Genomic DNA, 71,943 nt, shown 5'->3' with positions numbered 1-71,943 from the left:
CGAGAGCCAAATTTTTTAAACTTAAACTTCTAACGCCGCTCAAAATAGACTCGCCTAGGCCGTGGTATTTTGTGGAAGAGCCACACTCAAAGGGCCAGAGAGCCGCATGTGGCTCGAGAGCCGAGGTTTGCCGACCACTGAGTTAGACCATTCATCTGCTGCTTGAGGGACTGTGAGCTGTAAATGCCCTTTGCCCGGGTGGGAAACTATACAGGAGAGGATGGCGGGTCCCACCGCCTCAACAAGATACTCAGGCCATGGCCTGATGTTAGTATGTTTCCCCAAAGCTGGGTTATCCAGTCTCGAATACAATCATGTATGTAACATCAAGAACCCAGTGCAGGCTGAGTTGTTCTAAACCCCATCCTGATAATTCTGACTCCCTTCAATAGGGTAGGGGTGGTCATCTTGTTACCCTTTTCTGAGTTCACATATGAAGTGCCTCCGCTGCGGAAGCCGCACTCTGGGCTCCCTCCAGCAGGCCTGTCCTCCTCCCTCAGCCAGGAAGCTGGGGGGCAGAGTGGGGGGGGGCGTGCGGGAGAGGAGTCCCTAGGGGTCAGCTCCTGGGCTCTCAGCATGGCAGAAAAGGGCAGAGGATGGATTTGAGGGAGCAAATGGGGGAAAATCAGCACAGTGCCTGAGGCAGGATTTTCCTAAAGATTGGATTCATAGCTATCACCTGGCTGTGTCTCTGCGTATGTGTATCTATGTGTACGTCTGTCTGTACGTGTATGTCTGTGTGTGTCTTGTGTCTGCGTGTATAGGTGTGTCTCTGTGTATATGTGTCTGTGTGAGTCCCTGTGTGTGTCTGTGTATTCCTGTGTATGCATGTGTCTGTATGTACTGTGTGTCTGTGTATATGGGTCTCGGTGTGTTTTCCTGAAAGCAGGGGCTTGTGTGGAACAGAAGAGAGAACCTTGTGGACGGAGGACTCAGAACTCCCCCTGTGATGGTTCTGAGTCTGTGAGGCAGGGGATTCCCAAACCTGGCCGCCCAGGCGTGTGGGGGGCTGACTGGCACCTGGGGAAGGGGCCCGGGGAGTCTGAACGACTGACTGTGATTATGCAAGGCCGGTTCTGATGTGGCCGAGGTAGGATCATCCTTCTTAGATCTATCAGGCTGGGACTGCCTTGCATATTGAGGGCCCAGGGCAATAGTAGCAAGAAAAGCCTGCATAGCACATATTTGATGTTCAGACATTATGCATCGAGCTGAGCCTAGGTCTTGTGTCCAGCATGGCCACCGTGCTCCCTGGATGGCCCTTGCCACCTGGAGGCTGAGGGAGCCGGAAGGACTGCCAGGCCCGGGCAGACCGAGGCTCAGAGTCCTGTCCACGAATTCACTGCCTGAACTCAGCACTTCTCAACTGGAGCATTTCGGGTGGGGATGAGGGGTGGGGTGGGGAGGTATTGAAGTTCCTTAAGTCTCAGTAATGTCCCACACACCAGAGTTGTCCAGCACACTTAAGGCATTGCTTTTTTTGGAAAGGTTTTCAGACTTCGGATGCAGCGGACTGAATGACTCACACTCCTCAGCTTCTAGCGCCTAATTATCCCTGCTTCATGCTAGGCACCTCTCTTCCTCACTCATTCATTTATATATCCCCAGCCACGTTCTCACCAGGCACTACATGCGCAGTGCCTTAGGGCTCACAGTTCTTGGAGGGGCCCACGAAAATGTTTTAATTTCTTTCAAATGAGAAGTAAACATGAGCTTTCAGGCCAAAAAGAGATGTTTTTATTTTTATTTTTTAAAATATATTTTATTGATTTTTTACAGAGAGGAAGGGAGAGGGATAGAGAGTTAGAAACATTGATGAAAATCATCGATCAGCTACCTCTTGCACGCCCCCCACTGGGGATATGCCTGCAACCAAGGTACATGCCCTTGACCTGAATCAAACCTGGGACCCTTCAGTCCGCAGGCTGACGCTCTATCCACTGAGCCAAACTGGTTAGGGCAGATGTTTATATATATATATATATATATATATATATATATATATATATATATATATATAAATCTACTAATCTTTATACCTATGTAGTTGCAAAATATGACTTTTAGTATTTTTTATGGTGAAAGGATTCACGAATGCAAATGGGTTTTTAGGACCTTTTGCAATCAGACTGCATCCCTATTATCCTATATCCTAGTCCAGTGGTCGGCAAACTGCGGCTCGCGAACCATATGCGGCTCTTTGGCCCCTTGAGTGTGGCTCTTCCACAAAATACCATGGCCTGGGCGAGTCTGTTTTGAAGATGTGGAGTCAGAAGAAGTCTAAGTTTAAAAAATTTGGCTCTCCAAAGAAATTTCAATCGTGGTACTGTTGATACTTGGCTCTGTTGACTAACGAGTTTGCCGGCCACTGTTGTAGCCCCATTGTCCTCAATAAGCACCCTTTTATTTATTTATTTTTATTTTCTTATTTTATATATATATATATATATATATATATATATATATATATATATATATAATTGATTTTTTTACAGAGAGGAAGGGAGAGGGATAGAGAGCTAGGAACATCGATGAGAGAGAGACATCGATTAGCTGCCTCCTGCACATCCCCTACTGGGGATGTGCCCGCAACCAAGGTACATGCCCTTGACCGGAATCGAACCTGGGACCTTTCAGTCCATAGGCTGATGCTCTATCCACTGAGCCAAACTGGTTTCAGCAATAAGCACCCTTTTAATATGTCCACTTATTTCCATGTGAATGCACGTTTGAAAAATGTTCATTGTTGCTTTGTGTAATGTATCTTTCATGTAGGTGGCACCGTATGGTTCTGCTTCCTGCTCTTTTCACTAAGCACCACATTGTTAACACCAGCGCGTGCTGCTAGGCGTATGTCCAGCTCACGTGTCCACTGCTGCCAAATGCTCCACCTTGTGCCTGCACCACGTTTACCCATCCACGCGCCCGGTGACCGAGGCCCAGGACTCCGGCTCCCTGCTGCCACCATGCTGCCGTGACCGGCCATGGGCATCGCCCTCAGGGACCTGCGGGGGAACGTGCCCAGGCTGCCTGCTCAGGTAATTTCTGAGCCAGGGGGCACTTACTTAATTTGGCGATGCAATGCCAGAAGGCTCTCTGGAAGAGATACTGTTCTTCCGATGTTTCTTTTATTGTGCTAGCCGTGCCAGGGTTTGCTATCAGTTAGGTGAGCTTCATAAAACGAATTGGGTAGTTCTCTTTTTATATCCTGGAACAATGGATATTGCACCGGGTAACTGTTCTTTGGATGCGAGGATATACGCAGTATGACTGCTTGGTGTTAAAGCCAATTCACGTAGAAAGCCTCTGGAAATGCCTGCAGTTTCTCCCTGGGCTGTTGGTTCTGATAAATGCTAATGGCCCTCAATCTGCTGCAGGCACCTCGGCAGGAATAAAGAGGCAGGAGAAGCATGAGTCAGCACCCTCTGCCGCTCCAACCTTCCTCCCTCTCCTGGACACCGAAGAGATGTGAAATCTGTGCTAACCAGACAGGAGCAGACCGGAAGGGCCTTGGGCTCTAAGGGTGCCTCTCGTCAGATCTCTGGAGGGGTGAGGAGCGTCCAGTATGGCTTCAAGCAGATTTGCATTTGAGTCTTGCCTCTACAACTTAAGACAAGCACAACTGCCCTGGCCGGGTGGCAAGGTTGATTAGAGCATTGTCCTGATATGCCAAGGTAGCGGGCTGGATCCCTGGTCAGGGCACATACAAGAATCAACCAACCAATGCATAAATGAGTGGGAACAACAAATCAATGCTTCTCTCTCTCTCTCTCTCTCTCTCTCTCTCTCTCTCTCTCTCTCTCTCTCTCTCTCTCTTTCTCTCTCATCAGTAACAACAATAGTAATAAAAAACACAACTATGACACAGTTACCTAATCTCTCTGATCCTATTTTCTCAACTTTAAAGTACCCGGCTCATGGGATTATTGTTATAATCATTTGAAATGATGTTCATAGAGCCGATGGCATTGTATCTGGCACATAGCTCACTCTGGTTGCCAATTTTAGGAGTCATTTTTACATTCCTTATCTATCTTCTCATTGTTCTGCCTCCGGGGCCTAGCCTGGAACTGGGACCAGAACTTACTGAATGCATGACTTCCTATCCATGACAGCGTTTGTTCCCTACTTCCCTCTGACCAGGTTTCCCCAACTTCATCACCACTGACGCTTCGGACCAGACAATGCTTTGTTGCAGGGACTGTGCGGGGCATTGAGGGAGGGTTGGCAGCATTGCACTCCAGTCCTGTAGCAGGAGCAATGGAATGCTATAATCACCAGATGACAATAGCATCGGCCCAGCGCTGACACCCTGTCTCCAAACATTGCTCAATGTCCCCTCAGTGTGTGGGAACCACTGAGCTGGAATGTTGCTTACATGTTCAGTATTTGGCACTTTGTAAAGTCTCCCTGAAAATCCTATCCCGTCTCTACAGTGCTCAGGTGAAGGAACTGTTTCTTGGATAGGCACAAACCAGGGTCCGAAAAGAGGAGCAAGCAGAACTCCGAAGCAACTGGGGTTGACGGCAGCAGGAGGAATCTCAGCAAGAGAACTCTAAGGAGAAACAAGCTCAGAGGCTTCTCACCTGGAGATTCGAAGAATCAAACCTCAAAGTGTTCAACACGTTAAGAAGGGATGGTGGGCCAAAACCGGTTTGGCTCAGTGGATGGAGCGTCGGCCTGCGGACTGAACGGTCCCGGGTTTGATTCTGGTCAAGGGCATGTACTTGGTTTCGGGCACATCCCCAGTGGGGTGTGTGCAGGAGGCAGCTGATCGATGTTTCTCTCTCATCGATGTTTCTGACTTTCTATCCCTCTTCCTTCCTCTCTGTAAAAAATCAATAAAATATATTTTTTTAAAAAGAGAGAGAGAGAGAAGAAGGGATGGTGGTTTTGCTTAAATTCATGCTCTTTCCATGAATTTTTGGATTTTTTTTTTTTTTTTTTTTTTTAACCACGATGAGGCAGGTGCACACTTAAGAAGTTTTGAATAAATGTCACACCACTTTACGGAGGCCTAATTAGAGCTGAGTTTTATGGTTATTCCCCAGGAAAGGAAATTTCAAAGGTTAAACATTTCACATCCCCGAAAGCCCGAGAAATAAGGGTGCAGAGCGCCTCACGGCTGTTCCAGCGACAGCAGCAAGGACGGGGGAATGACGAGGCAGCGTCCTGGCGGCCAAGCATCTGGGAATGTTTTCCCTCTGTTTTCCTGGGCACCATGGTTCACTCACAAGGGACGCTCCCTCGTGGCAACCTGCTGGCACAGATAAGATTTACGGATCTTTCCAGTCCCCCTGCTTTCTTTCCCTGAAATATTCCATCCAGCCCCCAAAGGCGAGCCGGTGGGACAGCACAGCGGGGTGGCTCGCAAAGCAAACTCCTGGAAAGCCTCCCAACACAGGTTTCTCTGGACAAGTGACAACTCCGCCGATGCATGTCCTGGGGCTCATTTGCATTTTTTTAAATGTATTTTATTGATTTTTTTTTTTTACAGAGAGGAAGGGAAGAGGGATATAAAGTTAGAAATATTGTTGAGAGAATCAGCTGCCTCCTGCACCCCCCACCCCCACTGGGGATGTGCCCACAACCAAGGTACATGCCCTTGCCTGGAATCGAACGTGGGACCCTTGAGTCCACAGGCCAACGCTCTATCCATTGAGCCAAACTGGTTTCGGCTCATTTGCCTTTTTAACATTAGGAGACAGTGTGCGCAGTAAGTGAATTCAAGACACATTATTAAATGTTGCAAGGGATTGGGCAGGACCGCGGCTGGGGAGGGGAGGCTGGTCAGGCAGGATTGCTCTGGGGAACACACTCACTTTGTAAGGGGCTGAAGGCAGGCACACATGTAACCATGACACACTTCACCACCCTGTAGATGGCCAGAGGCTACGGGAGAGGGGAAGAGGGAGAGACTATTTCTGGCCCGGGGGGACGTGCCGCGGCCTCAGGGAGGAGGACGTACTTGAGCTCTGTGCCGTAGCTGGCAGCATTTCACAGAGGGAGGCGGCCGGCCGTGACAGGCACTGTGGCAGGGAGGAGGGGAGTATGAGCGGCCAGAGACGGGAAGGAGCAGGACAAATGCTGGGGTTGAAGTGTCCCTGGGGTTAAATTATGTTAACGTGGTACTTTGTTTATCCACTAAAGATGATAGTGGGAGATAAAGGGGGGAAGACGCACAATTGCTGCTTAATAAATAAATACGAACAAAATGAATACATAAAAGAGGGTGGTGGTCATATTGCAGAGGCTTCGAATGCCAAGTTAAAGAGTTTGGACTTGCCTTAACCGGTTTGGCTCAGTGGATAGAATGTTGGCCTGAGGACTGAAGGGTTCCAGGTTCGATTCTGTCAAGGGTATGTGCCTTGGCTGCGGGCACATCCTCAGTAGGAGAGTGCAAGAGGCAGCTGATCGATGTTTCTCTGTCATCGATGTTTCTAGCTCTCTATCCCTCTCCCTTACTCTATGTAAAAAATCAAGAATATATATATATATTGATTTTATATATATATATATAAATATGTTTGTGTGTATATAAAGAGTTTTGACTTTCTTCTGTAAGGGATGTGCAGTGCAGTGGGCAGTGACAATTTTTGATCAGGAAAGTAACACCAGCTTTGTATTTTATGAACATTAACTTAGCAAGTGCAGGTAGCATGCATTGCTGCAGAAGTTCCGAAACATGGAGAAGTTCCGAAACCGGGGGTGCACGGGATGACACAGGTGCCTGTGCTGGGCAGTGCTGGGCCAGCAAGAGCCGACAGAGCCTCATAGAGCTCCTTCCTGGCCCTCTGCCATCTGCATTACTAAGTGTTTCATATGTAATCCCTAGGTGCATGAACACATTAAAATTATTAACGGTCATATTCAACTGTGAATTCAAAAGCGACTGTACAATAAATATATTTCTCTTAAAATGCATATATTTAAGAAGGAAAAGTGAGTTAATTTAAAGACAAAATTAAGTAATGGATAGTAGAGGAGCAAAATCCTGCAGGTGGCATGTGAATGGCTGAGTTTGGGAAACGGGGGCCAGAGGGACAAGGATGAGAGGAAGATGACTGGTTACAGCCGTTTGGTCGCGGCAAGCAGTCAGCTAGACCATGACCAGGCTGGGGCCTGTGCAATGGCAACTCTGTGGCATTACTGAGCCCACCCAACATGGACATGTTTGGACTTTCACCTCTACTGTGCATGAGAAGCTCTGTTCCAGTTAGAAGGATGTTAAGCACCAGGAGCAAAATGGAGAGAAGCTGTGGGGCTAGAGGAATCCCAAAACAGCAGGCTAGGCTTTTTGCTATGGGCAGGCACATGCTAAGATACTTTTAGAGAGAATGTGTGGCAAGGGACGGTAGCTAGAAGGAATAGTCGTCAGTGTCTTCTCTCTGGGGGTAACTGCTCACCCAGGAAGCCATCCTAGTCCAGCTGTGAACTGCTCTCCAAGAAGCCGTGATTGCCTCTGGGGCAGGAAAACGAAGGGCTAAGGGACAGACATGGAAAGAGAATTACTTCTCATTGTATACCTATCTGTGTCTTTTAAATTCTTTATGATACTTAAATATTCCTGTTTCAAATAAAATTAAAAAAGCACCAAAGGCTCATATCCTATAATTCTATGTCTATAAATATTTTGAGCATTTCCTACTAGTATGCTCTCTGCTTACCCATGAATATCTATATATATAAAAGCCTAAGTGAGCATTAGGACTAAACAACCGAATGACCAGTCAACCAGTCGCTATGACATGCACTGACCACCAGGGGGCAGATGCTCAATGCAGGAGGTGCCCCCTGGTGGTCAGTGTGCTCCAACAGCCAACCTCCTGTGGCCAGCCATCCTCCCGTGGCCCCTCCCCCCCCCACACACACTTGATTGTCAGCCTCAATTGCCAACCAGGCTGAGAGACCTCACACATGCACGAATTTGTGCACAGGGCCTCCATATGTATAAAAGCCTAATATGCAAAGTGTCTCCTTGGGAATTTGACTGTTCATAAGTTCAATCACTCACTATGACGTGTGCTGACCACCAGGGGGTGATGCTGAACAAGGCAATGCTCCCGGCAGGCAGCTGGCAGCCCCTAGGGACCTACCCATGTGCGAATTTTGTGCACTGAGCCTCTAGTATTTGATAAAGTTGGGATCATACTTTGTAAACTATTTGTGTCTTTTTGTGACCATCTATGATCATTTAATGAGCATTTTCCTAAATTATTCTGTATTCCTTTAAAAATATATATCTTTTCCACTTCGAGGGAAGTGCCATAATTTAATCACCTCTTACCTTGGCCTTTTGGGTGTTACCCAATTTTTTTGGACAGAAAATAAAGTTGTTAGAAATAGCCTTTTGATTAATCAAAGCACTTCATTGTTTTGCCATCTCCTGTACCATTTATTTAACTCTTGTACTATTTACCATTTGCTATGTGAATTCCATGACCTAATTAGATTGTAAATGTGAGAGGTTATACCTACATAAAACTTTGTTTTTTTTTCGTTAAGGACCACCTAGCAGCCCAATTTAAAACAGACAGACATGAATCTCTACAGACTGTAAGGATGGTTTCTCGGAGAAGAAGAAAAGAAAGCCTCCCTAGTTTTAGCTTGAAGCAGTAGCATTACATTTGGCCGGATAATTTCTGCTGTTTGGGGGTTTGGCAAAGGGAAGGCTCACAGAGAACTTAGTGGGTTGGAGAGAGATCTCTTTACCTCGATGTTCACCTCTTATTATTAAGAATAGTTTCTTGCCAAAACCGGTTTGGCTCAGTGGTCAGTCTGCGGACTGAAAGGTCCCAGGTTCAATTCCGGTCAGGGGCATGTACCTTGGTTGCGGGCACATCCCCAGTAGGGGGTGTGCAAGAGGCAGCTGGTCAATGTTTCTCTCTCATCGACGTTTCTAGCTCTCTATCTCTCTCCCTTCCTCTCTGTAAAAAATCAATAAAATATATTTAAAAAAAGAATAGTTTCTTTTTAAAGCACAGCTTTACTGAGATGCAATTTACATACCATAAAATTCACCTTCTTCAAATGTACTACTCAGTGGTTTTTAAAAGTATATTCTCTGTTAGGTCTGATCGAACGGGTATCCCCTCCCCTGGCAACTGGCTTTTAGGCCACTTCACAGTCCATATTCCCTTTTACTTAGACGGCATTTCCCTTGCTAAGACCGTTATCTTTCCCCTCAGGACCCACTCAGAGAATTCTCCACCCAGAAAAAGCTCACCTAGAGTTCTTTAAAATCTCTGGCTCCCAGTCCCTGGGTGCTGGTGCCATTTGGGGACACAGCCAGATGACCTAATAAATTCATAATTCATAATTCTTTACCCCTTTCAGCCTGTGTGTCCTTCCTTCGGGAATCCTAACGTTCTCAAAAATAGCTCAATCATCAATTTTCATTCCAGGCTGTGTATATCACATCACCCCAAAAAAGACCCAGGCCCTTTAGCAGTCACTCCCCATTCCTTTCTACCCCAGCCCCTGGGAATCACTAATCTACTTTCTTTTTTTTTATGGACTTGCCTATTCTGGGCATTTCATATAAATAGAATCATAAAACATGTGGCCTTTTGTGACTGGCTTCTTTCACTTAGTATAATGTGGGGTTTTTTTGTTTTTTTTTTTTAAATATATTTTATTGATTTTACACAGAGAGGAATTGAGAGGGACAGAGAGTTAGAAACGTCGATGAGAGAGAAACATCGACCAGCCGCCTCTTGCACCCCCCCCCCCACAGGGGATGTGCCCGCAACCAAGGTACATGCCCTTGACCGGAATCGAACCTGGGACGTTTCAGTCCGCAGGCCGACGCTCCATCCACTGAGCCAAACCGGTCCCGGCACTTAGTATAATGTTTTTAAGGTTCATCCATGTTGTGGCATATATTTGGAAAGCATTTTTAAAAAATAACATCAACATCACTTGTATTCCTCATTCAAAACAAAACAAAACAAAACAAAAAAACTTCTAGCCCTGACTGGTTTGGCTCAGTGGATAGAGTGTCGGCCTGCGAACTGAAAGGTCCCAGGTCAAGGGCATGTGCCTTGGTTTCGGGCACATCCCCAGTGGAAGATGTGCAGGAGTCAGCTGATTAATGTCTCTCTCTCACTGATGTTTCTAACTACCCCTCTCCCTTCCTGTCTGTAAAAAATCAATAAAATATATATTTTTAAAAACAAAAACTTCTACCGTGTTTCCCCGAAAATAAGACATCCTCTGAAAATAAGACCTAAAGCATGAAAAGATAAGACATCCCCTGAAAATAAGGCCTAGCGCAACTTTGGGAGAAAAAAATTAATATAAGACACTGTCTTATTTTTGGGGAAACAGGGTAGTTAGCCTCTGACCAGCACACTAACAGCGCTTTCTTCCCAGCCAGGTGGTTCTACTCTCCTCTCTTTTTCTTTCTTTGCCTTTCCTTCCCTCCCTCTCCCCACCCTCCTCTCTCTCTTTCATTGGTTTTTCACTCCCTTTCCCTTTCTTTTTTTCTCATGGAAAATAACCATCTGCCAACTCAGGGTTTCCCAGGTTTTATTTAGCACATCTCAACTACCCATCCTTCCTTCGCCTCTTTCCCCCTTTCTGCTCCAGCCCTCCTTTCTCCCAGGCTAAATTTAAAGAAACAAGAAGGAACAAGCTCTTTATTTAGCACACCTGCTGACTGATCGCAGGGAAACTTGCCTTATTCTGGGAACCACGGTGGAGGACTGCCTCTGGACAATGTTGGTGAAGGGCGGGCGAGCACCTTTGTGTGCAGGAAGCCAGAACCTTCTCGAGCAACCTAGGAACATGCATTTACTCCGGGCCTGGCACCATCGATGATGCTCCGTGGGATATAAACCTGAGGAAACCAAAGACCTGCGCTGGGTAGCGTATGTTCTAATAAGGGTTCGGGAACACTCCTGGTAATTTTGCTTCCTGGTCGTGAATTGGACCTCTTTCAAGGTGGTAAACTCGTCAAGGGCTGGGATCATGTGCTGTGAACCTTCCCAACACACACAGTGCCTCCCTCACACAAAGTGGGCCTTGTTTTTGTTAGGATGCCTTAAAGGAAACGGATGTAAAGTGCTGGGAAAGGCCAGGTGAGGGGAGTTGCTTCTGGCTGGAGAGATCCAAGGAGAATTCGTGGAGAAGAAGGTCAAGGACGGGAAGGACCCTGCCAGTGGAGCTGGAAGGAGGATTCTGGGAAAGGGAAAATGTAGGGGTGACACTGTGTGGGGCGGGGAAACGGAACCATGACCATGTTGGTGATGACTTAACTCTGAAAAAGAAAAGAAGGAAGCGCAGAAAGTCACATTAGGGGACCTACCCTTCCAAGTAAGGAAAGAAGCAAGGCATCTTCAAACAAGAAAAGAAACGGGGGAGGGACTGGGCCTAAAGGAGGAGGATGTGGTTAGAAACTGAAACAGACATTAGGCAGGATATGCTGCGAGGTTAGTGGGTCATACAAACGGAGATATCTACAAATATTGGACCATCGAGGTCAGTGGTCGGCAAACTCTTTAGTCAACAGAGCCAAATATCAACAGGACGACGATTGAAATTTCTTTGGAGAGCCAAATTTTTTAAACTTAAACTCCTTCTAACGCCACTTCTTCAAAATAGACTTGCCCAGGCCGTGGTATTTTGTGGAAGAGCCACACTCAAGGGGCGAAAGAGCCTCATGTGGTTCGAGAGCCGCAGTGTGCTGACCACAGATCTAGGTTATGATTCAACTAATTTCTTAAATATATTGGTGCACATACTTCACATTTTAATAATTTACATTGTATTAAGAATTAAAGCATAGTATACATTTATTTCTTCATCATTTAGTAAACAGCTGTTATTAAACACGATTTTTAGACTTTGGGGACACAGCACAATGAACAAGAAAGACAAGATTGCTGACTTTTTGAACGTTTACATTTTAGGGGGGCGTGGAGGAGGGGAGGCAGACAAAAAAAATCACCCAAGTAACAAAAATGTGGGTAATATTAGCAGAAACAAGTCCATACAGTTAGACACCATTAATTCCCAAAACAACACACAAACATCAGCAAAGTCTATTTTCTAACTAACCAATCAACTGTTTTCTGACAGAAATATTAGAAAAAAACAACACAGCCCATTCAGAGCCCATTTTTTCATCTAAAGCTTCATATATCAAAGTAAGGTTTTATTGTATCAAGGCAAGAAGTTATTCAGCATAATATGAAAGGCAACTTGAAAGTGTTCTGGACACATCAATGCAGAGTATTTATAAACAATTTCCAGAGAATCCTGCTAAGCATAGTGAAGTTTTGGTAACAATTGATAACACCAAATTTTACCCTCATGAATGCATTCTATACATATTTAGATGCAGTGGATGCAAACATGGTTTTTAAGAATAAGACATCATACCGAAACAGGTTTGGCTCAGTGGATAGAGTGTCGGCCTGCGGACTGAAGGGCCCCAAGTTTGATTCTAGTCAAGGGCATGTACATTGGTTGCGGGCACATCCCTGGTAGGGGGTGTGCAGGAGGCAGCTGGTCGATGTTTCTAGCTCTCTATCCCTCTCCCTTCTTCTCTGTAAAAAAAAAAAAATCAATAAAATATATATTTTAAAAAAAAGAATAAGACATCATTCTTACTTTCAAAGAGCTCCCACCCAGTCCAGAGGAGGAAAGAATGTGTTAGAAAGCTAACAAAATACACTGTATACACAAAACAACAAAAATACACTGGGCACTAACTGGTTCCTAGTCCTGAGGAAGGATCGCTGGACCTCCCCTTGAGAGCTCACCTCCTTTGCTAATTATTTGCCACCAATAACCGCTGAACCTGGCCTTGAAGGAATGGGGGAGAGGGGTGGGGGAGGGGGAGCATTGAGGTCTGCTCAGGTAGAAAGAACTGCTTTAACCAAGGTGAGGAGGTTAGATTGTTTTAGTAACCAATGTCACCGCAGTTGGCTTGATTGAAAATACAAAACCGAGGAGGAAGTTGTAGAGAAAAGGAACTGATATTTATTGAGCTCTAAGTACAACATTTGGTACATAGTAGATGCTCTATAAACCTTTATTCCTTGAATAAAATTTCTTAGGAAAGATCATTGCCGCCATTTTTGCAAATAAAGGAACAGAGGTGTAGAGAGTTTAAGTAATAGTTCTAAAGTCACGAAGCGAGTAGGGGTAGAGTTTGGTAGGACCCCATGCTGCTTGCCTAGCACGTGTGTCCTTTGCCCTGTTCAGCTGGAAGGCCAGAGCATGAGTGTCCTAGGGACGGGGTGGAGTGAGCAGCGTGTCTAGAGGCGACCTGACAAACACGAGCTGGGACTGGACACTGGACGGCAGCAGCTCCTGATGACAGTGTAAGGAACATGTATGTTCTTAGCGGGGAGCCACCAGGGGACAGCCACGTCCCAGTCTTGGCTTGAGGAAGAGAATGTGAAAAAGTGGAAGTTGGGAGGTGGGGATGGGGACCGATGGCCAAATTAGGCCAGGACGCTCACAGACACTGCTGCTGTACAAAGCTGGACTGGATGACCATGAGATGAGTAAGGGCTGTGGGAAGGAGACGGAGGGGGATGTGGCCTGAAAAAGGTCAGGGGAAGCGCACACAGACCAGACAGGCTTGAGGGAAGGGAAGTGATGCAAGAAGTGCTGGGGCATCTAGCTTTGGTGAAGGGGGATGCCATCGGCCGAAATAGGGGTTTTAAGAAAAGCAATGCGGCTGGGCTCCGTGGTTGAGCATCAACCTATGAACCTGGAGGTCACAGTTTGATTCCCGGTCAGGGCACATTCCCGAATTATGGGCTTGATCCCCAGTGTGGGACGTGCAGCCAATGGATGGTTCTCTCATCATTGATGTTTCTATCTCTCTCCCTCTCTCCCTTCCTCTCTGAAATCAATTAAAAAAAAATATATATATATATTTTTTTTAAAGAAAGAAAAGAGCCGAAACAGGTTTGGCTCAGTGGTAGAGCGTCTGCCTGGGGACTGAAAGGTCCCAGGTTCGATTCCGGTCAAAGGCATGTACCTTGATTGCAGGCACATCCCCAATAGGGGGTGTGCAAGAGGCAGTTGATCGATGATTCTCTTCTAACTCTATCCTTCTCTCTTCCTATCTGTAAAAAATCAATAAAATATATATAATAAAAAAAGAAAGAAAGAAAAGAAAAGAAAAGCAATGCAGTTGGTGGGCAGAAGGCTCTACTTGGGATGGTTTGAGTGGAGGCATCCAAAATGAGTTGGGAGCAAAGGCGAGCGGCAGTGGGAACAAGAAAGCATTGGAAGTCCCCTGTCCCTAAGCTGGGGCAGAAGGATGAGGGCCAAGGAGAGGTGGGGAGTGAGAGAAGGGAGAGGACCAGGTGGGACTCAGCCTATGGGGCTAAGGATGTAAGGGCAGAGATGTAAAAACCCCCTGGTTGAGGGGTGGGGTGGGGGTGAGGGAGAAGCCGAGGCTAGGAGAAGTGGGGCTGACTAATGCAAGGCTCTTGGGGACGTCACTGAGCTCAGCTTCCCAGGAGCGGGTGGAGCAGGCGCTGGGCTGCTGATTGAGAAAGAAGTGGATGACTAGGCGGTGGGGGGGTGAGTACAGTTTGTTCTTTCAGAGTTCCACAGCAAAGGAAAGAGAGATTCTGGATAACTCCAGGGTTGTGCAGAGCAGACACGGGGGGCGTTATAGAGCTGGCAGCTGCCGTGGCCAGTGGCTGTGGGAGAACAGTGAGCGAGGTGGTCTTCTCCTCTCTCCTCTTCTCGAGGGGAGCAGCATCCTCTTCACCGTCGCTCAAGACCGCGATGTGGTGAGATTCCTGTTCTCAGGCCGTGTTCCACGGATTGTTTTGTAATGATGTTCTCTTTGGAAGGGATAAAAATAGGACTGGACTTGAAGCAGTGGCAGGTGGCTAAGTACCTTGATTCATGAACCAGGCCATCTAGACACAACGTCCAGCTCTGTCACTTGCTATATGACCTGAGTAAGTTAATAAAACATGATGAAGAACAGGGAACAAAGCCTGGTGCAGACCATCCCCAGGGACACACTAGCTACCGTCTTTAAAGAGTGATGCCCAGGATTTGGGGCATCTTCATTGGAAAAGACCTCGGCGTTTAACTGACTGTGGCTTCTCTGCCTGCCGTGGCCGCTGGTGCCGCCATGATCGCGCTGACTGTTCTTTATTAACATGAAATTCTTTTAGTTTTGCATGCAACAGGCCCTGCAAATTAAGTTTGCCTTTCAAGATTAGAAGAAGCTGTTGTTAAGTGGAAAAACAATGGCCTCGCCTGCAGGGTAATAAGGGGAAAAAACAACACTCCTCTTAGGAGAAACTCATTTTGGTGGAGTAAAACTCTGGAGCATGGTGCTCATGGTAGTATAACCAAATAATTATAACATGGGTGAGTGGGTGGGGTCTACTACATGCTATTAAATATGACTATTTTAGTACATTCTAACTGGTTAGGGAAGCTATATTTATGCTTCATATCTTTCTTAGGACATTCTTCCTCTAAAATATTCCAAAACACCAAAGTACATCTGGCACCAGGGAGTATGCAAAAATAACCTTTATCTCTCAGCTATTTTGGATGGCAGCTGGGGCTGTTATTTGGTATTGCTGTACCTCACTGCCACCTGCTGGTCAAGGTCCAGTACAACCCAGGTCCCATGACCAGGGTAAGTCAAAGGCTGCAAAAGGAGGCCCCCAATTTTTCCTACTAAAAAAGGAAAATTTGCCAAAACCGGTTTGGCTCAGTGGATAGAGCGTCGGCCTGCAGACTGAAAGGTCCCAGGTTCGATTCCGGTCAAGGGCATGTACATTGGTTGCGGGCACATCCCCAGTAGGGGGTGTGCAGGAGGCAGCTGATGGGTGTTTCTCTCTCATCGATATTTCTAGCTCTCTATCTCTATTTCTCTCCCTTCCTCTCTGTAAAAAATTAATAAAATATATTTAAAAATAAAAAAGGAAAAATTGACATACATCCAGGGTTAGGTCCTGGTTTTGTGGGACCTGTAGCATATTCAATTTGGGGGATCTTCCTTAAGATGAAAGAATACAAAACTACAAGTACAAAAATCAGGTACAAAAGAGTATTTTCAAATTAGAAAATAAATGATACATTTTAAAAAGCTGACAGCTACCACAAATACAGCACAGTCCAGGAAAATAAAATATTTTAAATCAATTGGCTCTCACACATCTCTCTAACACCCTTTCCCCCTACATTTATAGAATTCTTTGCTTGCCTCTTCAAAAAATGATTCGGTGGATGCCCAGCCAGATGGGAAAAGCATCATGTATCATAAGTTGATTGAACATCATCCCGTACACCAAATGGTTGCCAATTCGATTCCTGGTCAGGGCACATGCCCGGTTGTGGGCTTGATCCCTGGTAGGGGGCATGCAGGAGGCAACCAATCAATGTTTCATTCTCATATCAATATTTCTCTCTCTCCCTCTCTAAAAATCAATACAATTTTTTTTAATGATTTGGTGGAATGATATTTCCTATAGTGAGAATAGAAAGACAATTCAGATTTCCCTTCAGTCATGATTCAACAAAATTTGTTTACTGTTGACAGTTGACAAGGGGTTTCCTCAGCTTTGCAACTCATGTGTAGTACATTATGAACAAATACGAAGGTTTATGGTCAAATTTGGGGGAATCTCTGTCCCTCATGGGCAAGCAGTAACATCTCAGGCCATTTTCTGTTTTCCTTGGGCAGCATCTAATCTTTAATACTGCTTGAACTGACAGCCCATAGTAACCATTTTGTCGTTATGGCCCCTTTTACTGGTATAATTTCTGTTATCACTGTAGATGGCAGCTTTCTTGTCAAACGGGCCTAGAATGCCACCCTTTTCTGTTATGGTATACAATTTACCTACAGCCCATTGTCATGATGATTGCTACTGATTTAATATTGCCAAATGAATATTGTATGTATTAATACATATACATATCAGGTCTAGTAATAATTAATGTCGTTTTTAAACATTAATTTAAAATCTTGCTTGGCGTTGACTTGTATTGACATAACCTTCAAACACGTGGTATCTACAGAACGTGTGAAGTGCAATTAACAAGTTTTGCTTGAAAAAGATTGTGTTTGGTTTGGTTTTTGTTGCAAAACTAGGACTAAGAAGATGGCGGATGAAGAGCATATTTGGCACTGCATGCTTTACGAGTTCCAATTAGGAAGAAAAGCAAGTGAGGCTTGCAAAAAACATCTGTAGTGCTCTTGGACAAGATGCAGTTAGTGCCAGAAAATGCCATCGTTGGTTTGAGAAATTTCGCGAGGGAAATTTTTCGTTAGATGACAAGAGTGGTCGAGGCCGTGTGTCCAATTTTGATTAAGAAGCGCTTCAAGCTCTTTTGGTGCAAAATCCTCAAATTACCCAACAAGAGCTTGCGACAACTTTAAATTGTTCACAAAAAACAATTTCCAATCAATTGCATGCACTTGGCAAAGTCCAAAAGTTTGGAAAATGGGTTCCTCATGAGTTGACCGACAACAACCGTAATCAAAGAGTCACAATTTGCAGTTCGCTCCTCTCTCGTCAAAACCGTTTGCCGTTTTTAGAGCAAATTGTTACCGGAGATGAACAATGGGTGCTGTATGCTAATTTGAAAAGGCTGCCTCAATGGTTGGACAAAAATGAGGCTCTGCAGCCCACGCCAAAACCTGACTTGCATGCGAAAAAAGTGATGTTGTGTGTTTGGTGGAATTTTAAAGGAATTCTTCATTATGAACTTTTACCATCTAACCAAACCATTACAAGTGCAGTGTATAGTGCCCAATTGGAAAGGTTAGCCCAAGCTTTAAGAGAAAAAGAACCCGCGCTGATTAATCGGAAGGGCATAATTCTTCACCACGATAACGCACGACCGCATACTGCAAGAATCACTGCTGAAAAACTGTGCCAGTTGGAATGGGAAGTTCTCCCTCAACCTGCATATTCTCCTGATATTGCCCCTTCCGATTACCATTTGTTTCGTTCTTTGCGAAACTTTCTTCTTGGAAAAAAATTTAATAATGAAGAATGCCTCAAAAATGCATTGACCGAATTTTTTGCATCAAAATCACAAGAATTTTACAACAGAGGGATTAAAATGCTTCCTGAGCATTGGGCACAAGTAGTAGAAAACAACGGCAACTATATTGTTGATTAAATTTTGTTGTATTGTTTAAATAAATTCGATTTTAAAAAGTATTAGAAAACGACATTAATTATTACTAGACCTAATATATGTTATCAGGAAAAGCATCATATGTCATTAGGCTTTTGTTTATATTGCTACAAATTGCCACTTTCTGGGGAGAAAGTATTGTTTTAAAAATAAGAAATGAAAGATGAAAACATTTCGCTATGATCTGCTTTGTATTCCCAAATCTTATAATCTCTTAGAAGGTGATTCTGTCCCAGCCAGCTTGCACATCTTTAGGTTTCTGAAAGCAGGTGTTGGCTCCCTGGTGTGTTGGGGCCCCAGTTCATTCTCTCCCAGAAGACACTGGGCTCTTTATGCAAATTCATCCCATCCCTTCCCTCCCCAGCGACCTGCTTGGTGGTGAGAGATCTCCAGGAAGGCAGAGCCGGGATTCCTTCTGACACACGCTTTGTCCTCCTCCAGGGCTTCCTGGCCAACACACTTCATAACTAAGGGGCTGAGGAAGGGACCAGAGGCGCCTGCAGCTTCCATCGAGGGCGAGGACCTTTGCTCAATGGGCCGCTTGTTTCAAGTTGGCTTTAGTAAGGTTCCCCCGTTACACACGGTCAGTATTACCATATGGGGGCGATGTCTTCGTCCCTAGCAACACTTCATAGGGTAACACCTGTGTCCTCTCAAGCCCCCTCGCTCAAATCTCTCCCTGGGGATGGAAGATGCTGGCATTCGGAACCCAGATCTTCCTCCTCCTCCCTTTCTCTCTGGGATGGGCCAGGAGAAAGCTTCTCTGTCCTGTGTCTGGGCACCCGATCCAGGCTCTCCCCGGTGGGTGAGACCTGGGTTTTCTGCGGTGTCTGCGTCTGCACGTCTGATTCAGACTAATTCTTGGGCTCAGTTGTTAGGACGTCCATTGTTGCTGCATAGAAACCACCTGCTCCCATTCAGCTCTCACCAGCAATCAAGCTGGTAATTACTCTACCTCCATCTGCTCACTTCCTTTGTGTCTTTCAGATGGTTCAGAGACGGCGTGGGTGAGAAGGGTGCTATTTATCTACGCCTGCAAACCTCCACACTGTATGCCGAGACACAGGGAGCTAGATTCAACAAGGTATTCGGTCCCTTCCCCGGGCAAGTGGACAATCTACCAACCATGAGGACATACAACTTACATACTTGCAGGGCTATCACACACACACACACACACACACACACACACACACACACGGGCAACCCCAACGCTTTTCCTCTTTCTCTCTCTACCAGCACAAGTTATTCCACTTCTGGATGAGTCCTCACCACACAGGACTATTCCCGGGCTTGACTGCCATGAATGAAACTCGTGGTGTGCGTGGTATTACAAAACGATTTCCACGTGCATGCTGGAATGGGTGTGAACAGACAGGGAGGTGAGAGAAGAGGAGGGAGAAGCAAACAGTAAGCATTTCAAGCTGACTGTTGCCAGGGTGCAGAGGAGCACATGACCGCATCTTCCTCGGCCTCTTCCTGTAAGTCAGCAAAATTCATCTGAGCACGTGCTAAGCGGCAGGTACATTTCATTGTCTTTGTCCTTGGTATCAAGGTCCCTTCATTAGGCTGTGCGAGCATGCTTGATGAAAGTTCTGTTTTAGATCAATGGCCACTCCTTGAACCCCACATACAACCTTACTTTTCCCCTGACTTGGCTCCTTTTCGAGAAGCCTTTCCCCATTCCTTGTTCTCTGTGATCCTCGCCACCTGCCAAGCCCAGGTGCCTTGATCACCTTAGCGGATTCGAGCTTTTGAACTGGGTGGGAAGGACCCTTTGCTATTTGTGTATCTATTTTCTTCATGAGCTACTTGCTGAATTGCATTTTCTTCTCCAGGTTTCTCTAGTGGGTTCCCTGGACTGGCTTTTCATAGTTGTGTTATAGCAGGAGTCTGCCTTTGCAGACACAAGCCATCTCCCACACGTCTGAGAAAATACACTATAGACACCTGTTTGATTCACTTGTTCATTGTCTGGTTTCAGCTCAGATTATACCCACTTGGAGGATGTTTATTTTGCATCTTCTAGGACACTAATTCAACAGCTGATGTTTAATGAATGGCAGAGATTTAAAAAAAAAAAAAAAAAAAAAGAATGGCCGAAACCGGTTTGGCTCAATGGATAGAGCGTCAGCCTGTGGACTGGAAGGTCCCAGATTCGATTCTGGTCAAGGGCATGTACCTTGGTTGTGGGCACATCCCCAGTAGGGGCTGTGCAGGAGGCAGCTGATCAATGTTTCTCTCTGATGGATGTTTCTAACTCTCTATCCCTCTCAATTACTCTCTGTAAAAAAAAAAAAAAAAAAGAATATATATAAAGAATGAAATCTTACCATTAGTGACAACATGGATGGACCTAAAGGATATTATGCTAAGTGAAATAAGTCAGGCAGAGAAAGACAAGTACCATATGATTTCATTTATCTGTGGAATCTAAAGAACAAAATAAATGAATGAACAAACTGAAGATTGTCAGACGGGAGGATGTTTGGAGGGCTGGGTGAATAAGGTGAATATATTCCGAAGTGAAAATTGGTAGTTACAGAATAGTCATGAGGGTGTCAAGTACAGCAGAGGGAATACAGTGGATACTATTGTAATAACTCTGTATGGTGCTAGGTGGGTACTGAAAATATCAGGAGATCACTTCATGAATTATAAAATTGCCTGACCACTATGCTGTATACCTGAAACTACTATAAAATAATATTGAATGTCAACTATAATTGAAAGACCAAAAAAAAGAAAAAATTAATGGCAGACGAGAATGAGCAAAACTTTCCTCCTGAATTCTAGAAGACATATCAAAGAAATCCACTGTGAGCCCCTAACGCTTTATCCTAACACTTCATATGTATTTTCATCTTTCTCCGTAGCATCTGTTTTAACCTAAAAATGTTTTGAATTGCTTACACTGAGTTAATTTAATGCTTTGACAAAATATGCTGAATGGCTGAGTCTATATATCTTCTGACACACAGTTGCTCACCCTGTTGTGTATTCCAGTTTGAGAAGCATACATAATAGATGTCCCATGAATATGTATTGGGTGAATAAATGGATGACACATCTGATTATACAAATAGAGTGCTCTTGTATTTACGTAACTACTCCCAGAAATGTATGTGTCAGGTCTCAGTCTTCTAAGGGAGCGAACTCACAGCATGACATATGGGTCTGATCTGTGTCTTTTTCAAGTCAGACCAGTTATGCTCAGGTGCAGTGATCTCTTTGTGTCCTATAATTGGGCTTCACTTTACAGGTGGGAAAGTGGAGGCTGAGGTAATTAGCCATGAGTAATGCCAGGGAGCCCCCAGGCAGACCCCTCCCAGAGCCGGCAGAGCCCCCCCCCCCCCCCCCCTGCACTTCTCACACTGGGTTGTCATTACCTGAGCCCTTCACACTCCATCTCCGGGCCATGAGCTCCTCCTGGCTGGGCCTCTCTCTCTTTTAAAAATAAATTAGTCAAAGAGGGTACCCAAGGAGCTTATGCAGAGAATGGGCATCATTTGCCTAAAAATAGGTCACGTGTGCGGAGAGGGTGCAGGACTCAGTTTAGCACTGTGTGATGGTCCGTGTATGCCAGGGGGGCCTTCCCAGCGCAGTTCCTTAAGTGCTGGGAGAACCGTCCTCGGCATGTTTGCATTTTGCCTGCCCAAGGGTCCCTGCCATTTTGGTGTCTGCACTTGGCCCCTCACTGCATGTGTGTGTGTGTGTGTGTGGGGGGGGTGCGGATGCAGACTCTGTGGCTCCCCAGGGCCGGCACCACACCAGCATCATCAACTTTTCCCTCCTGGCAGGTGGAATCTCTCATTATGGGCTCTGAGAACCAGCGGGGGGGGGGGGGGGGGGGCAGGAAGGGAAAGGAGAGGGAGCTTGAGGAGCTGGGGGAGCAGCAGGAGCAGCTGACTGAAGTCCAGGAGGCCCTGCTGCAGGACCACGCATGCCTGGGGACGCCCCATGACCACATGTCTGGGCAGGACGAGCACAGCAGCCACAAGATGCTGCTGAGTGGGTCCCTGGAGATGGAGAGCAAGGCGGTGCGTGCTGGCATCTGGCGGGGTGATTGGCTGGCTCCCGTCCCTGCTTCACTCTGTGCCTCCCTCTTCCGTGTTTCCCCTGGACCTGCTGTTTCACAGGGACTGGAAGGGACCCTAGGACATGTCGGGTGGGTGGAGGGGGACTTGGCTCTGGGGCTGGAGGAGACCCCTGACCATCCCTGCCTCCCTCAGCTCTGCAAAGAGAAGCTGCTCTCGGAGGCTGTGCAGGTTCCTGTGTGTCCGTGCCTAGCGGGTGGGCTTCCCTCCTCAGGCAGCAGGACCAGCTCCAGCATGAGGCCCTGTGGCAGGAGCAGGATGCCAGGGCCATGGCCACCCAGGAGAAGGAGAGGTTGAGGAAGGAGGCAGATAGGTAACCGCCTCTGCCCCCTGCAGCAGCATCTGCCGGGTTTCCTTCAGACCAACTCACTCGGCACCACACCCGCTGAGCTCAGCGCAAGTGCGTCCCCTGGCAATGGTTGTTTCACCAGCTCTGTCATGGGCACCGCTGGGTGGTCCCCAGGTAAAGGGACTCCAGCTGGTGGCTGGGATGGAAGGGCTAGTGACAGCTGGGATGGCGCGTCGTCCAGGTTTGGGTGGCCGCCCCACCCACACTGATGATGGTGATGACTGTGTTGGGTGCAGGCACCTTCATCCTCTAACGCCCGTGATCCTGGGGAGGAGATAAGCTCGCTCCACGCCATTCACGCACTCCCTATTTGTGAATCCCCTCCTCGCTGAAATGCACTTGTCACCCCCAAATCGGGACCCGTGCCCTTTCATGGGCCTGTTCAGAGTGCGGGGTACTGGCGTCACCTGATGTGCACATTGCAGCTGAGGCGGAACGAGGCCTGTGACTTCTGCCTTGTTCCAGCGCTCACACTGCAAATGAGCATCTCTTTCGTGGTCCATTGAGTGCCATGGAGTTCTACTTTCATGCTTTTTGGTGGTGATTTTGCTGTTTGAAATGGCCCCCGAATGGAGTGCTGAAGTGCTGTCTAGTGCCCCCAAGAGCAAGGCTATACTGGGCCTCATGGGCCTTTGAGTGGCCCATGAGGCTCATTCAGGCCCAAGGGATGGTGCTGTTGGCTGTGAGCATATTACACAGAGGGTCTTTATGTCTTGATCAGTTGACAAAAACGTGGCTAGAGACTTGGAGGAACTGTTGGAAACAGTTTGCATAGACACTAATTCAGTGTCTGTGGGGGCTTGATAGAACATTGTACTGCGAATCATAAGAATTGATTGCACTATTATTCTGTGTCCCTGTGTCCACACGCGCCCCCCCCCCCCCCCCCCCCCCCCCCCCCCGCAAACAGATGAGGAAAGAGGCTCAGAAGATTAAATAACTTCTTCGAGGTCAATCCTGACTGTACTGGCACAGTACAGTTTTTAAGCAAGGAAACCAGGGTCTGAGCTATCAGGGCCAACCGGTTTTTGAGCTTGAGTTACAGATAGTTCGGGGTTTGCTCTCCTGAGGTGATGTACAGCCTGATTCTCAGTGCTTCAGTGGTCTCGACATGTTAGGGTTCCCAGACCCACAACACGTGTTTCCATCCCCATAGACTCAGGTGACCAGACATCCACTTTTGGCGGGACAGTCCTGATTTTTAACAATTTGTCCCATGTCCCGCGGCATTTTAAAAAGTCCTGATTTTTGGAAAGATTCTTAAAATGCCGGGCGACACCGGACAAATTGTTAAAAATCAGGACTGTCCCGCCAAAAGTGGATGTCTGGTCACCTTATTCTAGTTGCATGTGTGGCACGTATTTCATCGGATCTGAGAGGCTGCCAGTTGTCAGCTGCATGATTTTGGGCTCAAAAAGAAAATGAACAGGTCATGGCAGTGACGATTTTGCCAGAATGGCCACCTAGCCGACAGTGACTGTGAGAGATGCTCGAAACTGCATCCTGGTTTCAGAGATGTAAGGTTTGGGGGTGGGGGAATATTCATCTTACAATCGATGAAATAAAGCCATCATCTTAAACCTGATTTAGTTTCCAAATTCACTTTTAAATATCACTTTATAGATTATTTATGTGCAAGCCTGCCAAACGTGCACCCTGAGAAAGTTAAATTTCATAACAGACACTAGGACTTTCTGAAGACCAGGGCCATGCTGAGACTCATGCGCTCTCAGGGCCTGACATGACAGCGCCTGACAACACCACCGCCTCTGACAAGCACCTTGTGAGGGTGACGTGTGCACAAGCCTTCCCGGTGGCATTCACCCCTTCAGGTCCTGGTGTGTCACTCGAGGTGCAAAAATGAAGTATGCACACGTGTACCCGTTGTATGGGGACTAATGCTTGGCATTCCCAGTCATTTTTTTTTTAATTTAAAATATATTTTATTGATTTTTTTACAAAGAGGAAGGGAGAAGGATAGAGAGTTAGAAACATCAATGAGAGAGAAACATCAATCACCTGCCTCTTGCACGCCCCCCACTGGGGATGTGCCCGCAACCAAGGTACATGCCCTTGACTGAAATAGAACCCGGGACCCTTTAGTCTGCAGGCCAATATTCTATCCACTGAGCCAAACCAGTCAGGGTGGCATTCCCAATCTTTACAGGAGGTGAATTGGGTGAAACACTCAGGTGCAGGTAAATGGTAATGAAGCTTCATTTGTTTGATCCGGAGGGGGTTTTGTCACCTGAGGTTTTCATACTGACTCCTAAAGCTTTCTGACATTTATCACCACGACTTGCGTCATTGGCTAAGTTGACTTAATGAACTATAATCAGCCTAATTGAGTTAGTAAAACTTTCAGGGGGAAAAAAATAAGCATAAGTGAGTAGGTCAGTGGTTGATATTAGTAACAGGTTCTGAGCTCAGCAGCCTCTAGGTAGTTGACCCGCTTTATCTATCCCCTTTAGTTCTAACTGCCGGGTGAGTTAGGCATGATTCCTGTCTCCTTTTCAGAGCTGGGAAGGTGAGGCTTAACAAGGTTAAGCAGGGGCCCAGAGAATAAGTGTTGGAGCTGGGATCCGAACCCGGGTCTGACAGATTGTGGCGTCTGAACTCTTAACCACTGTGAGCACTGCCTGCACCTCAAGCTGCTTTGGTCCCTGTCGATGCTGAACCAGCCTGGGGCACCAGCCTTGAGCAGTCAGTGCCTTCTCCTGTGGTGTGAGCTGTGGCCGACAGGTGGTGCTGTGGAGAAAGAAGTAACAGAGGTTCCGCTATGGACTTCAACCTAAATCAGAAATCGGAGAAATTCGTTATGTTCAGGTATGTGACATGTTCGGAAAGTTAGACCAATTGTCTGCTCTGATAAAACTCTCTAACTTAAAGGGGATGAAGGATGTGTAGGGACCTAAACGGAAATAATTATTGATGTTGAGGGGTAGGTATTTTCATGATTTTCAAACTCATCCTGCCATAAGAGGCTATGTTAGATGTACAAGAATTATTAGTGAGCCCTGCCAGTTTGGCTCAGTGGTTAGAGCCCCGGCCTGAGGACCAAAGGGGCCCAGGTTTGATTTCCAGGCAAGGGCACATGCCTCGGTTGCAGGATTGATACCCCGCCGTGGTTGGGGTTTGTGAGAGAGGCAGTCGATGTGTTTCTCTCACATCGATGTTTTTCTCTCTCCATCTACTCCCTTGCTTCCACTCTCTCTCTAAAGTTCAATGGAAAAAATTTCCTACAGTGAGGCTTTTAAAAAAAAAAAGAACTATTGAGTAGTTCAGGTGGACTATTTCATTACAGCAGGACAGAAGCATACCATTAAGTGTCCCCAGGTCTTTGAACAGGAGCAGGAGTTAGTTGCACGTGAGCCAAGTTGTCAGGGAGTCTGTCATTAAAATGGATGAGTAAGCCCAGCTCATGTGGCTCAGTTAGTTGAGCATCACCCTATGAATGAGGGGATCACCACTCGATTCCTGGTCAGGGCACATGTCCGGGATGTGAGCCCGATCCCCAATAGGGGACATGTAGAAAACAGCCGATCTATCTTTCTCATCATTGATGTTTCTATCTCTCTCTTCCTTTTTCCTCCCCTCTCTGAAAATCAAAAAAAAAACACTGGACAAAAAAAAAAAAAAAAAAAAAAAGGATGAGTAAGAAAAGCCATGCCCTAAATGAAAAAACATCCTTGTTTAATAATTTACCCCATAGGGAAAAATAATTTAATCTATTGCAATTGAAAATTAGTCTTACTCATCGACTCCTTGAGCAATATAGAATTCTCCTCACATGCTGAGGGAAGCATTGGCATAGGGTGCCACTACATTAATTAAATGGAGTCAGAGCATAAATGAATGATTCACCAAGTTCTGATTCTGGTTGCGCCATGGGTAATGTTGCCCTCTCTCCTGGGCTGGACAGGATTCTGATTTTCCAAGTACATTTAACTAATGTAGTGTCATTTGTTGTTATTCAATTCATTTATTTGCTATTTCTTTGTGTGTGTGTTTTTCCTTCCTCTCTTGGGTTATCCAGGGATAACAATTTAGCAACTGGGCACACAAAGGAGTCCCTTTTGAGGAACAAGAGCACAGACAGGAATAAGAAAAAGTCTCTATTGGCCCGCCGGGTTTGTCTCACAGTCTCTGGTTTGGTCGTGCACTAACAACCCACCCTCTCCTAACTAGCTTCTCCCTTTTTCCAACAGAGTTCCTAATCCTTCCCCTTTGTCCGTGTCTTCACCATATACCCTCCATCATTTCTGAAATAAAAAACACACACAACATTAAAACACCTGACCTCCACCAATTAACTGCCTAAAAAAAACACACAATTTGATAGAACATTAACTAGTGTGCAATTTACAAGAAAAATGAACAAAGTAAAGCTGTATATTTGGAAAATAGTTATTTTTTTAAATATATTTTTTATTGATTTCAGAGGGGAAAGGAAATCATTTGACCCAGTGATCCTACTTCCACAAGTCCCAAAACACCAATCAGAAAGAATACATGTCCCCCCTATGTTCATAGCAGCATTATCCTATCTAATAAAGATGGAATATCCAAATTGACCATAGCTCCACGACAAAGATGGTGGCGCCCACAGCCAATAGGAGAGAATATGCAAATTAACACAACAAGGCTAGAGGTGGAAGGCGGCTCTGGCCGGAGCAAAGGCGAAAAGAAGGCCTATTTTTTTTAAAAATATATTTTATTGATTTTTTTACAAAGAGGAAGGGAGAGGGACAGAGAGCTAGAAACATCAATGAGAGAGAAATACCGACCAGCTGCCTCCTGCACACCCCGCTCCGGGGATGTGCCCGAAACCAATGTACATGCCCTTGACCGGAATCGAACCTTTCAGTCCGCAGGCCGACGCTCTATCCACTGAGCCAAACCGGTTTTAGCAAGAAGGCCTATTCTTGCACAGAATCTTCATGCATCGGGCCTCTAGTTTATAATAACTAAGACCTGGAAACAGCTCCCCATTGTCCCAGTTCAAAAGAACGTGATGATTTCACATGTATCCTTAGTTGAAAATCTGACAGAAGAGTCTGGGAGTTGAAGAAATTGTATCCCTGCCTGTACTGATCTCTTGGTGCACAGGTTAATGCTCAACCAACTGAGCCACACCAGCCAGGGCAGTACAGGTGCATTAAAAAAAATTAATGAGCATTACTGAGAGCTTGAAGTGACATGAAGGGGCTTCTTTTTATTTCATCTCTTCAAAGAAAACCATTTCTGATGTTTTGCTAGATTAGGATATCTTTCTCACACCACAAAAAGTATTATCTCCTAGTGGAGATTCTGATCTTCTGATAAAACGAAAAATAACCTCAGTATGTTCTGATTGAAGTTGATGTATTCATGCTCCAAGAAATAGAGGAGGAAGAAAGAAGCAGCAGGCAGTGCCAATAATGGGCTTCATTTATTTCCACATAAAATAAGAATGCAAATGGCAGCTTGAGTTTGAAGAAGAGAATCCAACAAAAAAGAAAAGACCGTGGCCTTCGAAATTAAAGGGGAACCAGGCAGGTTGTAAATATGAAAATCGAGGTAGCAGCAATAATTTACATATAATGGGTACATTCACAGAGCAGGTCAAACTGGATGATGCTGTTATCAGTTATACAATAACTCATATCCTGTAAGTAATGAGGAAAAATCACACAGTACCAGTGGTTAAATAGAAATGAAATTAAACAGCAAGCGAATTAAAAGTTCAAATGAACACCTTACTTATGACATTTGACAGTGAAATTAAAAGCAACTCTAAATTTAACTTAAAAATTTGAACTTAACATGCAACATAGGAAAGGATCAGGAATCAGGATACATTTTCCCACAATGTGCCATGAAGGGGCAAAATGGTAAAACAAAAAAATGATCCCAAACACAGCTGAAACAGCATTATCCCTTTGTAGAAGGGGATAAACACTTCTGATGACAATACCCCTGCACACTGAATGCCATTCTTGTCTCTGCAATTGGAGGAAAAAAAAAATTCATCAGAGTGGATTGGAGAAAGCAATTAAAAGAATCTCAAGATGAAGAGACTATTGATGCCATTGCCATACATGTACTTACCTACCATATGCTTAGCACATCGCCAAACATTTTGAGGGGTGTACAGATGGTAATGCAAGTTACCATTCACTGAACACTGTGAACACTATAGGTGATGTTCTGCCTGCCTCAGTACTTAATCTGCTTAAACCTCAAAATGACAATATGTATAAAGCAGTGGAGTTTTAAAATACCCGAGCCCAGCTGGGTTCCATGGTTGAGCACTGACCCAGGAACCAATTTGTGGTCAGGGCTCATGCCTGGGTTGTGGGATTGATCCCCAGTAGGGAACACGCAGGAGGCAGCCAATTGATGAAGTTTCTCTCTCATCTATGTTTCTATCTTTCTGTCCCTCTCCCTTCCTCTCTCTCTAAAAATCAATGAAAACATATTTTTTAAAATACTCACCCAAGGATATGCTTATTGATTTTAGAGAGAGGGCAAGTGAAAGAGAGAGAGAAACATCAATTGGTTTCCTTTTATATGTGCCCAACCTGGTATAGGATCCACAACCTAGATATGTGTTCTGACCAGGAATTGAACCACAACTTTTCAGTAAATGGATGACACTCCAACCAACTGAGCCATACTGGCCAAGGATAAGGTAGACCTGGCACAGTATTTGCAAGGTTCACCCATGTTGTAGCATATGTCAGTACTTCCTTCCTTTTTATGGCTGAATAATATTCTATTATATGGTATAACGCATTTTCTTTATCTGTTCATTAGTTGCTGCACATTTGACTATTATGAATAACTAGAGGCCAGTGCACAAAATTCATGCTCGAGAGGGGTGGGGGTTGTCCCTCAGCCCAGCCTGCATCCTCTCCAATCTGGGACATCCCTCTCACAATCCAGAACTGCTGGCTCCCAACTGCTTGCCTGCCTGCCTTCCTGATTGCCTCTAACCACTCTGCCTGCCTGCCTGATCACCCCCTAACCACTCCCCTGCCAGCCTGATTGATGCCTAACTGCTCCCTTGGCAGCCTGATTGCCCCTAACTGCCCTCCCCTGCAGGCCTGGTCAACCCTAACTTCCCTTCCCTGCAGACCTGGTCCCCTAAACTACTTCCCCCTGCAGGCCTAAGTCCCCCCCAACTACCCAGCCTGCACCCTTTCACAATCTGGGACTGCTGGCTCCTAACCTCTCACCTGCCTGCCTGTCTGATTGCCCCTAACTGCCCCCTCTGCCAACCTGGTTGCTCCTCACTGTGCGTGCGTGTGTGTGTGTGTCGTCCCCCCCCCCCCCCCCCCCCCCCCCCCCGCCCCTGCTGGCCTGGTTGCCCCATGCAGCCTGCTTGTTCAGTCATTTGGTTGTCCTCACTACCCCCCCTGCTGGCCTTGTTGCTCCATGCAGCCTGCTATTTGGTCGTTACTGTGAGGGCATCCTGACCAATTTGTATATTACCCTTTTATTAGTATAGACAAGTACAGACTCCCATGTGGGGAGAGGGAAAGAGTCCCACAGAATGGACTCCCACGTGGGGAGGGGAAAAGGGTCCCACTGAGTTCTTTTTTCCTATGTCTTATAAAGGCTGCAGATCCTGGTGCCTTGATATCCCCTCTGATTGGTCACTATTCCCTTAGACTGGTTACTATAGTAACTCCTGGGCTCAAAGGTCAGACACCACTGGGATGTGTGATGCCCTCCTCCCTCACTGTTCTTTCCTTTCTGGCTTTCTTCCTTCTTCTTAATTTTGTAAATATAGACCTTTTTGGCTACTTCCTGCTCCCTTGTCTTATGTGAATGCAACTGTTTCTACTCCTTGCACCTGGCTTCCTTGTGTTATGGAAATGTAACTGCACCTGGCTTCCTTGTGTTAAGGAGATATGCCTTCTCCCAGTCTATAGCCCTGTGTTTTTCCACAAACCCCAATCTAAAATTCCCCTAAGCCTGCCTACAGTCCCTTCAAATTCCTGTTTCATTGAGGAGGGCAGTTTCCACTCGCCCCTGTTTTCTATCCCCTGAGCAAGTGTTGCTGTAACTGGACAAACATCGGGTCCGTGCTGCCTGTCACTACTCAAGCCAATGAAGCAGAGGCAGGGTTGAATCATAGGGAGCGTTTATTCCAGGACTGCGGGCAGCATGGGAGAGCAGCAGGTCAGCCACAGAAAGCTGCTCTGCACCCACCATAAGCCAAGTGCTTACCCAGCAAAAGCACAAAGGAAAAGCAGGCAAAAGGGCAGTTTACAGATATGCAAAAGGACTTCAAAGGGCTGAGTGATATGCATGGGCTGGGGTTACAGGGAAAATAGCCAAAAGGAGAGCCAGCTGGGCAGCTAACAGGTAAGCAGGCTAGAGGTCTGCAAAGGCCTACGGGTGTGCAAAAAGGGCTGGGGGACCTTCAAAGGGCTGGCCATTCTGGTTCCTGCAGCAAATTGTTCATCTTTTCATGATAACAGGCAGCTCCAAACCGGGAGAAAGGGCTCCTGCATCTCCAGGTCAGCTCCAGCCAGGGTGGAATGTGCCTTCTTTAATCAGAATAAAGTAATCACAGCTAACAGAACATGATTAATGTTTCTTACAATACTAGCCGGTTCCCCAAATTCTATTGCTTCCCTCTATTCGTTGCTACATCTCTGAAAGCCGCCAAAAATCATGTGACCTCTAGAATTTTTTTTTTAATACTTTTAATTATTTCAGAGAGGATGGGAGAGGGAGAGATAGAAACATCAATGATGAGGGAGAATCATTGATCAGCTGCCTCTTGCACGCCCCGGGCATTGTGCCCTGACCGGGAATCTTGGTTCACAGGTCAATGCTCAACCACTGAGCCACGGGGTGGGGGGATAGGGGAAGGGGGGGGGGGGGGGCTCTAGTATTTCTTGCTCACCTTTCCAGGATGCAACATGTTCACTACCAAGCTCAGAAGGGGCAGGCAGTGCCTCTCGCCTGGAGCCGCTCGCCTCCGGAGCGTCGCCCAAGCCTTAAGGACGCCGGAGGCCTGTTCACACTTGTCGGCCAAAAGCTCCAGAGCCCGTCTTACCGGCTGCCCTTCCCTCTGCCTCCTCCTTGTCTAAACCAGGGCACGGCCCGTCCCGGTGCACGGGTTCCTGCCCTCCTGGGCGCTGGCGGCGCTCCGTCCCGGGTGGCTCCGGGAGCCGGGAGCCGGGGGGTTTTGCCCGGGGGCGGGGGCCCCCAGGTCGCCAAGCCAGCGCACACGCCCCCGCCGAGCGCGGTCCCCTAGGGCGCGGGGACCCGGGGACGCGAGGCGCCCGCGGCGGTGGCAGCGGAGCGGGCACGGGCGGCGCCAGGCCAGGCGGGCGGGTCTGGGTGTGGCCGGGCGGAGGCTGCCGCTCCTCCGGAGTCTGAGCCGGGCGCCGGGGCCCGAAGGCGGCGGCGGCTGTGGACTTGGCGAGGGGACGCGGGGCGCGAACGTGGGGCCCCGGAGGAGGACGCGGCGACAGGCGGGCCCCCTCCCGCTTTCCTAGAAAGCGCCGCGGCCATGCGCTCCCCGTGGAGAGAGGTCCTCCTGGAGACGCTGCTGGGTAAGCCGAGGCCGCTGTGGCCGGGGGTTCCCAGGGGCCGGCTTCCCCTGGCCCCCCACCCCATCCCCGGGCAGAGCCCCGCAAGGAAGAAAAGCGCTTTCGATGCCCGGAGGAGACATGCTTATCGCCCCCTTTCCCCCCCAAACCTTCTCCCGAGCGCAGTGGGGAAAAGAAAAGACCCAGATGGAGGTGCCCCGGCCGGGGACTGAGCCAGGCGCTGCGGGCACCGGCGCCCCGGGGTCCCAGCCGGCGCGCGGTGGCCCCGAAGGCGCGCGCGTTCTCCCCGCGACGGCCTTGAACTCGCGCGGCCGGTACCGCCCGCTGCACGGAGCGCCCTCCTCCCCACCGTGACCTTTCTGTGGAACTTAATGAAACTCGGAAGCAAAGGGGCACAGGGGTCCTCCGGCGCCTCTGGGTGCGCACACGGCCAGTAGGTGCCGCTGCTGGTGGTGTGGGCCCGGCACCGGGGCCTTGGTGGTGGAGGCTGCACGTGTGGGCGTTTGGCGAAAAGCATAGAACTCCGGGCCCATGAGCTCACTTGGTAGTAGTTTTACAAAAATAAAGTAAAATAAAATAATATAAAAATAATAAAATAATATAAATAATTTTAAAAATCCCAGGGACAGTTACTGGTGTACTTCTGTTGGAGTTGTATGATTGGAATCAGAATTCCTAGACAAACGCTGGGAGGCTGATGGGATCTCGCAGTTCATTCATTCGACTTGAAAAGGCATCCCTCTGAGGGACGCCTTGCCCAGAGCTTGATTCCCTCCCTGGGAGCTGGTGATGCTCAGAGGGCCCATGTGTCTGTCTCAGCCTGTATCTCCTGAGTACGGCCATGTAAAGCGGCTGGCAGCAAGTACCTAGGGTGCTAGGTACTCCTTGTCCTCGATCTCATTTAAGCTGAACTCTTAAGTGCTATTTTGCTGATTAAGAAAAGGAGGCTGAGCCAGGCCCGTGTTGCTCAGTGGTTGAGAGTCAATCCATGAACCAAGAGGTCATTGGTCAGGGCATATGCCCGGGTTGGGGGGCCTCATCCACAGGAGGGGGTGTGCAGGAGGCAGCCCATTAATGATGTTTCTGTCTTATCCATGTTTCTACCTATCCCTCTATCATCCCCTCTCTCTAAAAATCATTAAAAACATTTAAAAAAATGTTTAGAAAAGAAAAGAAAAGGAGGCTGCAAGTAACTTGGGAGAAAGTTAGTACACTTATTCATTAGAAAGCTATGTTTGGAGCTAGACTGTGGGGGTTTAAGTGTATTCAGCCTTTGCTGCTTTTGTGACTTTAGACAATTATTGTCTAAAGTCACAAAAGCAGCAAAGGTGAATAAACCTGTTTTGCATTTGTAAATGAGGAGTAGAAATAATGCCAACCTTATAGGGCATGGGTTGTGTGAGGAATAAGAGAGATGATGTGTGTAAATCCCTAGCACAGAGCCTAGCTCAGGTAAGCATTCATTATCATTACTGTAGATTTCTCAGTCGTTGGCAGAAATGAAACTGACTTCAGATATGGGTATTCTACTGCCCCATTCTGTTTCCAAAGGGTTGGGTTTAGGACAGTCCGCACGCAAGAAAATGTTGACTCACAGACCTGCCTATCGGTATAGTCTGGCGCGGAAGGAGCGAGTCTGTTGCTTGTTGCTCTTGTCGGTTTTCATATTTCTCATTCTGAAAAGTAAGGAAATATCAGTCAAGGTCCTGACAGAAAACCCAATTCAACCCGGATATTCCAAATGAAGAACGACCTAGTGGAGGGGGCGGGGTGACTGCGTGAACTGATGGCAAAGTTACACTCGGTCATTTTCTGAAAAATCTTTTTCTTCTAGGATACGTTACTTGGTCTCTGTGGCATGACCTGCCGCCGATGATTTATTACTTTCCTTTGCAAACACTGGAACTCACCGGTCTTGAAGTCTTTGGCATAGCTTTTCTTTCTCCGATGTTCCTCATAATTGCTTCTTTCTGGAAGCTGGTTAACAAGAAGTGGGTGCTGACCCTGCTGCGGATAATTGCTGTTGGTAATTATTTGAAAGTATTTCTTTACGTTTTATTTTTAGTTAAAAATCAAAGGAAAATATGTCGGCTGTTCTCTGAATGCTAAATGTTTGAATTCGAAAAAAGAGTTCTCTTTCTCTTACTTACTACCTCAAGAGTTTTAGTAAAATTGGAAGAAGAGACAAAAAGCCAATGTATTTTACATTTCTAATTTTCCTATCAGATTGGTAAAGCTTAAAAATCATGAAATGACAAGGGGAAAGAAACCTTGGTAAACAGTTCAACTTTTGAATATATTGTATTCTTCCCTGCAAATATGACACAAAACTCAGAAACCATTAAGATTGTTAAGTGACATTATATAAAAATATGAAAATTATGCATGACCAAAACCATAGTAAGCAAAGTCGAACAACAATGTAGGAAAAATATTTGCAATTCTTTTAGTCAAAGGGATAATTTCCCTAAAAAATATGTTTTTTCACAAATTAATAAAGGACCTACAACTCAATAGAAAAGGGGGCAAAGGCTAGCATCAGTTTTTATTGGAAATGAAATATAATTATTTATTTTAAAATGTACTAAAATGTGTAGAATACAAATTATACTCACAATGTATTTATGTATAGTTTTACCTATTGGATTGGCAAAAAAGTAGTCTGATAACACTGTATTGTAAAGATGGGAAGCAGACATTCATTCACTGCTGGTGCGAATCTAGTTCGGCAAACCTCTGTGAAGGATCATTTAGCAATTTTGGTCAAAATTGCAAATGTGTACATACTCTTTCATCCAGCATTTTCACTACCAGGAATATATCTAGTTCATACTTCTATTGATTTAGGTTATTTTTTTAAAATATATTTTTATTAATTTTAAAGAAGAAGGGAGAGGGAGAGATAGAAACATCAATGATGAGTGAGAATCATTGATCAGCTGCCTCCTGAATGACACCCCCCACCCCCTGACCCCACACACTCCCCTCCCCCAGGGATGGAGCCTGCAATCTAGGCTGAGCCCTTGACTGGAATCAAACCTGGGACCCTTTAGTCCGCAGGCTGATGCTCTACTGAGCCAAACCACCTCGGGCAATTTGGGTTATTTTTTACCTTAAAGATTTTGACCCATAAGAATGGCTATTAAAAAAAAATAGACAATAACAAGTGTTGACAAGGATGCAGAGAAATTGGGAGCAGTCACACATTGCTGATGAATGTAAAATGGTGTGGTTGCTTTGGAAAACAGTTTGTCAGATCATTAAAATGTTATCTATCCTATGACCCATCAACTCTACTCTTGGCGTTTACCTAAAACAATGAAAACATATATTCACACAAGACTTTGTACACAAATCTTCACAGCAGCATTATTTGTAATAGCCCAAAAGTGGAAACAACCCACGTGCTCGTCCACTAATGAATGGATAAACAAAATGCAGTACATGCATGCAATGAAATTTTATTCAGCCATGAAAAGGAATGATGTACTGATAACATTCTACAACATGGATGAATCTCGAAAACATTGTGCTAAGTGAAAGAAGCCAGCCATAGAAGGCTACATATTTTATGATTCCTTTATATGAAATTTCCAAAATAGGAACATTTATATGAGCAGGAAGTAGATGATGATTGCTAGGGGCTCGAGGTAGGGGAGAAGAAAAAGGAGTGAGGGCTAACAGGTATGGATTTCTTCGGGGGGGGGGGGGGGAGGGATGAAAATATTCCGGAATTAGATAGTGGTAATAGTAACTTTGTGAATATATAAAAACCATAAAATTGTACACTTTAATGGGGTAAATTTTATGGTACGAATTACAATCTCAATAAATTTTTGAAAAGTTTTATGCACACACACAATTTTACATGAGCTCTCTCTTCCTGAGACAAAAATGGTATCAGACAACAGGGATGAAATGCGGAGAACTGAGTCCCAATGTGTGCCTGCCAGAAATATTTAACGCTCTGTGCTTTGCTCGTAGGCAGCATAACCTCCTTCCAGGCTCCCAGTGCTGAACTTCGGCTGGTGGTCCTTGCGCTTGGTGTGTCTTCCTCACTGATCGTGCAAGCCGTGACGTGGTGGACAGGAAGTGGTTTGCAAAGGTATGGTTCGAATCCTATGCACCTATAGATAAATAAGTGTAGCCCAGCCAGTGTGGCTCAGTGGTTGAATGTCATCCAATAGCTCAGTGGTTGAATGTCATCCTATGAACCAGGAGGTCAGGGTTTGATTCCTGGTCAAGGGCACATACCTGGTTTGCAGGCTCAATCCCCAGTAGGGGGTGTGCAGGAGGGAGTCAATCAATGATTCTCTTTCATCATGGATGTTTCTTTCTCTCCCTCTCTCTTTCTCCCTCTTGAGGGAACCCCTTTCACATCCCACGTGGTTCAGGGTTCCGGTTCAGTGTTCGGGTTCTGGAGAAGGCCGCACATAAATGAAAAGAGACCAGAGAAGTATTAATTTGGGAATAATGGGGGCCAGGCAGGAGCCCACGTCTAGTGGGAGGACGACCCCAGCCTTCTGGCCTACCTATCCCTTTTATTGAGACTGTGGGATACACCCATAACCCTTAAGCAGGAAAGTCTAATAACAGGAATTTACATAAGACAAACAGAGGTGGAGGCTGCTTCAGCTAACAGTGTTTCAACTAAACAGTGAGTGAACTAGTCCTGACCTTTCAGAGCAATGAAGGTTGTTGACCAGCCTTCCTGGTTTTCCTGTCCACATCTTTCTATTAATGATCAGTTTCTGGCACTCTCTGAAATCAATAAAAACATATTTTAAAAAGGAGGGGGGACATCTGTAATACTTCCAACAATGAAGATAAACTTAAAAAATAAAATAAGTGTAGGGATCAGTTACCAAAGGGGAAGTTGGGACCAAGAGTTCCAGGTTATTGTATTTACCTTCCATCTGGCCTTGTAGCCAAGATCAGGGTGTGAATAATATTTTAATAGTGGAAACAACCCACTGCCTTCAGTCTTAATAATGTTTTGAGAATGAAGAAATTTTGACAAGTTGCCTAGATAATGGGCTAAATAAAGGCTATGTCATGTATATTACTGCAAATTGCCAATCAGACTATTTCATATATTCACTAGAGGCCCCAGGAAGATTCCTGCAATAGGGCTTCCTGCTGCGCTCTCTGCTGCCTTGCCTACTTCCCTTCCTTCTCTCCACCCCTCCTGCTTGCTTCTCTGCAGCTTCGCTCCCTTCTGTAGTGCTTGGCTTCTTTCTATGCTGTCTTCAGTCTTCGCTCTGCCTGGATATGCAAATTAACTACAATCTTGTTTGTGTTAATTTGCATACTCACCCTTATTGGGTGGTGGGCGTGGCTTGTGGGTGTAGCAAAGGTGCAGTCAATTTGCATGTTTCTCTTTTATTAGAGAGGACTAGAGGCCCAGTGCATGAAATTTGTGCACGGAGGGGGGTGTCCCTCAGCCTAGGCTGCACACTCCAATCTGGGACCCTTCAAGGGTTGTTCGATTGCCTGTTTAGGCACGATCCCATTGGCAGTCGGACATCCCTCTCACAATCCAGGACTGCTGGCTCCCAACTGCTAGCCTGCCTGCCTTCCTGATTGCCCCTAACCTCTTCTGCCTGCCAACCTGATCACACCCTAACCACTTCCATGCCAGCCTGATTGATGCCTAACTGCTCCCCTACTGGCCTGTTTGCCCCAACTTCCCTCCTCTGCCAGCCTGTCACTTCTAACTGCCCTCCCCTGCAGGGTTGATTGCCTCCAACTGCCCTCCCTTTCAGGCCTGGTCCCTCTCAACTGTCCTACCTTGCAGGCCTGGTGCCTCCCAACTGCCCTCCCCTGCTGGCCATCTTGTGGTGACCATCTTGTGTCCACATGGAGGCAGGATCTTTGACTGCAATGGGGCAAACATGTTGTGTGTTGGAGTGATGGTCAATGTGTATATTACTCTTTTATTAGATAGGATTCTATGAAAGTATGAAATTCATGATAGATGCAGTTCATTGAAAGCACACAAAAAGTCATTAAAAACACTTTCAACAATAAAGATAAATTTAAAAAAAGAAAGAAAGAAACAACCAGAGGCAGAAAATAAACAAATACTTTTGCACCTTCAGGTACCTCAGAATCTGGGGATTCGTTCTGGGACAGATCCTTCTTGTTGTTCTCCGCATTTGGTACACTTCACTCAACCCAATCTGGAGTTATCAGATGTCCAACAGGGTGATACTCACGTTAAGTACCATAGCCACACTTGATCGCATTTCCACGGGTAAGTGTATGCTGAATTTATTTAGGGATATTCTCTCTTGCCTAGTTTATATTTCTGATCTAAATGTAACATATCTTGGAAAGATAAAAAGAGTCCTTCTGAACTACTTCTCTTTTTCAACTCTTTCTCCTTCTGACATAGTAACAGGCCCAGTCAGTGGACTGTTATCCAAGCAGAAGGAGTCTTTTCCTTGCTAGCACAGTGGGTGACAATAAAAATCTGTCTCTGGCTTGTATCACTGTGGAAAGGGAGAGTAGATCAGGCTCTTCTTCCCCTCCCCCTCTGGTCAGGGCTCTCCAGGGTGGCATCCTTCATCCCTCTCCCTCTCACCCCAGTGTATCTCCTTCATACTGGAAAGCTGTTTGTGAGCTGGGGCTGTGGGAACTACCTGGGCTTTTATTTCTAGGAGTCAGAAGATAATTAAACTCTAAATCTGAAACCTGAAAAGAAAGGAAATCTTGCGTATTCACACCTCCGTTCAATCACCTTTCTCTCTCTGGTGATAGACACAAACCTGGGTGCTTGCTTCATAGGCTAACTCACGCCCTTCTGAAAAGAAAGGAGAAGTGTTACCAGGTTCTAGTTAATTTGCCCCTGGCTCTTTGTGTGACTCTCAATGACTCACTGTTCTTTTGTCAATACAAGAACAGATGTCACAGATTCATGGACATTCAGAGGGTTTTGGCTCACCATGAACAAGGTGCTTGTGTAATTCCCCTTCGGCCCTGATTCTAGCATGGACTGGGGATAGTGAGACTAGAGAAACATCATGCAAGTAAATTGGTCAAATGATGGTAATATTAGAACATTTAGAACTTGATTTAGTGCCCTAAAATATGTTTTATCCTATATAATAAAAGGCTAATATGCAAATTGACCGAACAACTGGTTGCTATGATGTGCACTGACCACCAGGGGGCAGATGCTCAATGCAGGAACTGCCCACTGGTGGTCAGTTCACTCCCACAGGGGGAGCACTGCTCAGCCACAAGCTGGGCTCACGACTGGTGAGCACAGCAGCAGTGGCGGGAGCCTCACTCGCCTCCACAAGCAGCAATAAGGATCCCCCGGGGGATGTCCCACTGCCGGCTTGAGCCCATTCCCCCTGAGCAAGCCAGCAGTCAGACATCCCCCAAGGGGTTGTGAACTGCGAGAGAGTGCAGGTCGGGCTGAGGGACCCCCTGCCCAGTGCATGAATATCATGCACTGGGCTTCTAGTCCTATATAATAAAAGGCTAATATGCAAATTGACTGTGAACTACCGGTTGCTATGATGTGCACTGACCACCAGGGGGCAGACGTTCAACTCAGGAGCTGCCCCCTGGTGGTCAGTGCCCTCCCACAAGGTGGAGCTCCACTCAGCCACAAGCCAGGCTGGCAGCACAGCAGCAGTGGTGGGGGCCTCTTCCACCTCCTCAGCAGGGCTAAGGATCTCTGTCTGCGGCTTAGGCTCGCTCCCTCTGGGGAACAGGCTTAAGCTGGCAAGTGGACATCCCCCAAGGGCTCCTGGGCTGCCAGAGGGATGTCTGACTGCCAGCTTGGGCCCAATCCCCTGAGGAGCGGGAGTAAGCCGTCAGGTGGACGTCCCCTAGGGGTCCCGGACTGTGAGAGGGTCCCTCCTCCCAAGCGCATGAATTTTTGTGCACTGGGCCTCTAGTATTTTATAAAACACTAACATCTAAAGGTGGAAACTCAGGCAGCAAATTTTGCAGGTACAGCTTGATAAGAATCTGAACTTTAGAGTATCCTTTACCTTTCCTGACTTATGTTTTCTTCTTGGTACTGGTTTCAATTTGTGTGACCCAGTTGTTGGTCCCTTCCTGCTTTTCCCCCTGTGGTTACATTTACAACATTCCAGACTCCTCACCAGCTTCCCCAGGATATCTGATCATACCAAGCATTTTTTAAATAGTTTAATTACATATTTGCTGAGTCCGGAGGCAAGGGTCACCCACCATCATATATAGCATATTGCTCAGCAAACCTAGCTTCAGGCTCTCTCTTCTCCAAAGACTGTTTAGCCCCAGGCCTTGGCCTCCCCTCTGCCTTCACCACTTCTCCCATCCCCAGAGCTTTCAGCTCTGCCCCTCCTTTCTCTGACTCCTTTGTTGGCAGAACGGCTTTCTTCTAGTCAAAGTGGGCTGCTGATCCCAGGGCAGCCCTTCAGGAGTCCTTCTGTCCTGCAGAGAGCTTCACAGTGCTATAAAGCATCTGCCCAACGGGCTCTCCTTTCCTACAAAGAAACTTCCTGCCAGCACGTTCTCCTGGTTATGTGTTTGTATGGCAAGTCATTTATGCACTGAGCTGAGACCTCTGCGTTAAACAGTCCTGGCAGACAAACAATGGGTCCGTGCTGCCTGTCACTACTCGAGCCAATGAAGCAGAGACAGGGCTGAATCATAGATGAGCGTTTACTCCAGTACTGCCGGCAGCATGGGAGAGCAGCAGGTCAGCCACAGAAATCCGCTCTGCAGCCCCCATAAGCCAGCTGCTTATATAGTAGCAGTACAAAGGCAAGTAGGCAAAAAGGCAACAGGGCGGTTTGCAGACATGCAGAAGGGCTGGTGTCTTCAAAGGGCTTAGTGATATGCAAGGGCTGGGGTTACATGGGGGCATAGCCACAGGGTAGGCCAAATGGGCAGTTAACAGGTAGGCAGAGGGCTGGGGATCGCCAAAGAGCTGGCGATCCTGGCTTCTGGCTCCGGTTCTGCAACCACGTTGTTAGTCTTTCCACGATAATAGGAAGCTCCTCGTGGGGAGGAAGGGCTGCATCTCCAGGTGAGCTCTCAGGTCCTGGGCAGCTGCCAGCCAGGTGAGAATGTGCCTTCTTTAATCAGAACAAAACAATCACAGTTAACAGAGCACGATTCCTATTTCTTTTTAAAAAAAATATATTTTATTGATTTTTACAGAGAGGAGGAGAGAGAGATAGAGAGCTAGAAACGTTGATGAGAGAGAAACATCGACCAGCTGCCTCTTGCACACCCCCTACCGGGTATGTGCCCACAACCAATGTACATGCCCTTGACCAGAATCGAACCTGGGACCTTTCAGTCTGCAGACTGATGCTCTACCACTGAGCCAAACCGGTTTCGGCATGATTCCTATTTCTTACAATTCTAGCTGGTTCCCTGCCATTCTATTTCTGCCCCTATCAGTATTGTCTAGCCAAAACTGGTGTGGCTCAGTGGATAGAGCGTGGGTCTGTGGACTGAAAGGTCCCAGGTTCGATTCCGGTCAAGGGCATGTACCTTGGTTGCGGGCTCATTCCCAGTAGAGGGTGTGCAGGAGGCAGCTGGTCGGTGATTCTCTCTCACCGATGTTTCTAACTCTCTATCCCTCTCTTCCTCTCTGTAAAAAATCAATAAAATATATTTAAAAAGAAGAAGAACTATTGTCTAGTGAAGTATATAGGTACTTCAGCCCGATGGCTGAAGTTCCTACCCCCTTTTCTTGTTACTAGCCAACTTTGGACAAGTTACTTGCCTCTCTAGGCTTCCGTTTTCAAATCTGTAAAGTGAGAGTAGTGATTGAGCCAACATTATAAAGCTGATGTGAAGATGAAATGAGCTCAAAAAGAGGGCTCAGGTCCGGGCTGAGCACAGAGTCACCGCTCAGCCAATGGACTGTTAATCCGGCTATAGGGGTTCCGATGAGACCCCTGTTCTTTTGGGGAGAAGCAGCCTGGAGTCCTGGAAATAGTCCACCCCTTTGTTCCCTGAACATACCATTCACTTCTCCTATATCTCGTTTTGCTCCTACCGTTCACTTCACATGAAGTAACTGACTCCTGGCATTTCTCAGCATTTTCACCCGTCCAATTTCAAGATGCTTGGTTCTCCCTAAACCATTCCTGATCTGGCTTGCCTAAAACAAGCTCTCCCCCCGACTAGCTCTTGGCACATTCTGCTTTGTATCACGCCACTTGCTCATCCCCCTTCTCATGGAAGCCAGGTACCACTTCTTACTCACTAAAAGTCTGTTACACGTAGAGGGCACATTTCCATGTAACCCATCCTTTTCCGTTATTTTTTTTTAATCCTAGATGGTGACGGCAGTAAACCTGAGGGGAAAAAGACCAGCGAGGCAGCCAAAGGGATGGCCCGTAGGCCTCACTGGTTGCTGGCAGGGGCTGCCTTTGGCAGTCTCGTGTTCCTCACCCACTGGATTTTTGGAGAAGTCTCTCTTGTCTCCAGATGGGCAGTGAGTGGGCATCCCCATCGAGGGCCAGATCCTAACCCGTTTGGGTGAGTTTGGGTTTGTTATGGTGGAAGGAAGAAGTACCTCCTTTGTTGAGTAGCTAGATCTATGCCGGCCAGATATTTCCTACTCTCCTTCCTTTATTTTTTTAATTTTTAATTTTTAAAATATATTTTATTGACTTTTTACAGAGAGGAAGGGAGAAGGATAGAAAGTCAGAAACATCAATGAGAGAGAAACATCGATCAGCTGCCTCCTGCACATCCCCCAGTGGGGATGTGTCTGCAACCAAGGTACATGCCCTTGACCGGAATCGAACCCGGGACTCTTCAATCCGCAGGCCGACGCTCTACTGAGCCAAACCAGTTTCGGCCTCTCCTTCCTTTAGACCACATGTGTCAAACACACGGCCCGCGGGCCAAATCCATCCCGCCAGGCCTTGCAATGTGGCCCGCACCACGCTGTCATCACTGCACTCCGCTGTGTTTCCATCACAATGACAGTTTATGACTGTTCAGTAAACCATTCGGCCCGCGATTTAGGCTGGATTTTAGATTTTGGCCCCTTCTCTGATTGGGTTCGACACCCCTATTTAGACATTAGCAATGTTGCATGACATTACTGTGCTCTCTGGAGACAGACAGAAGAGTGTTGGCCAACACTGCAGGATTGCTGCGAGGAGGATGAGGGAGGGCTGAGGGCTGTGCACAGCTAAGCTGGAGGTTCTCGGAGTTCCTGCACGGGCATCCTGAGACGCTGAGGAATCCCCCACAGAAGACCATGCTCAGTGGCAGGGAAGGCATGGCACTTCCTGGCCATTTTCTCCAGAAACCTCCCCAATTTCCCCATTACAGTTGGGCATTTGGTAGGATGAGACCAGAGTGCCCTGATGAGGGACCGGGATGGCAGCCTGGGCATAGATCTTGATTCTCTGCAAAGGACAAAAGCCCTGGGAGATCGCTGCATCCTTTGGTTCCCTGGAACCTGCTGCAACCCTGGGGCATCCAGAGTCAGCAGTCTTGAGTTTAAATGTTGGTCCATGTGCTTGGTCCTCATTTTTCTCTCTCTACTCTTCCTGGCACCTCCTACCTCCTGCAGCGAAGTTAAAAGATTGGAGGGACCTTTAAAACATCTGCCTCAGATATGTGTTCTCTTAAAGTGCTGAAATTCCCTTATTTGGATACATGTAAAAAACAGCCCCCAGCAAACCTCAGGGCATATCCACAGATGTCTCAAGCTCAGCACATCCACATATGGACTCAGCACTTCCCAGTCCCCAATTATGTTCTTCCTCCTCCATGCCTTGGTTCACTCTGAGTCTTCTTCATTTTCTGAATCCATTTGGGCATTATGTTCGGTCAGTTCTACTGCTTCTCTGAAAGAATCTATATCTTCCTCCCTGTCTGCAATCTTATCTCACCATCTTTCACCCAGGCCGTGCTATCATGCTATTGTCTTTTAATGGTCTGTCTCTGGTGTGGCCTTCTCCACACTGCCCCAGAATGAGTTCTTGAAAATGCAAATCTGACTCCATCCCTCCCTTGCTTAAAACCTTCCAGGTCTCTCCTCCCCCCTCTCCACACCCCTCCCGCCCCCCACCCCAATACCAGGTCACAGAGTCAGGATCTGCACACACACCATTCCTCACCCTACCTTACAAACGCTCTCTGCTTTCTGTCTTATCCCTGTGCTTCACCTGGGCTGACATCACTTCCAGTTCCTTAGAAGTGCCAGACCATTCCAGTCCTCCATCTCAGTGTGTGTGCTCGTCCTCTCTGGGTTACCTACTCTGTCTGGATATCCTGGCAAGCGCTTACTCACCCTTCAAAACCAGCTCAGGCAAATCCTTTGTGAAATCTTCTCTGACTCTCCCAAGGATTCCCTTGTGCCACATACTCTCTTGGATCTCCACCCACATATCTTTTTTTTTTTTTTTTTTTAAATTATTCTGTATTACAATTAAAAAAAAAGACAGTTATTTCTTCCTTTCTAGACACCATGCTCCTGAGGGGAGGGAATGAGAAAAGGAACGCGTATTTCTTGAGATGTTAGTAGGTACTCTGAGAGGGAAAATAATCTTCCAGGTCAAATACTGCATCTGGCATTCCTTTCTTTGTGCTTCACAAGGCAGAGTATATTAGAGACTCTGAGAGTTTCTTAAACGTATTGAAACATGGCATTCCTCCTTTAGAACTCCTATTCACATCTCAAAAAACTGGAGTTTCTCAGAACCCCTGTTTGAGAAATGTTGCACCATCGTAGTAGGAATTGCTTTAGAAAAATCACAGGGTTTGACTTAAGGGAACGGGTCATGGATAAGTTTTGATGGGTTAGAGCTATGAGAGACAAGAGAAAGGTGAGAGAGGGGCTCAGAAGATGCTGAAGGGACCTTGGGAAACCGAAGGATTGTTCAGATGTTCAGACTACAGGTTGTGTGATGGACTGTCTGTCCATCAGGACAGACTGTCTTAGCCATGTGTTCCGGTTTCCCGTCAGCCCGCCCCAGGCCTCCCCACCTGGTTACTCTTACTCTTCCATAGCACTTTCCAGCTTCTGATACTCTGCGCTACTGGTTAATTATACTTATTGTCTGTCCCCCTTCCCGCACTGAACGTGACTCCTATGGAGGAAAGGGATCTGAGTTCATGGGAGTGTCTCTGGCACATAGTAGGTCCTCATAAACATTGTTGTTGGATTGGGGCTAGAAAAAGGTCACCAGTGCCTTCCATGGCCTTTTTGTCACCTCTGGTCTTCCGTGGACCCGGGTTGATCTTGAACCTTAGGATGTGGGGACGGGCAGGAGAGCCGCTGGGAGCCGCACTCCAGAGCCCGGGCGCCTTTTTGGGATTCTCTGTCCTATGTGTGCTGCTATGTAGGACCGCAGCCTCTTACATAAGTGCTCTTTCCCCCGTGTCCTCCTCCGCAAATAATAATAGCATTTACCTACAAGCTCAGGAGGATTACATGAGCTAATGAAATTAAACATGAAAATCTGTAACAGTGCCTACAAGGTAGTAAGTGCTAAATTACATTACAGCTGCTTGGCTGAGCGCCCTGTCTTTGCTGCTATTGCTGCTGGATTTCCCCACAAAAGTTTAGTTAAACTATTGATATTTTTTCCCCCTCCCTACAAGTTTTTGCTACATTAGCAAATGAATGAAAGTGTGTGATTGTTTTAAAAACACACAACTATCAATTACTAATCCAACTGACACAGTCCCCAGGAAGGCAGAGACTGCAGATAAAGGCATTATTGAGGCAGAGGAGAGAAGAGGCAAACTAAATAAAAACTATTCCCAATGACGTTCTATTTTTTGTCTTTGGCAGAGTCATTTAAAATGAGTCACATGGCCAGTTTGGACTATAATTTAATAGTCTGAGAAAACCCAATTCCTTTACTGAGCATGAGACTGCACATATGATTTACTTAAAGTCAGAGTGCTGACTGTATATAATATGGGTTCCTGTGGGCTCTCAATAGCTCATATAATCCCTTGGGTGTGCCCAGAGGTAAAAGATATATTTCTTTTCTCACAGATAGGGCAATGAAATATTAATAATGTCAGAAGTCTGATGGCATGCCTTTTTTCCTTTTTCCCACAGAGGTGCAATTCTGCTGGCCTTGGTGAGTGGGTTGATGCTTTCGACTTGCTCATGGTTCCCGGGTACCAGCTTAGTCTGGTGGGTTACAGGTATGTGGAGTCTACCCGCAGCTGTGCCAGCTGTTCAGCTTGGTTGCCCAATTTACTTGCAGGCATGTGCATCTCGACTGCATGGAGGTGACCAAGGCGGCTGTGTGCTCCTACAACCAGCCGCAGCCCCTGGGACCCGTCTGTCACCGTGACAGCTGGCTCCAGAGCCCACTTCCTCCTATTTTGTTTCACCTCTCCTCCTGTAGCTGTCCAATTCTGTCCTGACTCTGCTTGATTGATCTCCCCCATCTCCCAGACGACTTACCTAAGACACTTGTGCCGGTGCCTCCAGGTTTACCGAAGGTCTGAGGAGATGGCGGGTTGAACATTGCTTTGTTGCCAGGCCTCCTCCCACTCCAAGACTCCTTGCTTCTCTGGTTTTCACAAATGGCCTCCCAGGAGGCCTGCATTTCCTACCTGCATAGTGTATTTGGCTTCTGTCAGGGGAGATGTCTTTTTATATACTAATTAAGCAGGAGTGACAACGTGTGGACATGTGAGAATATGTGTATTGGTAATAGATTTGGGTTGAATGACATAATAAGGAAATTTCTGTACCCCTAAGTGCCATCGCCCTGCTCGGAGATGTATGTGAGGTCCAGTAGGTGGCTCATCCTCTCAGGGCAGTGTGAGCACACTGCTGCCATCACCTTGAGCTGTTTTTACTCGCTGGTGTGTTTTCTGGTAGGTGTTCCCTGTGGGGTCGGAGGAAGTGTGTGTGAATATTGGAGTAACCTTACTCCTCATCAGAGAGTGCTTCATGAGAGTCGTTGAGAACAGGGTCAGATAATTGTGCTAACGCTGAGTGTGCCATGAGCACACACGGCTTCTGAATCTGTATGCGATTGGGAACAGGAACACGGAGCACAGTGGAAGTTAGTTAAACATTTCTATCGTGCTTTTTCTCATGAAGTAGAAGCAACATGCTTATGGGGCAGGTACGTAGCAGCTTCATTTTGAACACACATATCAACTTTTAGGTACAGAGGAGAAAAGCTGTGAACTCACAGTGTTATGCTTAGACTTACCTCTGCAGATAAGTAAGTAAGGTCCTACCCTGGAGAGTCAAATCCAATCTAGTGTTTTGGTCTCCCTGGAGTATTACATGGTAGTTTAAAAGACTGTGGGACAATGGTTCTCAACCTTTCTAATGCCACGTTCCTTTAACACAGTTCCTCATGTTGTGGTGACCCCCAACCTTAAAACTATTTTTATTGCTACTTCCTAACTGTAATTTTGCTACTGTTATGAATCGTAATGTAAATATCTGTGTTTTCCGATGGTCTTAGGCGACCCACAGGTTGAGAACCGCTGCTGTAGAGCCTAAGACCATTGGAAAACACAGATAAATTATGATTCACTAACAGTAGCAAAATTACAGTTATGAAGTAGCAACGAAAATAATTTTATTTGGTTGGGGGTCATCACAACATGAGGACCTGTATTAAAGGGTCACGGCATTAGGAAGGTTGAGAACCACTGCTGTAGGGCAAACAGATGGGAGGCCTCTAATGGACTTTGCAACAGAGAGGGAAGCAGGGCCATCATTCACACGCTTCCTCTCCCCCTATGATCTGCTCATGGAAGTACTTCGGGTTCAGACTTAATTATCTAGAGATGGTGCCCGCTTTTCACTGATTCATCTCTGGAAATCACATCCTAAAGCAGGGTCTGCTGTAGGCCAGGCAGAGTGCACAGCCCCCAAACCCACTATACTGTTGGATGAGGGGTGAGTGAACCGCAGACTTGCTAAAGCAGCATGTCTACAGCACGATCTCGGTCCCATCTTCTTTTGGGCCAGGTGGTTGGGAAAGCCAGCGTACTTCATACAGAACACGGGGCAGTATTCAAACGGAAGGAGATGCCTTTAGACACTTCCTTAACAAAACCATTCTAGAAACCACACTGACGCTAACATGTTGTCTAAGTCCTGGGCCTCGCTAGTTAGTAAATTAAATAAATGGACATGTTTTCAGTATTGCAGGTAAGTTCAGTTTTTATAGACCTTAGGATCATAACCCAAATAATCTAAAAATACCTTTTTCCTTCTCCCCACCATTTCTGAAGAAATATCACCGGATGGGGGTTCACTGGACCCACATTCCACCTCGGGTTGTACCAGTCACTCACGGGGTGACCTCCAGCAAGACACGTTAACCTTTCCAGACCTCATTTTCTCGTTAGTGTGAAGATTGGACCAGTCTGCCTCTGAGGTCCCTTCGGTCATCCCATAAGCCGATATCCGTCTTCCTCCCTCCCATTTATTTATTTATTTATTTATTTATTTATTTATTTATTTTTGAGAAATGGGAGAGACTGTTACTGCTTTCCTGTCTGATTCTTTTTCTCTCTCTCTCTCTCAAAACCAGGAGCGGCTTCGGCAGCTGGCCTTCTGTACTTGCCCACATGGGCAGCTGCTGTCTCTGGCTGCGTCCTTGCCGTCTTCACGGCGTCCATGTGGCCTCCAGTGCTCGGACACCTGATCAGCTCAGGGTCAAACCCTGGGAAAGCCATGACCGTTGCCATGATGGTTTATCTTCTAGATACATTTTTCTGTGCCTGGTGCACAGCTTTTAAGTTTGTCCCAGGAGGTGTCTACGCTAGAGAAAGATCTGATGTTCTTTTGGGTGAGTATGTACAGTATAAGGGTCTGGATTAAACTAGTAACTACTGGCAAAAATCCCCTCCAGACGGGGAGTTAGCACATTACATGACACGTGGAAATAAATAGGATGATCTGGCCTTTCTCATTAAAAGAGTCTCTTGATTTAAAAAACAAAACAAAACAAAACACTGGAGAAATGTCTAAATTACTACTTGAAACAAAATTCTTTATTCATTTGAGTTTCAATAATACTTATGACTACAAAGCCCTTTTAAATAAATTAGTTGTGAAAAACAAGTTTAATTCATAATAAAGTATAAAAGAGGTACTATGTAACAGTTGTATTTATGATATGCTGAGAAAGAGGGTGTCCCAAAAAGATGTATACACACTTTGAATAATTTTTTAATTCCAATGGGTTAAACCTAAAAAGAAAGAAACATCAATTGAGCTATTATCTGTTAAAGTGTGTCTACATTTTTTGGGAATTGTGATTTTTTTTTTTTCACTTCTTCTGGATTTTATCTATGATTTTTATTTACTATATTTTTACACATAAAATATATTTTCGATATGTGAATCTTAGTGTAAATGATAAATTCCCAAATCATAAGATAAATACACTTTTCATTTCAGTGGCTATGAACTTACGTGCCATAATTAAAATTTCATAAACCTATCCCAGTTTAAGTACTTCAAAAATTGTTTGCTGGCAATGATGAAATTACTGATGTATAATCTATAAATCAAATGTTGCTTATCATTTTAGTTTAAGTAAAACATGGCAGACGCTTCAAGGCTAAAACCTTTGAAAAAGTGAAGAGCCAAAACATGTTAGTAAGGGATTCAGTTCTTGTTCGTGCATTCATTCGTTTCTCCATTTGTTCATTTAATCATTAAAAAAAAATGATTGCACACCTCCTGTGTTCTGGAGACTTAAAAGACATGGTGCCCTTGCCCACCTGAAGCCTCCGTGTGGAGGGGAAACACCGTCGATAAAGTTAAACGAGTGTCTGTGGAAGTGCAGTTGGGGCGAGTGCTGCATATCTAGGCTTCTACCCAAGTTCCTTTGCGTCTCCCCTGGGCCCTTGGTAAACATCCAACTACTTTGGACATTTTCACAAGCCAGACATCTGTCAGGAGAGGCTGATTTGGAATACACACACACACACACACACACACACACACACACACACACACTAGAGGCCCGGTGCATGAAAATTCATGCACTGGAGTGGGGGTCCCTCAGCCCGGCCTGTCCACTCTCACAGTCTGGGAGCCCTCAGGGGCGGGAGGTGACCCAGCAATCAGGGAAAGATGATACCCTATCACACCTCTGCTGCTGCCACTGCTGGCAGCACAAGCTTTGGCCGGCCCTGATTACCTGAGCCTTGGGTGGCCCTGGGCGGCTGGGCAGCCACCATCTGAGGCTTGCTTTTGCCTCAGGCTGGCTGTGGGTGGCTGAGGGACGGAGGGGACTGGGGGACTCTGGAGGCTGGCGCATGACAAGGCTGGGCCTGCTTAGGGGTGGGCCCTGCCTCGCCGCGTGCCTGCCACCCTGGTGGGCCTAAGGAACTGGGCACCATCATCTTGTGGCTGTGGGCGCTGCCATCTTTGAGGGTGTTACAGTCAATTAGCATGTTCCCTCCTTATTGGCTGTTACCATATTTTCTCCTTGTTGGCTGTGGGCGCTGCCATCTTTGATGGTGGGGCAGTCAATTAGCATATTCCCTCCTTATTGGCTGTGGGTGCTGCCATCTTTGCGATGGCATGAGGGTAAATTAGCATATCCCCTTTTTATTAGATAGGATATATATTAAAATGACATGAAATATTTAAAATGATTGTTAAGAATTTGGTATTTCTGGTGAATCCAAGCTCTCCTCTGATTAGAGAAACCCATTGCTGCATTTCCTCCGCGATGACCTTGGCTTTGCGAACTTGGTATTTCTTCTGGTTTCTTTCAGGTGTGTGTGCTCTGTCCTGCTCTGTCCTCCTGTGCAATGCCCTGCTCTTTCCTCCCTCCAGCTTGCTTAGGGGTCTGCCCTGCGGAGAGCACAAATGAAAGTAAGAGCTGTTCTGAGCTTACGTTCACTCCTTCAGAGTATTATGCGTGATGTGCTTTTTGAGTGCCTTCTCAAGTAAGAATTATTTTTTTTTTTCAGTAAGCATGACACAATATTGATAAGGCCACAAAATTAAGAAGCTTTGGTAATTTTCAGAGTAGCTTTTAATACGATTGAAAAGAATGTGTATTAATCAGAAACTAGTTATTGTCTGGGTTTCTCCTGTTATTTCCTGGAAATGACACATAATTTTGTTTTGTTCTGTTTTGTTAGCCTGCTACCTAAACCTAACTTTTACTTGACAGTTCTTAAATGATGCATTGTTCAGTCATCCCTCCATTTCCACTCTTATTCGGTGCCACGTTAGAAATATGTAAACTTTCCATGCAAGCTACATCGTAACGCGTCCCAACTGAACTCAGCCTTATTGGCCCGCCTCTTTGGCACCGGGTGTCCCGGCATGCACACTCTGTGGGGGCAGTGCCCAGAGCACCTACATCCCAGGCCAGAATTGTTGCCAGGAACGCCGCCATGTTGAGAACGTACCTGTCCTCCTTTGTGCCGTGTGGAGAAGCCTGAGTCCATAAGGCGGTCAGAAGGCTTCTCTCTCTTCAGTGTCCTTAGTGTCCTCAGTAGTGATGGACACGCTCAGCAACCTAACAACTAAGGAAAACTCAGGGAATTAAAGGAAATCCATCAGGGTTCTACCAAGCTGATTGCTTACGATCATCCCCATGATCAAAAATACTGCTAGAGCAACTGCCCAGGAATTGAGATACATGAACTTAATAATTGAATTCTCAGGATGTGCCCATGTCACTGAAACGTTGGCCTCTGGTATTTATCATAGGAAGGATTCTTGGAGTAGGATGTAATATCGTCTAATATATTCTTTCTCTTTTGATAGGGACACTGATGCTAATTATTGGGCTGGATATGCTATTCGGTCCTAAGAAAAGTCTTGACTTTCTTCTTCAAACAAAAAACAGCCCTAATGGGCTTTTCAGAAAGAGCGAAAAATATATGAAACTTTGTAAGTATAGTTTTGATTTCTTTTTTAAAAGCATTTGTTAAAAATATAAAGCTTCGAACATACATGAAATTATGTACCCTTCGCCCAGTTCCAACAATTGTTACTAACAGCCATCTTCCCTATGGTTTTTGGTGAAATATTCAATACTTTAAAGAGAATCTCTGACATTATGTCATTTCAACCGTAAATACTCTGTGTTAGTTTTGTTTCACTTCTAACATAGATAAGTTGATTTAACCAGTAAAATTTCCAAAATGCTTTGTTTTAAGTTGAGGCTATTTTTTCTGTTTCTTTTTCTTCTTTTTGAGGAGATTAAATATGTTAACTTTTGGAATATTGATGAGCTATAAAGTCAAACATGAAATCAGTTTACTATTTAATAGGACTCATTTCAAATGAACTGGGTTAACAGTGTTTATTGAATGTATATAATTTGCAAATAGTGTTTTGGATACAATAAATTTCACAACTACACAGTGTTATGTAGGATTTAAAGACATGCCCGGACCAGGGCACCATGCATCCATGACATCCCTGTTGAGTGCCTTCACACACGTGGCTTATGGCCATGTGGGGCCTCAACACATGAACAGATGGACTTTGATTAGCTTGGATGCTGAATTACTCCCGCCTGTAACATGGAGAAGGACTCTGGACAGGGGCTGCTCCTGGGACCCTAGCTGCACCTTTCCCAGACTGGCTTCTCCCAATAAACTTTGTTCCATTAGAAAACACAAACACACATACACAAAAAAAGTAAAAACTGGTCTACATCCTCAATAAGTTGGTACTTTACTAAAGAAGACAAAATATTAATAGTGTGAAGAGATAGAAAACAATCAAGAAGCTACATAAAATCCCAATATACTTCTAAAAGAAGTGTTACAAAGCCGTAAGACCATTATATAAAAACCTTAGTATGTACTCTATCATAATTGGAAAAGGTTATCTTCAAATTTAAAGAACATTTTTAAAATTAAAAATAAAACTCCCACCCCCACAAGTTCCACCATTATTAGCATCTTGCATTATTGGGGTAAATTTGTTATAATGGATGAGCTAATATTGGTAAGTTATTATGAACTAAAGTTCATAGTTTACATTAGAGTTCATTCTTTTTGTTGTATATGCTATGGGTTTTGAAAAATGTATGATCACATGTCTCTACCATTACAGTATTGTACAGAGCAGTTTTGCTACCTAAACAATCCCTGTGCTCCTCCTATTCACCCTCCCCTTCCTCCTCCAAACTCCTTGCAACCACTGTCTCCATTGTTTTGCCTTTTCTAGAATGTCAGTCTTTGTCTTTCAACTTCAAAGTTTAATCTACTAATTTTTGCGATTTCTCATGTGTTATGATTTATTTCCATCATCTTACTTTTATTTTTCTACTTTCTCTAGGTATATATTTTCCTTGTTTATCTTCTTGCTTTTTTTTTAAATGTTTTTATTGATTTTAGAGAGAGGGAGAAGGAGAGAGAGATAGAAACATCAATGAGAGGAAAACATCGACCAGCTACCTCCTTCACACCTTCTATTGGGGATCAAGCCCTCCCCCCGGCCATGTGCTCTAACCAGGAATCGAACTGGTGCCCTCTTGACGCATGGGACCACGCTCAGCCAATTGGACCACACCAACTGGGCTCTCTACTTTTTTTTTAAACTTGCACTAATTCTCTGTTCAGCTTTGTCTAATCTGCTTATTTTGTCCATTGAGTTTCTAATTTCAGTTATTATAGTTACTATGTAATTTTATTTCTACAAGTCTATTAATTTCTTTACAAATTTTCCTGATTACTGAGTTAGTCTCATGTTCCTCATTCATACTATTGAATGTCCTCTTTTATTTTTCTAAACATGTTAAGTGCCTTATTTTATATTCTCATTCTTTTGTTGTTGTTTGTTTGTTTATTTTGTTAATCCATACCCCAGGCTATTTTTGACATTGATTTTTTTTTTTTTTTTTAAGAGAGAGTGGAAGAGCCGGGGTGTGAAAGGGGAAAGAGAGAGAGAGACATCAATTAAGAGATACATCCATTGGTACCCCAACCAGGACAGGGAATTGAACTTGCAACCTAGGTATATGCTTTTGACCAAGGATCTAACCTGTGGCCCTTCGGTGGGCCAATGCTCTAACCACTCAATGACACTGGCCAGGGCTATATTCTGATTCTTAAAGTTTAATATCTGAAGTATTTGTGGGCTTGATTCATATATATATATATATATATATATATATATATATATTTTTTTTTTATTTTTATTTTTTTTTATTTTTTTTTTTTATTGATTTCAGAGAGAAAAGAAGAGGGAAAGGGAGGGAGAGATATAGAAACATCAATGATGAGAGAGAATCATTGATTGGCTGCTTCCTGCATGCTCCCTACTAGGGATGGAGCTCACAGCCCGGGCATGTGGCCTTGACTGGAATCGAACATGGTACCCTTTAGTCCACAGGCCAGTGCTCTGTCCACTGAGCCAAACCTGCTGGAGCCTTGGGCTTGATTCTTTAGAGTGATTTTTTCTGCTGGTTCCTGCTCATGGGAAGTTGTTTTCTTGTATATTATCTTGTATCTATTTATGATTTACTTTTATCTCATGGCTATTGGAATATTTTTAGGGCAGATTCTTTGAAACCTGTTTTTAAAGTATGGGTTATGTGTGCATGTCACACATGAAAATTAACTCAGGAATTAGACATTTCCCCTTTGCACAAAATCCTTGATTAACAGATTCAATAATTTCATGAAAGTTATTTTTTAAGCAAACTTAACTTCTTTTAAACAAGTATCTGTGCTTTCTGTTTAGTTCTGTGGCTGCTCGTTGGTGTGGGGTTATTAGGATTAGGACTACGGCATAAAAACTATGAGAGGAAGTTGGGCCAAAGGGTAAGTAAATACCAATCTTAACATAGGATTTTGTAGGATGTATATGTATATACATACATTTGTACACTTCTCCGTTATGACTGAGCTCTAGACCTGGATCTATAATAATAACTTTGAGGCCCTGTATTTCATCTCCTTAACCCTTAGGTCAGAGACTAATAACATGGAATTATTTTATGAAGTTGGGTTGGGCTCTTGGGACACACATCGTAGAGGCAAACTGCTTGTGATCTTGTTATACATAGAAGTTACTTTTCTCATCCCATGGTTTAACATCTCTAAACGATGAAATAAAGACCTATTTTTACAATGGCTCCTTTATACTTTCTGGCAGATATTGCTAAAGGCAATAATGTGAGATTCTTTGATTGAATAAAAATCTTACAGACAATCCCTGATTTTTCAGATTTGGGGTAACGTGTGTATTGATGAGGTGTGGAAGTTTTCATGTCTCTTTTATTTCCCTCTTGCTGTCTACAGTTTTGTATGTTTTTTCCCTTTCTCTGTTAGAGAGGTGGGAAAGAGTAAGTCATTGCAATGTTATGCCATCCTCCGCTCTGATAAAAAGTTTGATGCATATCACAATGCAGTGAGAGTCACAGTTTTGGGTAAAATAGAATTCGTGGGTTAACTTTGGAGTTTAGCAATCTGTATTACCAGGCAAATGTTTCATATTAAATAAAAAGCTATGCTGAAGATGCAGGGCCTGCTTCTCTTGTGGACCTTGGTACTCCGACCACCTTATGGAGTACTTGGCACATCCTTGGAACTCAGTAACTATTTCTTAATTAAGTTCATTACATGATCTCTCTCTTTTTCCCTTTAATTATTATTTATTACTTATTTATTATTTATTCATTATTGATGACTGCAAATAATGTCAGCCAGAAGAGGATACGTAATGTCAGGGATTCTTTTCAAAAGCAGTCATTTCAGTTGAATTTTGTGCCTGTTCTTTTCGCCATTCATTCGACAAATCTTTGAATGTCTCATTTGTGCCTGGTGACAGAGATTAGAAGGTAACCAAATGAGTTAGACAAGATACCTGCTCTCACGGAGTCTACATTCTAGTAAGGAAGAGAGTTAGTATTCAGAGGAACAAGTAAGGTATCAGGATGGCTTCTGTTTTTTTGTTTGTTTGTTTGTTTGAGCAACTGGATGGAGGGAGGTAGCATTTACTGAGGATTGGAGGAATGAGGGGATACCAGGTTTTGGTGTGATAAAATCCACAGTTAATTAGTTGCATGAAAAGGGATAGCTTGATAAATATAACCAAGCTCTGGAACTCTCTGTGGATGGTTCCATTCTCTTTATGTGACACTCACTAAGCGGGGTAATTTTCTTGTGTAAAGATGAAATGCCCAGCTCACTGCTGGTGGCACATTGAGCTTTCTGTGTTGAGTAATGGCCCTCCAACACCTTGACGTTGCTGCTTATTCTTCTCCCAGTCTGAGCTCTATGGCCCTCACTGAGGTATTTTTCAGTTGTGGCAATGGATTTGTTCTAATCCAGCCATCCTCTTTCACAGGATCCCTGTTGTGAGCCAGAAGGTATTAGTTTGAGATGATGATTAGGGTTGAGCAGTGCATTCTCTGGCTGAGCTCATTGACCCAGAAGAGGACTCTGAAAGGGGCTGTGCTCCTGAACCTGGCCTTGTGGGGACAGTAGGGGGGCAGTACCCCAATACCTCAGTTGGAAGGGGCACCCCACTTTACAGACACGTTAAAGGACTATGCACCCCTCTGTGATTTCCTTCTTCTCTGGGCCAAGGAAAACCCCTCTCCTGAATATGCTGCTTATCATTTCCATGCATTTCTTTACGTTGTTACAATAGATGCTCTAGCTCACGACAATATTGCTTTTTCCATTTTTTAACTTTATCTAAATGACCTCTGACATTATATATATTTTACAACTTACTTTTTTTCTTAAAATCATCTTTGTGAGGTTCATCCACATGGAAATACATATCCTCAACTCACTTATTAGCTCTGAGTAGTATTCCATTATTTGTAAGTGATGCAGTTTATTTATTCGCTTTCCTATCTTTGACTATTGCAACAACAGCCAGATTGTTTCTAAATGTTTGCTATTATAAACAATTTTATTATTATAAACAATCTTTTTTTAAAATATATTTTTATTGATTTTTTACAGAGAGGAAGAGAGAGGGATAGAGAGTTATAAACATCGATGAGAGAGAATCATCGATCAGCTGCCTCCTGCACATCCCCCACCGGGGATGTGCCCGCAACCACAGTACATGCCCTTGACCGGAATCGAACCCAGGACCCTTTAGTCCACAGGCTGACGTTCTATCCACTGAGCCAAACCGGTCCCGGCATATAAACAATCTTTATTACAAATGCTCATGTTCCAAACTTCTAAGCTTAAGCTAGACGTTCACAGAGGATTATGAGAATACCATTTAGCAAACATCTCCTTATTTTTATGAATTAAATGTGGGCAGATATGGAAATGCCTTTGCCGAAATACGAATTTTGGTAGAGGGAGGTGGAAAACATGGGGTCCTTGAATCTGCCATTGTTAATGGTTATCCTAACTCCCACGAAAACTTCCTCAGGCCCCAGCCACCCAAGTGTCCGCCGCCATCTGGCCTTTCAGGTTTGGCATCGACAATGAAGGCTGGTCTAGTCTGGAAAGATCGGCTCAGCTGCTGAATGAAACAGGTGGGTCTTCCTGGAATTAGTTTCAGGCTTTGAGAAACCACTATTACTACTTTTCTTCTGCGCTACCAGGAGGAGGCTGTGCTGGGTCATAAACTCATCACTCAAAAAGGCTTTCCCTTGGTGGGCAGCTGCAGAGGATGTAGCATCTAGAATCACATTTGTCTTTGTGTGAGAGCAATTAATTCTGTTGATTCTGAACAAAGCCTCACGCTGGGTATCCACAGGGGATTCTTGTCATGCCTTTGCTCTTAGAGAGGCCCCTGCTGGTGGCTCCTGTCACTGGGGGACTCCCTTTGGAGACCAATAAACTGTCAGGTTAAAACTGTGAGGATCAGAGTGATGCTCATTTGTGAAGCAAATTGCCTTTAAGAGCCTAAGGGACTGGGACACAGGGCAGGGCAGGCTAGTAGGGGACAATGGGGGAAAGAAGGCGGTGGGCATATATAATACTTTCAACAATAATGATTTTAAAATAAATAAATTAATTAAATTTTATTTTTAAATTCTTTATTTTTTTATTATTAAAAAAAATTCTTTAAAAGGGAGAGATCAACCAAAGGACTTATGTGCATACATATGAGCCTAACCAGTGGTCAAGGACAATAGGGGGTGTAAGGGCAAGGACAATAGGGGGTGTAGGGGGGGGGGATTGAAATGGGGAACGAGGACAAATATGTGATACCTTAATCAATAAAGAAATTTAAAAAAATCCAAGAACAGATAAAAAAATTTCTTTGTTATTTTAAGTATTGTATATAGTATTATATGTCTTTTTTTCTCTCCCATTGACCTTTCCCCAGCCACCTCCACCACCCACCTTCCCCCTACTCCTGCACATGCCCTTACCCTCCCACTAGTGTCTGTGTCCATTGGTTATGCTTAGATGCATGCATACAAGTCCTTTGTTTGATCTCTTACCACCACCCCCCTTCCTCCCCTGCTTCCCTCTGAAGTTTGACGGGTCTGTTTGATGCTTCTCTATCTCTCGATCTATTTTTGCTCATCAGTTTATGTTGTTCACTATATTTCACTAATGGGTGAGATCATGTGATATTTATCTTTCTCCCAACTGGCTTATTTCACTTAGCATAATGCTTTCCAAATAAATTTTTAAAATAGCTTAAAGGACAATTTTAAGTTTCCATGCCTGGGGAGCTTGTCTCTGAATGAAGCATCCTTGAAAACATGTGGGCATTTGGTTCCCAGATCAAATACATGGAACGTGGAGCAAGATGTGTAAAAGGCTGGACTGTCCTGGTCACCCCTAACGATAAGCCTGTCTCCCAGGAGATTGCAGAGGGTCTGTAGGAGTTTAATCCGGCTAAGAAATCTCCTTGGCCTCTAGTCCCTTAGTCCTGATTACAGGCCTCCAAGGCACATCTGGTCAGGTCTGGCAAAGCCAATACACTTACTTCTGTGCCAATACCATGGCAGTGTTTGCCCAAAAAGTAAAATGCCATTGTGCACCACTTTCTATTTCTGAACATAAATTGGGTATTCGAGGAAGGCATTGCGCTTATTTGAGATTTGGGGAATGAGGTTAATATTATTTGAAAATTTAGAAAAGTTATGTTTTTATCCTTTTCTGCATTGTCTTAAGGTGCCCCATGTATTAATTACATTCTAAATATGGGAAAACTCCCTGATAGCTCAGATTTGGTTCACATCACTTTCGTGGCTCGTTAAGAACTTGTTGGGTTTCTGAGCGAAGGCAAAGGGTTCAAAAACGATGTTTTCCTCATTGTGTTTGCATTGTTGTGGTTAATCACTGGGTGCCTTTTTTTTTTTCTGAACAGGTGCAGATTTCATAACAATTTTAGAGAGTGATGCTTCTAAGCCCTTTATTGGGAACAATGACTTAACCATGTGGTTAGGGGAGAAGCTGGGTTTCTATACTGACTTTGGTCCAAGCACAAGGGATCACACGTGGGGGTGAGTGTTCCTTGGGTACTAATCCTGAACATAACTCTGAAACACCAGGCAGCAGAGGCTTAGAGTGGAAAGGTGAGATTGTCGGACCTTAGTCCCATGACTGTGCCCCACGGATGTTTCCTGGGGGATGAGGAAGTGCCGAATATATGCATATTCCATAACTGTTTGAATGGTTTTCCTATTATTGGATATTTTCAACTTACTATTAGAAACCATACATAGAGCATAAGAGCTGAGATTATAACAGTAAGTATATCTGATCTGGACATTGTCTTCATGGAGTTTATATTCTCATGTAAAGATACAGAAAATAAACAAGGACACACAAAAAAAGTAAATAATATTGGAGAGAACCAAGATCACTATTGGAAGATCCCATATGTTTATGCAAATATGTTGCCAAAGTAACAATGCAAGAGAAATGAATTTTTGTGTATTCCAGTTCTCCCCTTTTCGCGTCTCCTTAGCACTTACTAAAACAGAGTTGATGAAATTCTGACATCAGAGGTTATTAGTGACTCAGCGAGAAATGCTAAGAAACAGATATAATAGATGGAGAGACTGCCACCTATGTCTCCACCGCATTATTGCTCTGAGTGTCCCTCGGTGGGATGCTCGAAGTGTGGCATGTCCCTCAGTAACATCATTTGCTTAGCCCTGTCTGCATGATATGGTCAGACCAACAACGATGTTTCTTTTCATTGCCCCACACAGGATTATGGTTTTGTCCAGGTACCCCATTGTGAAATCGGAGCATCACCTTCTCCCGTCGCCAGAGGGCGAGATTGCACCAGCCATAGCACTGACCGTGAACATCTCCGGCAAACTGGTGGACTTCGTTGTGACTCACTTTGGGAATCATGAGTGAGTTTCTTTGGTCTGCCTGATGGGGCCCAGATGCCAAGAAGCATTAACACATTTCTTTGATTTCTATGCAAATGACCTATCTTTCTTCTCCTCCTCCTCCTCCTCCTCCTCCTCCTCCTCCTCCTCCTCCTCCTCCTCCTCCTCCTCCTCCTCCTCCTCCTCCTTCTTTTCCCAAAGTACTTTTCCCTTTGTGATTGCTTTTAAAAATCAGGCATAGTAGATAGACACCTTTGAGATGCAGGCAGTCCTTATCGATGACACAAGGCAGCGATGATGGTTGTGTTAGCCAGCAGTTACTGAGCAGGTGCTGTGCTAAGTATTGTATTGACTCCAACCTGTATGAAGTACTGTTACAGCCCCATTTACAGATGATGAAATGAGGCTGAGAGAGGTTCCATGACTTGTCCCACCAGGGCCACACAGCTTGGAGTTAGGTAGACTCAGTTCAGAGCCTGGAGGTACTTGGGGCCACGGTAGGAACAGGAAAATCCCTGTTCCTGCAGGGTTACCACAGTTGGAAGGACTGTTGGGGTCTGAGAGTACTACATGGCATTCCTTGGTCCCTTGTGTTTTCCTAATCAACTGATAGGTAGGCAGAGGACCCTGGCAGGGCTACCGAAAGATCACTTTTAATTCTGATAAGCCTGTTGGACAACATGATTAAGTGCGGCCACATGGAACTGCTAATCCATCTCCCAACAATATGTGACACTGGCTCCCCCAAATAGCAGGGGCGGAGTCTGCCCTGTCTCTTACCTAAGTGGAGAGAATAAACCAGAAAATACCCTGTTTGCAACGAATAGTGTTCAAGAAGAGAGGAAGGACTTGAGACAAGTCTACCCAGTTCATGCTTCCAAACTGAATTAATTATAAAAGTCCTCCCCTGAAGAAGAGAGAGGCCAGAGATGGTTTTCTAAGAAAGTCCCTGTATGTGGAAATGCGAGGAATGAGCAATGAGGTTTTTTAAAAATATGTTTTTATTGAGTTCAGAGAGGAAGGGAGATAGAGAAATAGGAACACCGATGATGAGAGAGAATCATTGACTGGCTGCCTCCTGCATGTCCCACCCTGGGGATCAAGCCCACAACCTGGGCATGTGCCCTGACTGGGAATTGAACCGTGATCTCCTGGCTCATAGGTCGATGCTCAACTGCTGAGTCATGCCAGTCAGGCTGGGCAATGCGTTTTATCCCCCACAAAATAACATTCATAACCCTTTTTAGAGCCACTCTTCAGATTAGTACTGACTAGATCATGAATAAAGCCCGAAATAGATTGTAAAAGCAAAGAGAGAGGTACTCTACCACAGTAAACATTCTGTAATGGTAACAGGAAACACAGCTCCAAAGGGCTGAGTGCTATAAAATAGGACACACAGGTTCAGTTCACATCGATAACACAAGGCCACGGAGCTTTCAAGTGACACCCAGAACACCAGAAAACATCACTGGCGCACTGTATGCTTTACCTGAAGAAACGAATGTGTCCGCTACCCTCAATTTCCTATTGCCTCACTTTTTCTCACAGAATTATGGGGATCGGAGGAAGCACGCTTGCAAACGTTCTGAAATAAGTCAGAGCCTAAGCAATACATGTTTGCCTCCTTAGATATCAAAAGGGTGCTTGGAAGATGAATGATGTGGAGGGTCCGTCTCTCTTTAAAAAGCTGTTTGGAGAAACACCTTCTATTTCTCCCAGTAATTTTCACGTAGCAAGTATAGGCCTTCAAAAAATCATTCCACTGGCCTTCAAAGAGCACTTGCGTTGGGTTTATCTTTTAAAAAATAGGCACTTTTGTGTCTAAAAGTTGCCAGGTTTTTAACCTAAGAAGCAGTTGAATCTTCCCCTTCCCTTTTTCTTTGCTTTCCCCCTGCCCCCTTCCACTCCCTCCCAGCCCCTCGGCCATGTAAGGAAGAGACTTGAAAGGGAAGGGAGGACACGAGACTGAGAGATGGCGCTCAGGCTGTGTTTGGAAGGATAGCCTTGTCTAACTTTCTATTAACCACGTCTTTAAAGCTCTCTGAATAGCACCAGGTCCTTGACTTGCTATCTTACTCGCTTGATTTAGTAATACTGACCACATCAGCCACAATAAGAGCTAGCCCTTATGGAGGAGCTGTCCCCGAGGGAGGAAGGGAGTCGGTGTAGTTATATGGTCAAGCGCATGGAATTCCAGATCCTAGAATCTGACAATCTGGTTTGAATCCTAATTCAAGCAATGTCCTTCAGTGTGGTATTTAACTAGCTTTCTCATCTGTCCATCAGGGGCAGTCGTCCTGCCCGTCTCATAGGGTTCTTGTGAGGATTAAATGAGACATATTCTCTCCTGCAGAGTACAAGAATACAGGAAGTGCTCCGTGAATGCTGGCCATTCTTATTAAACAGGTCAGACAGCTGTAAGGTATGCTGGGCAGCTTAGGGAGAATTCTTTCACCAAGCGTAGATCTAACATCTGCCGGGTCTGAAGTTCATGCCAAGCCCAGTCTCTGTCCTCGGAGCCACAGCCAGTGTCCCTCCTCAGAGCCCTGCCCACGAACACATGGCCTCCCAGAACGGGACCTGAGAAAGGCCATGCTTCAGATAAGCTGTGAAAGCCCTCATTCCATATTTTGGTTTGCCTCTGTTTCCTGCAATACTAAATACAAGGGAGTAAATATTTGGAGGTTTCATTTTCTTTCTTTTTTCTTTTTTTTTTTTTTACAGTTTTTAAAATATATATATATATTTTATTGATTTTGTACAGAGAGGAAGGGAGAGAGAGAGTTAGAAACATCGATGAGAGAGAAACATCGATCAGCTGCCTCTTGCACCCCCCCCCCCCCACTGGGGTTGTGCCCGCAACCAAGGTACATGCTCTTGATTAGAATCGAACCTGGGACCCTTGAGTCCACAGGCCCATGCTCTATCCACTGGGCCAAACCGGTTTCGGCTGGAGGTTTCATTTTCTAGTGATGATGGCACACACCCACATGAGCCCATATGAAGAATGAAATACAGAATGTTTGTCCATGTCGTTAGCTGACTCCACGAGATTTTAAAAATTACTGGCTATGCAGCTATCTCTTTACAGCCGATAAATAGGAAATGGCAGCATTTCCTGAAGTGGTTTAGGTACACGCCGTTTGCAAATTCAGCTTAGGTAATGAAGTCACCAGTTCATCGCCATTGCTTTTCCTTCCATCTTGAATATGCAGAGAAGCACAAACAGGAAAAAGCGCAGAACCTGTAGTTTGAAGACCTGGTTCTGGTACCAACACAACTGAACCTTAGTGAATTTCAGATCACCAGGAAGTGTGGCCTCAAGCATGAGGAATGCCGCTACTTCTCCCCCAGGGACTTCTCACCATGACTTCTCTCTCCTCTCAACCTATTACCTCCTTCCTGAGCCTCCAGTGGGCGCAACAACTGGAAATCAGCAGGCAAGGGAGCCCAGGAGATGAAAGCTGTAGGGGCCAGCCTCCCAGGGCATAGAGAAGGGCTGAGAATGGGTCTGGGCAGAGGAGATGGAAAACAACACAGTCATGTTACTTAGCATCATTTAGAAACAGAGCTAATGCCTGCCTCCCAGTGGTTAGGAGAATTCAAAATCAAAGATGTTAAGCGATCATTCTTTTCACTCTTTCATATCTTGAGACATCTTTTAATAGTACTCAGAGGTCCACACATGCTCATCTAAGCTTCATTCTGTCTTCAGATCCCACCTTAGTGAGGTATCTCCAATCTTCTAGGTCCTCGTGATCGCCCTCCATCTTCCTTCATCGTAGTGTTGTGTATTTTGTGTGTGTGTGTGTGTGTGTGTGTTTTCGTAATATTCTGGCTTCTGGGGAGGTGTAGCCAATGGGAGCCACTCGCAGGGCTGGGGGTGGGGGGCAGGAGGAGGGGAGAGGACAGGGTGTTTCCCATCCTTCCTCTCAGCTTTCTCTGGTTTTCTGGAAGCAAGTGAGTGTCTCGTGTGGCTCCAGCTCCTCCTCAGATGACCCCAGCTCCTTTGGGGTGACCTGCCCCACAGCACCATCTCCCACCGCTCAGGGCTGGCTTCTGGCCTCTGGGCCTCCTTCTCTGGCCCTCTAGCTGTAGAGGTGGTACTAGTGTCTCCTTGTTGCAAAACTCCAGCTGCCTCACTGGCTACTGTTTGGCTTCCCATCATGTAGGTAATGAGTCCCTGTATTAAATTCCCTTTGTTTGAAACACCTGGAGTGCTCTCGGTTTTCCTGGCTGCATCGTTTTATAATTATGATGTCCCTATTTCCCCCCAAATAGATCGCAAAGCACCCTAAAGCTTGATGTTCTTGCCTAATGATCTCAGTTATACACGGACAGTGCTTTGCGTCATGAAAGTACTGGATCGTGCTCAGCTACTTTTAGCCACTGCTTGAGAGAGCCGGGTAGGTTCCATGAGTCCTATGTGCTCTATGAATGTTAGGATTCTCCCTCTGACCACGGCTGCTTGTGCTGCTGCTGCTGCTGCTCTGCTTCTATAAAAATGTATGTTTTTTACTACTGGGTTTTAGCTGTGATACTGGTGATCAAGTCTCAGATGGTTATTGAAATAATTTCTCCAGATGAAGAGTTAACAAATGCTGTTTTGGAGTAGATATTTAAATCAAGTTGACCACAGATGATTTTGGGGGAAAGACCTTGTTGTTCTTAGTCAAAAGTGTGTCAGCCTACTCAGTTGAAGCACTGTCCTTCTATCTCATTCATTTCTAGAACATTAAGACATTTGCCTAGGTTAGGAATTACTCTGGGTTTGTGCTCTACATGAAGATATTTTTTGGGGGGCTGGGGGAGGGGAACTTAAGTACTTAAGACTTTGTAAAAGTTGTTTTGCAAATACAAAACAAAATTACATTTTTTTGGTATTGTGTGTTTGTTTTTTAGAGATGACCTTGACAGGAAACTTCAGGCTATTGCTGTTTCAAAACTCCTGAAAAGTAGCTCAAATCAGGTGGTATTTTTGGGTTATATCACCTCAGCACCTGGTTCCAGAGATTATCGACAGCTCATTGAACATGGCAATATGAAGGTAACACAATTATAATAAGATTTGATGTATTAAATAACATCATGTTTAAGAACATTAGTTCATCTGGTTTAAGAACATTAGGGGTCTCTGGATACAGCAGAAAGTGGGGTCCCAATGGACTCCTTATTGTGGCTTCAGGATGCTGACACTTATTATTACAGAGAATCTGTAAGAAAGAAGAATTTTGCAAAGAAGATGAGAAGTCAGCGTGAGGCCGAGCTGAAGCATCTGTGGGATATTAATGGAGCCACTCAATAGGTAGCTGGATCAGGAATTGAGAAGGGCAATCAGGACTAGAGGTATAGAGTGAGAGTCACACCATGGTCTTTTTTTTAAAAATATTTTTTAAAATTGATTTTAGAGAGGAAAGGAAAGCGAGAGAGAGAGAGATCGAAATACCAGTGATGAGAGAAAATCATTGATCAGTTGCCTCCTGCACGCCCCACACAGGGGATGGAGCCCACATCCCAAGCATGTGCCTCTGACCGGGAATTGAACCATGACCTCCTGGTTCATAGGTCAATGCTCAACCTCTGAGCTACATCGGCCTGGTCACTGTCTTGGTGATCACTGAAGCCATGGAAGTGGATGACATTGCTTATGGAATCAGAGAAGTGCAAAAGGAAGAACCAACAAAACCCCTGATTTCTGTGGCTGTCAGGGGGTTGAGGGTGAGAGACGAGAAGGGAAATTATCTCAGGAAAGAGATTAAGAAGAGGCCAGAGGGTAAAAGGTAAACTTGGGGAGTTTGGGTCACAGAGGCTGCACCAGTTATTCACCACCGTGCAACAAACCACCTCAGACCTACTGGCTTAAAACAGCCCTGGTTTAATATTCTTAGAATTTTGTGGATTGACTCGATGTTTTTTTTTTGTTTTTTTTCTGGATTCACTGGTGTTGTCAGGTGGCTCAACTGTGGCTGGGGTCCTAAGATAGTCCCACTCTGGGGCCTTGCTGCTGATGGTTGGCTGCTGATGGTTAGCTGGGCCTGTCTCTATGTACAGTTGGTCTCTTATCATTTACTAGCCTTGTTGGTGCTGTTGTGTGACCTTGGGTCAAGTTAGTTGACCTTTTTGGACCTCAATGGTTGTATCTATAAAGTGGGGGGTAGCAATTCCTACTGTATCATAGGGTTGTAATGATGAAGTATAAGCAAATGTCTGTACAACTCTCAGCTTTGTATGTAGGAGGCACTGGACAAGTGGTGGCCACACATATCTATTATGTGTGTCTGGCTGTACATAGAAAAAATCAAATAAAGTAAATGTACAAGTACATGGCCTATGAAGCACAAAAGAATGTTAGAAAATGTGATATTTGGCAAGTCTAAGGAAAAATTATATCCTAATAAGAGAAGGATTTCTGTGTGTGTGTGTGTGTGTGTGGCATATGGGTAGTATTAGAGAAGAGGAATCTTATTTGTTATTGTTGTTGTTTTTAATTCTCTCTTGGTTTCCACTTTTAATGGCCAGAAGCTGTGTCAAGATTGGCAGTGGGTTCTTACATAGCTTTTTCTATCAGGTAGTTTATTAATGCACAGAGTTTTGATCATAAATGCTTGGATGAACAGATTTTTCTCTTTAAGAAATGAGTATTTAAATTCTGTAGTCTTAAAATTTGATAGAATTTTTTTTAAAACCTAATAAAATAAAACGATAGCTAAGCACAGTCACAGTTTATTATTCCCAGTATACACAGTTGAATGGCTAAATTTTCATCGCTTCCCAAGGCAAACCAGAACAGTCCTTTTCTTATTTGCTTTTTTAATCACTAACATTTTTCTTTAAATTTTAAATTTATCACAATTTTTTTGTGTATACTAAAGGCATATATGTGTGTGAGAATGTGATATAAAATAATAAAGATTAACAAACATCCTTATGTCTACCACCAAGCCTATGGGGAAAATCAAGAAATAGGTAACAAATTGTGATCTATTCTTTTAGTGATTTAAAAGCATATTTTTAATTAAACGTTAAGAGTAAAATTGAGAAATGATCAAAAGTCAGGTATATTTTTTATTTATAGGATTTTTTTTAAAAAATGAAAATGTTTTTAGTATGAACGCTCCATATCTAGAGTTTTCCTAACACACTCTAGAAAAATATACATGTATGTTCTGCTTCTCTGATAAAAAATAACCCTGGTCTCAAGCTTTCAACATCCAAAAGACTCGTGATTATTCCCCAAATGTGTTTATTGCCAGTGATTCAATTTAACAAACGTAGATTGAGTGCCTGCCAAACGCCAGCGAGGACCAGAGAGCCAATGTGATTAAGAGTTCCTCTGCTCAGGACGGGAGGGTGGAGACATAGAAACAAAAAACAAACAAACGAAAAGAAAAAAAAAACATACAGAACAGCAGAGCCGGTGTGCGTTCGGGCCAGGATGGCCGGGGACGGTTCTGTAAATTCTCCTCGGGTGGAGAGACCTGGAAAGCTGCAGGGAGCCAGGAACATATTATAACCGTTGCTTTTCCTGCCTAACTCCCTCTCTAGACCATGCTTGTCTGTGTACTCCCAGCATCGAGTATGGGCATATAGTAGGTGCTCCAGAAATGTCTGTAGAATGAATAAGTAATGAGGACCTTATAGGACCAGCAGGAGCCAGGCAGAGAAAACAGCATGCACTGCAGCTCATGCGTTTTCTTGGCAGTGCAGAACAGAGCACTGGTTTGATGCTGTAAGCTTCTCTTCTCTGTTTGTTAGGATATTGACAGCACGGATCAAGACCGATGGTGTGAATACATCATGTATCGAGGGCTGATCAGGTGAGCATAGGTGGTTGATTTAAAAAAAAAAATCTATTATTACTGTGATCTTTTGAGTCTATCCTGGAGAGAAAAGCTTTATGGAAGCAGTTAATTAATTTTGTTACTTTTTATAAACATTGATTTAGTAAGTTATGCAGTTTAACATCTTTTGCAAGTCACAGCCTAACGATTTAAGAAGGAATAAATGGCTGAACAAATTAAATTTAATTATACAAAGAGGATACGATGGAAACTATTGAGCATAAGTAGGTATCTGTCAACACGTGTTAGGATTGGCACCGTTTTTTACTGTATAGCATGGTGGAAACAGGGGGGACCATGGAATGAGAAAGCCCTGGGCTTGAATTCCAGCTTTGCCAACTTCAAATTATATAATCTTGGATAAGTCAACTAACTTATCAGAGCCACTATTATATTGTGGTGAGGTCTCTAAAATTTTTCTTTAAATTTTATATCTTTAAAAATCATATCTTTAAAATTATATCATCCCAGCCCAGCTGCTGTGGCTTAATGGTTGAGCATCAACCCATGAACCAAGAAGTCACCGGTTTGATTCCATGTGATCAAGAACATGCCTAGGCCGCAGGCTTGATTCCCAGTATGGGGTGTGCAGGAGGCAGCCGATTGATGTTTCTATCTCTGTATCTCTCTTCCTTTCTCTCTAAAATCAATAAAACATATTTAAGAGTATATATAATTTCATGTCAAAAGTGAATATTTTATATATATATTCCAAAATATATTGTGTGAGAGGCAATTTGTATAGACGGAATATTCATTAGTATAAACGAGTAAGGTTGCCAAGTATGTTTAGTTAATTAAACAATATACATGTTCTTTATTCATGTATGTTGTAAAAGTAATATGTTGATAAATATTTAGAGTAACAAGTCAAGATCATTCTAGTGAAACACAGGGTAGTGTTAGGAATGGGAAATTGGCTCAATAATGAAGGTGTTACCTACTAGATCTCATCAGATTTCTGAATGGCAATAAAATCTTTACAAACCATTTCTATTTCTGCCACAGACTGGGTTATGCAAGAATTTCCCATGCTGAACTGAGTGACTCTGAAATTCAGATGGCCAAGTTCAGGATCCCTGATGACCCCGTTAATTACAGAGACAACCACAAGGTGATCACAGACCTCAGGGAAGTTCCCAAGAAAATCCGTTTCAATCCCAGGTGAGTGAGCTCCTTCATGTTGTAGACTACAGATAGGAGACACCGCACCCCCTCTAGGGACCTAAGTATTACCCCACTGTAGTGAACCCCGAGGGACGAGAAAGGTGCAGCTGTGGTTCTAATAGAGTCAAAAGCAAGACCAATGGCCAGCGCGTCTGTTCCATGGGGCAGCTGGGGGGTGGTTCAGCACTCAGGCCAATTTAAGTCTGTCCGTCCATTGTGGGTGCCTCACATGGCCACGAGCTGTGTGGACACAGGGGAGCACAGCCATTGCAACTGGAGAGCGAGTTTCTTTGGTAGAATTTTTATATTCTGGTTTTGCACACTTGCAGTAACCACGCCTATTCTGACCATCGACTCGCTTTCAGGTGTGATTGATGGGCAAGTACCCTCCCACGTCACTCAGACCTTACTGGGCATGTGCCTATTTAAATAACCATGGCTTCACCTTCACCTATAAAATGGATTGTATTAGAGCTGAGGACTAGAGAGAAAAATCCAGATTTATTTTTCAATAAGGTTATCAGCCAATAATTCTTAAATAGCTGTGCTTTTGGAGTGATCCATAACTATGGGAAGAGGACTTTGAAGTTTAAATGTTTAAAATGTTTGTCTGCCATTCCCAAATGCATGAATCCTTTTTTATCTCTTCGTTTGCTGGTCTTATAAATTGATCACATCTCTCCAGGTTGTATGATAGTAAGTAAAAAAGCACAGTAGATTATGGTTAAAATTTTACATACGTTTCTGAATGGTTTTTACATGTCAATTACTTTTTTTTTTTAGGTTTGGATCCTACAAAGAAGGACATAATTATGAGAACAACCATCATTTTCATATGAGTACACCAAAGTACTTTTTATGAACTATTTAAAACAAGAATTCCTTGGCTGAGCAAGTCTAAGGAGAACAAAAAGTAAATAAAAAGAAAAGATGGATGAAAGTGGGAAATGACATACACAAAAACCCTCAATTTTGAAAATGTATGATATTTATACAGTGGGAAATTCTATCAATTTATAAAATATATTGCTTAATAAAAGTATTTCTCCAAAATTGTTTCTTGTTATTTTTGATGTGGGGTAATATAAGAAAGTTTTACTACTATAGATAAAATCATTATACAGTCTTACCTTTGCAATGCTTTAAAATAAGAAATTGATTGCCAAAACCGGTTTGGCTCAATGGATAGAGCATCAGCTTGCGGACTGAAAGGTCCTGGGTTCGATTCTGGTCAAGGGCATGTACCTTGGTTGCAGGCACATCCCCAGTAGGGGGTGTGCAAGAGGCAGCTGATCGATGATTCTCTCTCATTGATGTTTCTAGCTCTCTGTCCCTCTCTCTTCCTCTCTGTAAAAAAATCAATAAAATATATTAAAAATAAAAATAAAATAAAATAAGAAATTGATTTATTGATGAGCTATTGTAGAACCGTGGTCGGCAAACTGTGGCTCGCGAGCCACATGCGGCTCTTTGGCCCCTTGAGTGTGGCTCTTCCACAAAATACCACAGCCTGGGCGAGTCTATTTTGAAGAAGTGGCATTAGAAGAGGTTTAAGTTGAAAAAAATTTGGCTCTCAGAAGGAATTTCAATCGTTGTACTGTTGATATTTGGCTCTGTTAATTAATGAGTTTGCCAAACATTGAGCTAGAAGAACTATTTACAAAAACCAAGCAGTCTTGGATCCCTCTTGGGACAAAGCAGGGGGAAATGTTTAAATAGTAAGTCTAATAGTTAGAAGAATAGTATGGGCAAAAACCTATTGCTGTCTCAGCAGTAGCAGCATGCCTATCACCGTCCTCCTCCGACCAGGTAGAATCACCTGTCTTTCCTCCCATGCTTATATCACTCTGTGGCTATGATGTCTCCAAGCAGTCGGGTCACCAGCTCAGGGAGCACACCTCAACACATAGAGGAGTATCATGGAGTGACATTTCTTCCCTAGAATTAAGTCGATAGATGATGGGAGAATTCAGCCCAAGAGCATGGTCTGCATAGAAATAGTGACTTGAATGCACTTCAGGGAGGCACATAGCACCATCGACCTGGAATGGGCTCTGAATGTTTTATCTCTGGGGGCAGAGAGAAAAATGGCAAGAGAGAGAGGGTGTATGTCACAACCCAAGGGAGTTCCTTGGATCTGCTTAGTAAACGTGTCTACCGAGCACACAGCCATATGCAAGACACGTCTCGTGGTGGTTTTGGAAATATGTCCACAAATGATTTGGTACTGCCTTCCCCAGGTGGAACCTAATTTGCCTCTCTCTGAGTGTGAGCTGGACTTGTTAAATCACTTCAGATGAGGAGAATAAAGTGAAAGAGATGGCATGCGTCTTCCAAGCTTAGGTGATAAAAGATGTGGTTCCTGCCTTCGTCTCGCTCTCTTGGGTCTGAGAGAAGCCAGCTGCCGTGCCGTGAGCAGCCCCATGGAAGGTGGGAAGGGACCCACCAGCAGCCATGGGAGTGACCCGCTGAAGCTGTAGAACTTCCGGCCCAGGTCAAGCTTCAAGTTGTTTTTCAGACCCACTTGCCATCTTTTTTGTTTCTTTTTTTTCTTTTCTTTTATCCCCACTTGCC

The 71,943-nt window shown here is 44.8% G+C and overlaps 1 protein-coding gene across 3 annotated transcripts; it reads left to right on the top strand.

Moving 5' to 3' along the window:
• The first annotated feature begins 31,988 nt into the window (after positions 1-31,988).
• On the top strand, positions 31,989-70,422 carry CWH43 (cell wall biogenesis 43 C-terminal homolog). Of its 3 annotated transcripts, XM_036416686.2 has the most exons (16): positions 31,989-32,156; positions 33,988-34,179; positions 36,138-36,258; positions 38,255-38,409; positions 42,455-42,656; positions 46,213-46,301; positions 48,671-48,928; positions 51,880-52,005; positions 54,814-54,893; positions 57,478-57,583; positions 59,380-59,515; positions 60,230-60,379; positions 65,264-65,408; positions 68,117-68,178; positions 69,211-69,366; positions 70,153-70,422. In XM_036416686.2, exons 1-16 carry the CDS (start codon positions 32,114-32,116, stop codon positions 70,229-70,231), a joined length of 2,100 nt encoding a protein of 699 aa, XP_036272579.1. In that variant the 5' UTR covers positions 31,989-32,113; the 3' UTR covers positions 70,232-70,422. The 3 variants fall into 3 exon arrangements, with proteins under 3 accessions (XP_036272579.1, XP_036272597.1, XP_036272588.1); XM_036416704.2 differs by lacking the exon at positions 48,671-48,928; XM_036416695.2 differs by lacking the exons at positions 68,117-68,178; positions 69,211-69,366; positions 70,153-70,422 and adding an exon at positions 67,907-68,038.
• The last annotated feature ends 1,521 nt before the right edge of the window (positions 70,423-71,943 follow it).

Source organism: Pipistrellus kuhlii, unplaced genomic scaffold (assembly GCF_014108245.1).
Source record: "Pipistrellus kuhlii isolate mPipKuh1 unplaced genomic scaffold, mPipKuh1.p scaffold_m20_p_1, whole genome shotgun sequence".
Lineage (NCBI taxonomy): Eukaryota > Metazoa > Chordata > Mammalia > Chiroptera > Vespertilionidae > Pipistrellus > Pipistrellus kuhlii.
This window is presented reverse-complemented; position numbering and strand designations above follow the sequence as displayed.

Excerpts from the sequence above, each read along its gene's own strand:
- CWH43 (XM_036416686.2), top strand. The coding sequence starts at position 32,114 with ATGCGCTCCCCGTGGAGAGAGGTCCTCCTGGAGACGCTGCTGG. Across the intron at positions 57,584-59,379 it reads TCAGCTGCTGAATGAAACAG|GTGCAGATTTCATAACAATT; the intron begins GTGGGTCTTCCT and ends TTTTCTGAACAG. Across the intron at positions 59,516-60,229 it reads ACAAGGGATCACACGTGGGG|GATTATGGTTTTGTCCAGGT; the intron begins GTGAGTGTTCCT and ends TGCCCCACACAG.